Raw genomic sequence first — 68,388 nt, 5'->3', positions numbered from 1 at the left:
GAAAGAAAGAAAGAAAGAAAGAAAGAAAGAAAGAAAGAAAGAAAGAAGCTAAACAAATAAACAAAATAAAACAAACTTATAAATACAGAGGACAGACTAGTGGTTAATAGAGGAGAAGGGGGTCAACCGTGTGTGATGGAGGGTAACTAGACCTGTGGTGGTGATCACCTCTCATTGTATACAGATGTCAAATTATAAAGCTGTACACCTGAAACTTTTATAATAATAATAAAAAGAGTTAAAAGGGCGCCTGGGTGGCTCAGTTGGTTAAGCGACTGCCTTCGGCTCAGGTCATGATCCTGGAGTCCCGGGATCGAGTCCCACATCGGGCTCCCTGCTCAGCAGGGAGTCTGCTTCTCCCTCTGACCCTCCTCCCTCTCCTGCTCTCTGTCTCTCATTCTCTCTCTCTCAAATAAATAAATAAAATCTTAAAAAAAAAAAAAAGAGTTAAAAAAAGAAAATAAAGTCCAAGATGGGGGTGGGGTGGGAGGAGGTGGACAGGAGTAGATTTTGGACCCTGACCCTAAGTGGGAAGCTGCTATAAATTGCTTCTAAGCCTTACTCTGCGGATGAAACCATCATCCCTTCGATGAACCAGAGAAGCCCACTATCCTGGGTCCCTACATGAATGAGGCTTTGTGTGCAGAGAGTAGATTTATTCCTTATGGACTGGCTCATCCAGAGTCTCACTGATCTCTCAGCCAGGGTCAGCCTTTTGGGCACATGATACCTGGGAAGGGGCGGATTTACAAGCTCCCAAACAAACTCCTCAGTCCTAAATAATCTCATCTACTTTACCCAGATGTCTTAGTTCCTGAATTGCTTTTAGGTTTATCCCTTTGAGCCCTGAAGGCTTTACACTTTAAAGAGATCCATTACTATATGCAAACACCTATGGGAGGGGAAATGCAATAAATTATGAGAATATCTGATTAGATATCCCAAACCACAGTGGGAAGAACAAATGCACCTAGGCAGTGCATTTATCAAGGGAGGGCCTCTGGCAAGACAAGCTTACCTCTGTCATCAGTTTTGTTTTTTTTCTTTTTGTGGTCTCTTTCGTTTATCTTTTTAAAAATTTTTTATTGTTATGTTAATCACCATACATTACATCATTAGCTTTTGATGTAGTGTTCCATGATTCATTGTTTGTGCATAACACCCAGTGCTCCATGCAGAACGTGCCCTCTTTAATACCCATCACTAGGCTAACCCATCCCCCCACCCCCCTCCCCTCTAGAACCCTCAGTTTGTTTTTCAGAGTCCATCGTCTCTCATGGTTCGTCTCCCCCTCCGATTTCCCCCCCTTCATTCTTCCCTGACATCAGTTTTGCTAAGGATTGAGCCTGCATCACAGCTCACCACATAGATGGGGAAGTCAAGGTTCAAAAAGATGAATCTATAGGAGATAAACTCAAAATCTGAACTGAAATGTTTTGCCTCAAGGCATGTGGCTATATATATATATATATATATATATATATGCCATACAAATACATATAGGCCATATAGCCATGTGGTTATAAGATCCCTACTTTGGGTTCTTTAAATAAGAAAGCTTTTGCTTTCTTCTGGGTGAAAAGACTCTGGGGTGAGCAGCTGCCCACTGGCTTTCAGAGAACTCACTATTTGTGCTGTGCTTTGGGAAAGCTCTGCTCTGACTCCAGACCAATCGTTCAGGCCCATGTACAATATATATTCAATCACCGGGGCTAGCATTGGGTCCCTGCATCTGCCTGCACATGTTTATGTAGGCAGTTTCTTTTAATCCATTATTTAATGAAAGGGAAAAGACTGGAAAAGGGCTAAGCCCGGTGGTGGGGGAGGATCTCATTATCCCAGAGGATCTAGCCCTCAACAGAACTTTTCCTCTTTTCTCCCGGAAAATGCAGACTGAGAAGGCAAATGAGTTCTTAACCTTGGTTTGAGGTCTAGGGGAGAGAGGTCTGTTAATTAGGAGAGGAAATTTGGAACATCTCACGCCCCTTTTTGGAGTCCTTTGCAGCTGGGTGGATCCTACAGGGTGGACCTTACAAGGGATAGATGTTATCACCCAGTGCTCACTCCTTGCTGTGGGGTCCCCGGGGAAGCTCATTTAATTTCCCTCCACTGTTGATTAAGATAATTTAGTCTTAAGATATCACAGAGATTTAACAGAAGTGAAAACCTTCTAAGGTTAAAGTACAAACAAAAGCTATTGCAATACTGAGGCAAAGCAGGGGGTAGGCTGGGTGATGGCCAAGGCAACAGGGGTGATGGTGGAAGCTAGAGAAGGTTCCGGGAGAGGCAGGGAACACCCGAGTCCCCAGAAGCCAGGTCTGGGGCAAGAGTGGCGTCCCCGAGCCCCGGCACGAGGTGCTGACACTCGGGCTAGGGCTGGTTTGGGGAATGTGGTTGGGCTCCAGTTCCAGTAATGGACCCTCTGCGGTGGGAGTGGGGCGGCACGGGTTGGCCCGAGGGGACAGGGACTTATGTTTGGGCATAGCTGGGCGAAGGGGACCAGGCTCACCTTTCAGCGCTTCCTTCATCGCGAAGCGCTCGCCTGGGCTGAACTGAGAAGAGATTTGCGGCGCCCGCGGATGCCCCTGGCCCTTCAGGCCCTTCGATCTGGAGACTGTGGAGATACCTAGCAGCAGCACAGCCGCCAGAGCCAGCACGCAGACACACTGCGGAGCCATGCTTCTCTCCGGTCTGCAGCTGGAGTTTACAAGCTCTTGTTTGTCGTCCTGTCACAGCTCCAATTCCCGCAACTACCTTAGTCCCACCCTAGCCTCAGGCTTGACCAATCGCTGCTTGCCCTGGGGTTGAGAACCACCCAATCGGTGGGACGGCTCCGCCCAGGTCCGCAGGGCATTTTGGGAGTGGTCGTTTCTCCAGCTGCGGCAGGCAGAAGTAGAGCAAAGGTGAGGGCTCCAGGTAAACGGTAGGTCTTCTGTGTGCTTGATCTTCCGCTTTGAGATTCTCAGAAATCCCTTGCTGTATGACAAGCCAATTAAAGGGGGGAGAGGCAAAATAAAATCAGCAAAGCGTATCAGACCTTAATCTGCTTCTCACTTCTGAAGTTTAGAACTTGATTACCATCCCCCCGATATGGTGGGGGAGCTTTCCTGGTCCCTGGCTTTATTTAATCTGAAATTGAAACAGTATTCCTCTATTTATAGACGTTGCTTTGAATGACCAGTTCAGAGGGCTTGCCCCAGTTTAGGAATTCGCTGAAAGTGGTTTAGATATTAATGTAAACACTGCATTTTTGGGGGGGAATTGGAGAGACAGATGAACCATGAGAGACTACGGACTTTGAGAAACAAACAGGGTTTTAGAGGGGAGGGGGGAGGGGGATTGGTTAGCCCGGTGATGGGTATTAAGGAGGGCACGTACTGCATGGAGCACTGGGTGTGATAGGAAGACAGTGGATCGTGGATCACCACATCAAAAACCAATGATGTATGGTGACTAACATAACATAATAAAATTAAAACAAACAAACAAAAAACACTGCATTTTTGCAACTGAAGGCAGGTACATGAAGACTGAAGGATTTTGAGAAAGATTGTGTTTTAATAATTTTGATGTATTTAATAAACTGAAATTTTACAAATAGCTATTTGTCCTATGAAGGATAATTTTGGAAAAAAAGAAAATTGTGGCACAGAGAATAAAATTAGATTTACTGGAGCCAGAAAAAACCCATTCCTTTCATATCCCTTGATGCAATTTAATCCACCACCAGTCACAAAGTTTAGAATTCTCTAGAAAAAAATCAATAGTAGGGCTGTATAGCTACTCATTCCCAAAGCTGCAAATTTACACTCCTGGTGTTTGCCAAAGCTCAGAGAAGGAGTGCTTTGTTCCCTTTCGGGAATCCTACTTAAAATAATAATAATAATAATAATAATCCCAAACAAAAAACTGCAATCATATATTTACTTTTCAATAGCAATCTAAAAACAGTATTATGAAACATTTCACACATACTGAAAGGTGTAAAGAATTAATATAATGAACATTTCTGTATTCACCACCCAGCTTAAGATCTAGAACATTAAAAATAGAGTTGAAATGAGTTTTTGTAAAAGTGTAAACATTGGGGGTGCCTGGTGGCTCAGTTGGTTAATCATCTGACTCTTGATCTTGGCTTGGGTCATGATCTCAGAGTTGTGGGATCGAGCCCTAGGCTCACCGGGGAATCTGCTTGAGATTCTCCCTCTCCCTCTCTGTCCCTCCCTGGTAAATAAATAAATATTTTTTAAAAAGTGTGAACATTAGCAGAATTTTTAATACAAAGTGGCTTAATTTCTCCCAAATTTCAAAAAAATTTTTTTAAAGATTTTTATTTATTTATTTGAGAGAGAGTGAGAGAGATCACAGAGGTAGAGGGAAAAGTAGGCTTCCTGCTGAATGTGGAGCCAGACGCAGGGCTCAATCCCAGGATGCTTAACCAACTGAGCCACCCAGGTACTCCCAAATCTCAAAAGTTTTATGATTTTAAAATTAATATACATTTAGGCCCTTGTGAATTATTTGAAGAATACAATAAAATATAAAGAAAACAAATCATGCTTCTTACATGGCTAGTCCTTTTTGTTTTCTTGCTAATAAATCTTTATTTCAAGGTCATACATATATTTTGATGTCTCACCTTTTAAAGTTTTAAACTTTTGTCTTTTTTTTTTTTAAAGATTTTATTTATTTATTTGAGAGAGAGAGAATGAGAGAGCACATGAGAGGGGGGAGGGTCAGAGGGAGAAGCAGGCTCCCCGCTGAGCAGGGAGCCCGATGTGGGACTCGATCCCGGACTCCAGGATCATGACCTGAGCCGAAGGCAGTCGCTTAACCAACTGAGCCACCCAAGCGCCCTAAACTTTTGTCTTTTATACGAAAAATAAAAAATCATATCCAGAGATATTAACTCATAATATGTTGATGTGTTATTCGACCTTTTTTTATGCCCTCAAATACTCATATATAAGGTGTGTCTTTTTTATTTTTATTTTTTTTACAAGGTTAATAAGGCTTTAATTTCACACAGACACACAAAACCCTATGTATAATTTAAAAAGGAAACAAAAGTAAGTAAAAATGATAAAGGATATAGAGGACAGTTCTGCTAAAACACAAAGTGCAGCTCCATACAAAACAACATAAGGAATCAGAATCAAGTCACTCTGAACACAAAGAAAAAAAGTCACTCCACAAGTAATGTGGCTAAAGCTCCCAGCAAATTTCATTAGGTGAAGTGTAGGAAACTTACACCCATTTCTCTCTTTATAGCATAAGTAAACAACACTGACAACAGGCCAGAGGAATAGGGATAGAAGGACAAGCTCAGAGAGGGATGGAACCTGGAGATGAGAGGTGTGTGGTCTCACTCTCCAAATCCCCTCAGTTCTTGAAATAGGCCAAGTCAGTTGTTTGCTCTTCATTGTCTGACATTTGACCTACTGAACTTGGGTCTTGATCTGGACCCTCATCCCCTTTCGCTAGTGAACATGCCTGTACTTCAAACCTCTTAAAATGAACTTTAAGAAAAGTCCAGTGTTACTGGGGCGCCTGGGTGGCTCAGTCAATTAAGCATCTACCTCTTGGTTTTGGGTCGGGTCATGATCTCGGGGTCCTGGGATCAGCCCTGTGTTGTGCTCCCCGCTCAGCGTGGAGTATGCTTGTCCGTCTCCCTCTGCTCCTTCCCCTGCTCTCTCTCTCTCTGGAATGAATAAATAAAATCTTACCCAAAATGGGAATGCAAGCTGGTGCAGCCACTCTGGAAAACAGTATGGAGTTTCCTCAAAAAGTTGAAAATAGAGCTACCATACGATCCAGCAATTGCACTACTGGGTATTTACCTCAAAGATAGAAATGTAGTGATCTGAAGGGGTACATGCACCCCTATGTTTATAGCAGCAATGTCCACAATAGCCAAACTATGGAAAGAGCCAAGATGTCCATCAACAGATGAATGGATAAAGAAGATGTGGTGTGTATACATATATATATGTACATATATATATATATATATATACACACACACATACATACATACACACACACAATGGAATATTATGTAGCCATCAAAAAAACCACACAAAATCTTGCCATTTGCAACGACGTGGTTGGAACTAGAGGGTATTATGCTAAGTGAAATAAGTCAATCAGAGGAAGACATGTATCATATGACCTCACTTATATGAGGAATTCTTAATCTCAGGAAACAAACTGAGGGTTGCTGGAGTGGTGGAGGGTGGGAGGGATGGGGTGGCTGGGTGATGGACATCGGGGAGGGTATGTGCTACGGTGAGCGCTGTGAATTGCGTAAGACTGATGAATCACAGACCTGTACCTCTGAAACAAATAATACATTATATGTTAAAAAAAAAAAAAGATAGTAGGAAGGGAGAAATGAAGGGGGGACTCGGAGGGGGAGACGAACCATGAGAGACTATGGACTCTGAGAAACAAACTGAAGGTTTTAGAGGGGAGGGGAGTGGGGGGATGGGTTAGCCTGGTGATGGGTATTAAAGAGGGCATATATTGGGGCGCCTGGGTGGCTCAGTCCTTAAGTGTCTGCCTTCAGCTCAGGTCATGATACCAGGGTCCTGGGATCGAGTCCCACATCGGGCTCCCTGCTCAGCGAGAAGCCTGCTTCTCCCTCTCCCGCTCCCCCTGCTTGTGTTCCCTCTCTCGTTGTGTCTCTCTCTGTCAAATAAATAAATAAATAAATAAAGAGGGCATGTATTGAATGGAGCACTGGATGTTATACGCAAACAATAAATCGTGGAACACTACATCAAAAACTAATGATGTAATATATGGTGATTAACATAACATAATAAAAAAAAAAATCTTACCAAAAAAAGTCCAGTGTTACTAAATCAATTGCTTATATTCATATTGGCATGCTTTTTATTAAAAACTTCGAAACCTCAGACATATAGCACATGTGGAAAAAAATAATTTACTGTGTGTAAATATGATACAAGAGACAAGACTTCCTTAAGTCTAGTAATCAAAGCATGCTGTAAAGGAGTCAATGATGTGGTGACATACAGCAAAAAAATTGTCACAAAACTCTCAAGGCCTAACAAACTACAGTTTTCCAATAAAATATATGTTTTTCAGGTGTTAATAAGACATACCGATAGAGACAAAATTAAAGTTTTGAAGTAATGCATTAGAAAGATGTTAGGTGGCAGAAATCTGTCCAGATGTGGTACATGTTTAAAGAGACCGTTACTCAGTGTTAAAGCAAGATGGGGAGGAGGAAAAGGACATACCTGTGTTTTGGGGACATTTTTATGTGACTTGCATCTGGTACTGGGTTGTTGATTTTTCTCAAAGTCTCCATACGTATACAATGCACTTGGAAGATGTAGCTTTTTTTTTAATTTTTTTTTTAAAAGACTTTATTTATTTATTTGAGAGAGAGAGAATGAGAGACAGAGAGCATGAGAGGGAGGAGGGTCAGAGGGAGAAGCAGACTCCCTGCCGAGCAGGGAGCCCAATGCGGGACTCGATCCAGGGACTCCAGGATCATGACCTGAGCCGAAGGCAGTCGCTTAACCAACTGAGCCACCCAGGCGCCCTGGAAGATGTAGCTTTGTTTCCCTGATTGAAATGGAAAGACTGCTCAAAGGAGGGCGTCAATTAAATCAAACAGGGCGGAGGGGGGTGGGGTTTGGATGACTAAGTAAGGACATCCACTGCAGTTATTTCAGAGGACAAAGAAAGAGGGAGAAAGAATATATTTATTTGGTTTAATATAATCTCTTTTCAGTAGAGCACAAATGAGTTTAAAAACACCTTTTTTTCCTGTATGCTTCCAACCCCCATGCTCTCTCTACACTTCTAACACTCAACTACATAGAGACGCTGCCCAAAATCTCTTCAATTTAGGTGTTTCCAATGTGTCTGTTTTAAAATGAAACAGATGCATACTATATACAAAGTTCTATATTTTGTTTCATTCCTTTAGCTTATATTAAAAACACTTCCCTGAATTTGAATATTCTTTAAATTCTCTTACCATGTAGCATTTGATACTCAATATATACAGTGAATGTGTAAAGCAAATAACATGACCACCTCTGCAAAGATCAATAATGTTAAAGGTGTATGTGTATCCTGGTGCCTCTATTTTCCATTCCCTGCTCTAGGTAACCACTACCTGAAATGGTGCGTGTCTGAGTGTGCTTTAAATCATTCTACCACATATATGATTATGAGAAAGAGAGAGAAAGAGAGAGAGAGAGTTTGGCTTTGCTTGCTTTTATAAAAGTGACAGCATGCTTTTCATAGTCTTTGCTTTTTTCACTCTAGCAGGAGTTTGTGGGATTCGTCCAGACTGTTATATCTAACTGCAGTCTATTCACATTCACTATGCATGATGCTGCATCCATTCTCAAATACATAAGTACTTATTGTACATGTGTCCTAAGCCACAGGGGAGAGAGAGTCTCTGAGGTTTATATCTATAAGTGGAAATGTTGGGTTGTAGTATACGTGAATGTTCAGCTTTATAGGATAATGCTAAATTATTTTCCAAAGCGATTGAACTAGTTTATACTCCCTTCAGTAAGCTGTGCTTAGTATATGAGTTCCTGTTGCTTCATATTCTGCATATTCTGACCAGCGCTTGGCATTTCAGATGTCTTAATTTTGCCCATGTAGTGGCTGGAAAATGATATCTCATTGTGGTATTAATTTGTACTTCCAGTTTAGTAAGGACTTTAAGCATCTTCTCATATGCTTATTTGATATGCTTGTTTTCTCAGTAAAATTACTATCTCTGTCTGTTGCCTATTTTTATTTTGAATCGTTTGTCTTATTGGCTTTTAGGAGTTTCTGTGTATTAAATACTAATATTTTGTCAGTTATACTTATGTTGCAAATATTTCTATCCATTTGTGTCATATATTTTCACATTATGGTCTTTTGCAGAACTAAAGTCTTAATTTTCATGTAGGTGAATTTATCACTTTTAAAAAATCATTAATACTTTTTGTTTATTATTTATTAAGTCTCTAGTTCAAGGTCATAAATATATTTCAATATGTTATCTTTTAAAATGTTTAAACTTTTACAGTAAAGTTCTTAATCCATCTGGGAAAAACCATTACTTAGATAAACCCACTGCTGGATTTTCCTTTAGGATTTTTGCAATTCTGTTTATGAAATTGATTTTGGCCTGTAGTTTTTCTTTTTAATAATGTCCTTTTTTGGATTCGGTATCAAGTGTATAGTAGCCTCAGAAATCTCATTAGACAAAATGGTAGAGATTTCTAGCTGACCCCAGTATCCATTTCCCTTCTTTCTAAGTAGCAAGAATCCTGAGTTTTAGCTCAGCATATGGATATTCAGCTGCAAGACCACATTTCCCAGCCTCTGGCAGCTGGGTTTTGCCATGTGACTACATTTGGAGAATGGAAGGTAAGCCAAAGTGTTGCATGTGACTCAAGGAGGTGTTTTTATGGACACACTCTTCTTAAATCCCTCCCTCCACGATCAGACATGAGGGCTATAGCTCTAGCAACCCTGTTGGACCATGATGGTGAATTCTACACTAAGGGAGGGCAGAGAGCTGAGCTGGAAGTAGCCCAAGTCCTTGGAGAGCCTCATGACTATCCCAGCTCTGGCCTGTCTACCTTTGGATTACTTTTACAGAGAGAGAGAGAGAGAGAGAGAGAGAGACTTATTTCTACTAAATTTAAACTATTAAAGGAGTGACTTTCCTTCCTTTTTTTTTTTTTTTTGGCATTCTCTGAAATATATATATAAAACTGGACCAGAAACATAATATATTTTTCTAACAATTCTAAAAAATAAAGTAATCTGAGCCTGGTGTTTTCTCTGTTTTATTTAATGGCTATAGGACTTTCAGATTTTCTACTGTTTTTTTATTCTATTTTGGTAAATTATATTTTATTAGCAATGTATTCATTTCGCTTAAGTTTACAATTTTGTAGTAGTTAAGAGCGTAAGCTCTGGAGCCAGATTGCTTGGGTTGAAATCTTTTTTTTTATTTTTCAAGATTTTATTTATTTATTTGACAGCGGGAGAGGGAACACAAGCAGGGGGAGTGGGAGAGGGAGAAGCAGGCTTCCTGCTGACCAGGGAGCCCGATGCAGGGCTGGATGTGGGGCTCAATCCCAGGACCCTGGGATCATGACCTGAGCTGAAGCCAGACGCTTAACGACTGAGCCACCCAGGCACCCCTTGGGTTGAAATCTTAATCTCCTTCATGTTCATGGAGTTGTGTTGAGTGGGAAACTTACTTAAAACCTTTCTGTGGGTGCCTGGGTGGCTCAGTCAGTTAAGTGTGTGCCTTCAGCTCAGGTCCTGGTCTCCAGGTCCTAGGATGGAGCACCTTGTCGTCGGGCTCCGTGCTGAGCAGGGAGCCTGCTTCTCCCTCTGTCTCTGAGCCCTCCACCCCGAGCTTGTGCTGGATCTCTCTCTCAAATAAATAAATAAAATCTTAAAAAAAAAAAATCCCTTTCTGAGTCTCAGTTTCCTCATCCATGAAATGGGGATTATAATAGTCTGTACCCCTTAGCGTTATTGGGAGGATTAATTGAGTTAATACGGGTAGAGCAGTTGGAAGAGTGTATAACTTATAGTAACGGTTCAGTAAATGTTAGCTATGCTATCATTACTATCTTTTTTTCCTTTGCTTTCTTTGAGTTTGTTTTCTTTTTCTAACTACCATGGTCAAACATCTGGTTCATTAATTTTCAAATTTTTTCTTTTCTGTTTTTGGAGATTTTTTTTTTTTAATTTTTTATTTGTTCATTGGACAGAGAGAGAGCACAAGTAGGCAGAGCGGCAAGCAGAGGGAGAGGGAGAAGCAGGCTCTCTGAGCAGGGAGCCCGATGTGGGGCTCGATCCCAGGACCCTGAGATCCTGACCTGAGCTGAAGGCAGACACTTAATGACTGAGCCACCCAGGCGTCCCAGAAGATTTTATTTTTAAGTAATCTCTGCACCCAATGTGAGGCTCGAACCCACAACCAGGAGATCAAGAGTTGCATGCTCTACTGACTGAGCCAGCCAGATGTCCCTCCCTGCAGGTTTGTTTTGTTTTATTAAGATTTTATTTATTTATTTGTCAGAGAGAGGGAGGGAGGGAGAGAGAGCACAAGCAAGGGGAGTGGCAGGCAGAGGGAGAAGCAGGCTCCCTGCTGAGTAAGGAGCATGATGTGGGACTCTGATCTCTGGGATCATGACCTGAGCTGAAGGCGGCTTAACTGACTGAGCCAGCCAGGTGCCCCTCCCTGCACAGTTTTTTTTTTTTTTTAAAGATTTTATTTATTTATTTGACAGAGAGAGACACAGCGAGAGACGGAACACAAGCAGGGGGGAGTGGGAAAGGGAGAAGCAGGCTTCCCGCTGAGCAGGGAGCCCGATGCGGGGCTCGATCCCAGGACCCCAGGACCACGACCTGAGCCGAATGCAGACGCCTAACGACTGAGCCACCCAGGCGCCCCTGCACAGTTTTGATACATAGTATTTGCATTCCTGTTTAAGTCTAAATGTTTTCAATTTTCCGTATGATCTCTTTTTTGACTCTGAGTTATTTAGAAGTGTTTTTTTACAAAAATTCTGAAGTCATCTTTTTTGGTGCAAGTTATCTTTTTGTAACTGATTTTTAGTTTCAATGCATTGTGGTCATTGCTGTGGAGAATGCCTATTCCTTAAAGTTGGTGGAGAATGATTTAGAGCCTAGAATGTGATCAACTTCTGTAAGTATTTTATGTGTACTTAGGAAGTACAAATTTTAATTGTGTGCACAATTTAACACACGTCCACCGGATCAAGATTGTTTACTTTGTTGTTTAACTCTTTCATACCATACTATTTTCTTTTATCCATATGATTTATCAACAGTGAGAGAAGTATCCTGAAATCTTCCACTGTATTGCTGGATGGCTCTTAGCTCCTTGTTTCCCTCTAGGACAGTGCAAAGCAAGGCCAGCTTATTCTGGAGGTGACTTGCTTTGCCTTGCTGTAAAACCACCCAAACACATGCATTTGTTCAGATTTCAAAACCACTTTATTACCAAAATGAACAAAAGGAGAATGCTGTTTAAATTAAATAAATTACACAAACATTGCGAGTCCCGGGCTTCCCCAGGGATCCCATTGTCATAGGTCAGTATCACGAAGAACATTCAAAAGTATTGAAATTCTGGATTATTTCACTATCTTGCTCTCCTTTCCTGCCTCAGCCATGTCCAGAGAGTGGTCTGTCTGACTTTGCTTATGTTCTTTTCAAAGTCTTCCAGCAGTGAAGTTTTCTTCAATGTCTCCTTCTACCCCATGTGTTTCCAATTTTACCTCCACCGTCTGAACGCTTGGTTCAAAGGACTCCTCTGCTTGGGATGTCTTGAGGCTCTGTGACCTTCCCCTACCTCCTGGGCCTGAGTTGGACTTTGAAGGAGGTGGAGTAGGGGAGGATGAGTTGTCATTGGCTAAAGTTCTTGTCCTCCTGGAATTTGGCACTTCGGGTGCTGGGCACGGTGAATCCCAGATAACATTGTCTTTCGCCTTCCAAGTTTTGAGTTCCATTGGCAGCCAGATGGCATAATGAAATCACAGAGAAGCAATGCTTCTAGGCCAAGAATCTGTTGGCTCTTTGCCAGCACCCTCTCCTTTAACTCTAAGAAGACTTGCTAGCTGACCGGCTCACTCAACATACAGACACAACGCGGGTCAGGCTGAAGTTAGGAATCTAGGAATGGGGGCTTTTTTTTTTCAGGCTGGGCCAGCCCAACCTGTTGGGCAGGGTCATTGAGTTGAAGGAGCTTTGGGAGAAGCAGTGGGGGAAGACCGAAAGGTTTTCTGTGCACTTCATGGAAATTTCCCCAAATACTTGCATATGCCATCTATTTATTTTCAAGTCAACAGTAGGATTCCTCTATTAACCCCTCACATCCATGAAGACCATACCCCTCTTTTCATCTGTCCTAGAAGAAGATGACTTCAGGTCCTGAGTTTGTTAAGGAAGCCCATGGAGGATGACCCAATCTGGATCAGCCCTTTGCCACGTTCTGCACCCACTTGGGGGATGCCACTGGCCCTTGGGGGGCTTCCTCCCCTGCCTGGCCAAAGGATCCAGGCCCCAAGCTGATAAGGGAGAGTTAAAATCACTGGCTCTTTGCCAAGTGAAAAAGCACAAAGCCAACTTCCTAAGGGCAGGGGCAGGGGGCGCATTTCTGAAGTCAAGGGGACCGTCAGGGCTCAGGTCCCACTAGCTGGCCCTTGGTTACCCCTAGGACACCCCACCTCCCAAGTCTCTAGTACAAGAAAGGATTCCCAAAAGCTTTTATGCAGAATAACTGGCATCTGTTACTAGGTTGCCAGAGGATTCTGGTAGCTACCCACCCTGTCCTTTTTGGATTCCCCTCTGGGTCTCAAGTGGAAGGGAGCAGCCCCTGAAGGCAGGGGGGAGAGATCACATTTCAGAGGCTGCTGCGTTGGGGGGCTGCCCCTGGGGAGGTAGCTCTGGTGGCCCCCGAGGGTCCTGGCCACCCCCCAGGCTAGAGTCTGAAGTGCTGAATAGCCGTGGAGCTCCCAGCAGCCTTGAGATGAGGAGGAAGGAGGCACAGTCATCAAGACTAAATTCCTGGGGTGTCGGGAACACGTGGTCCCAGGAGTGCACAGCCGCCAGGGACAGAGTTGGGGCAGCTGGAGGGGGCAAGCCATCGAGTCCTAAGCAAGTTCATCCCCGTGTCCTGTGATAGCTTGACACCATCTGACACCAAGCTGTTCAGGCCCAAGGGCCTTTGCACACTAGGTCAGCAGGGGCATAATTTCCCCTTCTGTTCTTGGCTCACTCTTAAAGGCAGCAGTCGGTGGGGGGGTCGGGGGGGGGCGGGGGTCCCATCGGCTGCCTTGGGCAGGGCATGGGTGGGTGCGGTGGGGTAAGCAGTAGGCTTTCTCATTCTGGCCAGGGCCCTGAGCATCAGCAGGGGGCTGAAGAGGTGGTTCTCCTTGCTGCTGAGATCGGCTGGCTCTAGAGATGCCAGGAGGGAGGCCGAGGAAGGAGACAGGAGGATGAGGGGGAGGGGAGGGAGGAGCTGCGGTCCTGGTGGACGTGCTCTCCTCTACCCGCCACTCCTCATGGCCCCAGGCTCATTCTTCTTCGGAGTCCGGGATGGCACGTGCTCTGGAGGCAGCGTGGGGGCTGGCTGGGCCCTCACAGGGCAGTCAGGGTCTCTGTGTGAAACATACTCCCAAACATTTCCTGTAAGGCCATGGAAGGACAGGGGAGGGGAAGGGAGAGCGTTAGACGTGTCGAGTTCACGGGGGCTGCAACCATGAGGTGACCCTACGAGGCCCTGGTCAGAGAGAGCTTCATGAGTAAGTGTGTGTGAGTGTGAATGTGTACGTGAACAGGGGAGAGGCGGGCTCAGCCTAAGAGGCGAACTGGTATGGAGGCAACAAGAGAAGATGCTTGGAATCTCCCTAGAATCACCTCTGGAAGGCTCTGTGACCTCCACATGTCCCTCCTCCTTTTCAGCTTCACTGTCTTTATTAGCTGACATGAGTGGGGAGATCAGACAAGCTGTAAAGTCCTTTCTTGCTCTGATAAGCTATTTGGGGGCCTAGCCAAGGTCTTTGGAATGTGCTGGAGATTCCACAGGAGCACAGTAATCAGCCTGCCAAATCTGTGTAGCCCTGGCTCTTTCCTAGTGTCTCCCACATGCCATCAGCCCTCCCAGAGACCCTGTCCGGAGGACATGGAACTCGAGCCCAAAAGGAATGCGAAGAGGTACAGAGTGAGATGTGATTCCCAGGCCCTAAGCCAGACTCCTCTCCAGCTAGTCATCTGGGTTTCCTGTAACTCAGGGCAGTGGGGTGGTTGCTAGTTTCCCTGTCAGGATGACAGGGCCCTGTGGGGATAGGGCATCTGTCTGTGGGCGATAACATTTGTACTCTTCGAATTCATCTGACCCTCCCGGAATGTAAGTTTCCTGAGGGCAGGGGCCTCACCGCTGTATGCCCACCCTGGAACTGTGCCAGGCAAGCAGTCCTCACGTCTGTTGAATTCATGAAGGAACACGTGAATCCCCCACGGAGCCTGGGAGGCGGACAGGGCCGGCTATCACCCACACCTCCCCTACTTTACAGTGATAGAAACTGGGGCCCCGTGTGTTATGTGTCCGTCCAAGATCATGTGTGGATGCGGCGCACAGTTAAGAATAGATGTCAGTTCTCAAGAACCTCATCCAGTGTCTCTCCCTTCCCCATGTGATGCCTCTCAGGGAATGAGCAGTAGGATCTGTTATTACAAGAGAGATGAGAGAGAAATGTTGTGGCCTTCAAGGTGACGGCTCTGGCTTGGCCGTGAGAGAGCCCCGTGAACACCTTGGGTTTGGGAGGGTCTCCTTCCTGCTCCTGGCCCCATACCCCCCATGCCCCCCGCCCGTCAGCTCACGTGCTCCAAGTCCCAGTAGCTGCGGCTGTCCTCTTCCAAATCGTATAAGGACACCTCTGGGTCCACTGGAGCCTGGAAGGGGGGAAAACAGGTGCAGGATGAGCTCCATGAGTGAATGACACAGTCTGGTGCAAATGTCAGCCTCCAGGTGGGCACCATGTTTTCTGCCACATGAGTCACCCTCTTGCTTCTTCCCTGCCCTCCCTCATCTACCTCACAAAATGTAGCATTGGGTGGCCTTCCCCCTTAGAGCAGAGGGGTGCATCTGGGGCTACCCTCCTCTGTGGACACCTTTGAGGCAGGGGAGGTTGGCCTAGCCGACAAGGACAATTGGCTGGCTTCCTGACCATGGGGAGTCCATTTCCCTTCTCTGGGAATCTGTTTCCTCATCTGTAAAAGGAGGATAATCAAACTCAATTTGCGGGGCTTTCTACCTCACCATGCCATCAAAAAGGGGTGTGTGAGTGTGTGTTTAATTTATATATATGAATATATTTTGTAATATGTAAATATAAATATATTCTATAACATAAATTATTTTAGATATATAACCATAGTAACTGGGCATCATTTGTGCAATAACAAATGGTGAGGATTCTTCTAGAATCTCCCTCTTTTTGCTCTGTGGACAAGGCTTGTGAGGCCAGAAAGCCTGTTGTTCCTGCACAGTTGCTCTAAGTGTGGAGGGGCCTTGTGTTTTCCTGGGCAGTCTTTTAGCACTTAGAACAGATGGCTTTACCTTCATCAGTCTCTTACAGCAAAGAGCAAATGGTTGCTCCAGCCAGAAAAGCCTTTCTTATGACCCAGGGCAGGGGAGGTTTTCTATATAAGGAGGTCTGGGGCACAGAGTCCTGGGAGGTCAAGGGCAGGGGCTGCTGAGCTGAGAGGGATCCTGGGAGTGGCGGTGGGGAGGAGGTGGCTGGAGAGGCCCAGGCAGGGACCCCAGTCAGTGGGGTGGAGTTTTTCTGCCTCCCCAGCTTTCTGGAGTCCTAAACAGTGTGATTTGTAGCTCATTTGCACACCACTTAGTGAGCTAGCAAATTAAATGTCAAGTAACTGAGACAAAACTTGGATCCAGACTCTTCATCCATCACCAGTCTGAAATCTCTAAGCTCCGCTATATTAAAACGGGCAGGCTTGGGCGCCTGGGTGGCTCAGTTGGTTGAGCAACTGCCTTCGGCTCAGGTCATGATCCTGGAGTCCCGGGATCGAGTCCCGCATCGGGCTCCCTGCTCAGCGGGGAGCCTGCTTCTCCCTCTGACCCTCCCCCCTCTCATGTACTCTCTCTCATTCTCGCTCTCTCAAATAAATAAATAAATCTTTAAAAAAAACCAAACGGGCAGGCTTACTCCCCTCCCTTTGCTCAAAGCCTCTTCTAGAATGAGTGAAGGAGGAGGGCAGGTAAACAATGCCAGAATACTGGGCATACTCTAATACGCTTTGAGTGTTTGTGGACCTGGAAATTAATATTAATAAAAGATATTACAGTATACAAAGTGCTTTCAAGCGACATAAGAGGCATAATTATCAGTCTTAAAACGGAAGCAAAAGAAAAACGCTGTGAGGTAGGTGATGTTAATTTAGGGTGCTCGTTCTACAGATAAGGAACTCTGTAATGGCGGTTTCAGAAAAGTGGAAGGATAGACTTGGTGTTGGAACCCAAAACTTCCCCTGGGTTCTTTCTCATGCCCCTGGTCCTGCCATTTCAGTGCCCCAGGGCCTTGGATTCCCAACGTGCCAGGACCTTACCCCTTGGAAGTCACGTCCTGGGGCCACCTCTCTGGCATTTGCCTGGGCAAAGAGGACAGCATCATGTATGCTGGGAAAGACATGGTTGCGCTCTAGACACCCATCTTCAAAGACACCGCCATGGCTGATGTCGTTGTACACCTGGGCTGGAAGGAGGAAAAAGCTTTCAGCAAGATAACAGCCATGTGGTCTGGAGCTGGGGGTGGAGGAAGGATGATGAGAGGGAAGGGAAGGAAGGAGAGAGAGGACAGAGCGTGGTGCTCTTTGGGGCATCCAAAGGCCAGGCCAAGGCATTGGCCTTGCAATATCAATTCTGGACAGCAGAGGGCAACGTGAGCTTGAGGATGCTGAACCTTCACCCAGGCAGAAGGAAGCAGTTTGATTCAGGGAGTCGGTACTTTGTGGGGATTGAGAGGGAAAGGCTGAAAACGTGCACGAGGAGGCTGCTGCCAATTCTACCCCTGGATGGTTCGTTCTTCCTCTTGTTTCTCTAGACCTTTCCCGCAGCCTCCAATGTGTGGCAGAGCCCTTACTTTACCAGATGCTAGAGATGAGTTCCTGAGGACTGTCCAGGGAGGGACGAGTCCACTGACGCTAACTGCCATTGCAGATTCTCCCTCTGAGCAGGTTCCACAGAGCTTGGGTCCTGCTCAGGCTAACTCTGAAGTTGGCTGGCCCCCAGCAGGGCTCTGGTTCTCTGCAGAAGTGGGGTGCATGTGCCCTCTCACAACCTGTTATATGTCTGTGTGTGCTTGCCGTGGGTCCCCGTCCCTGCACTCAGCATCCGCACCGATGATGTGAAAGTCTTCTGCCCTGTGGACATGCACCCTTTGGAGATTGTGTGTGTATAAAACTGTGTGCCTCTGTGCTCCCCAGATAGCTACAGTGTGTGTGAGTGTGCTTGATGCTCATTCATGGGCTTGCAAGCTTAGAGAAGATCCCCCAATTCATTCAATCAACCCCCTAATTTAACGTAAGTGGAAATTGATCCCTAGACATGAAGTGACTTGGCCAAGGATACAGGCAAATTAGTAGTGGGGCAAATTAGAATCCCTGCTGTCCTTTTTAGGCTCCATGCCCCCGCTCCCCCCTCACTCTGTTATTGAGACCCCTAGGGTATTTACACAATCTGGCCACAGTCTCTTCTGACTTGTGCTCGAAGCACTTATGAGCAGGTAGTAGTTGGGGGGAATTACTTGGGTGCTCCTCCCCTCCCCAACCCACCCCCAACCTTGGGCTCCTCTAAATGTCCTCCTTCTCTCACCGTGGATGTTCACCAAGAAGACCTTCACACCGATCTTCCCGTAGGTGGAGCTCAGCTAGAAGTGTTGGGGGGAAGGGTATTGGGATAGGGAGACAAAAGGAAAGGAATGTTCTGAGTGGGTCTCAAAAGTGATTCACAAAACGCACTTCAGAGGGGAAGCCAAACAAGTAAGCAACCCCAAGAGTCCTGGCAGCCAAAGATAAAAATAGCAGCAAAGCACACTGCTTCTCCCTGGAGTGTTGGCTGCCGGCTTTTCTGGAAAGCAGGACAGAAATGGGGCTTTGCCAATGAGGCGGGCACTTAAAGACACCGTGCCCCCTTCTTATGGGGTCAGATCTTTTCTCTCAATAGCTTAGATTTCCAGATTCCACCTCTTTCCCGACTTTGTGGCTTCAGGCAGAAGCTGCAGGGGAGGATGGAGACCTCCCTGGACTCCGGGTCCAGGCTAGGGAAGCAGGCTGAGCCCACGGCCGGGGATGCAGCCTTCTGGGCACCTGGCTGATGTCCTGTGTATGATACTCAGCCTACATGCTCTCTGTACACCTTGGGTTTTCCTGGACTGCCTTTCTGAGCCAGCTCTGAGGCTTGTTGATTCCCTACCATCGGAAGCGTTGCTGAAAAGGTATCAGATGGATGGATACCTTTATTCAAGTTGTCCCATGGACTGCCGATTTGGCCTGAGAATGTGGGGCACTAATATTATGTCTTCTTTTCTTCTCAGTTGACAGGAATTGACTGATGCTGGAGTGTCTGGGTGAGGGTGGGAAGGAACAGCAGACCGTGAACCAGGGCCAAGCTGGACTCTACTCAGAGGACCCTGGGGTGGGTTCCTGGTGGCCTGAGAAGGAATTTGGGATGGCCTCTGCTAGAGAGGGGTGCTAAGGCAGGTGGGACAGCGAATATCCCTCTGGTATTCCTTTCCAGCCACTCATCGTCGTGGGCTCGTCTGGGCCTGGGCAGAGAGCAGCCTATCCTGATCATGTCTGGGGGAAAGCTCCCTTTTGAGCTTCCTCTCTCAGCTTGTCAAAGTGAGGGCTCCAGAGAAAGGGAGTGTGGGAGAACAGGGGTGAGGGTGTTGGGGTGGAGGGCAGCCGGCACCCCCTCTACCTGGGGCCTCACCTTGCCCAGGGCTTTGATGCCCATCAAGTCCACAAAGCTGACCCCACTCATATCGAGGATGATGGTGTGGAAGGTGACAAAGGGTGGGACGCTGGCCAGCATGTCACTGGGCTCACTGGGGGTCTCAGCGGAGGCTGGTGGCTCGCAGTGGGCCTCTGGGGAGCTGTCAGGGCTGAAGGTGATGTAGGAGACACTGGCGCCGTTAGCAGGAGTCTGGTTGTTGTTGGGGTCAGTTGGGGAGGCATTCTCAAAGTCCTGCTGGAGTTCCTGCAGGGACACAGTCTGGGGTGGGGGGCGGTGCGGTTTGCAGGGAATCACCAAACTGAATCAGACTTTGCTATAGTTGAGGCAGGGGCAAGGAATGTGCAGGTGGGGGTCAATAACGTCAAGAACATAGAGGTGGTGAATACAAGCCCCCAGAACCCCACAGGGGAGGCATCTCCCAACGCCCTTTCCTCAGGCAGGGCCTGCATGCTCAGTCTCCCACCAACCAGACAAAGTTGGAGGACCCATCCAGGAGAGGCACAGAAGCCTTGGCCCACTCTGCTGTGGGAGAAAGTGTTTTGGGAAACAATTGTGCTCCTTTTTACATGTGTCCGTGCCTGCTTGCTTCTCCCCAGAACTCCCACCCCCACATCAAAGCTGGGTGGGCACCCCAGCAAATTCACTGCTGCTCACCATTTGGGGTTGTTCATAAGTCTATGGGCTATATTCTATCTTAGCCAGAAAATGAGGAGGGGCCATGGGAGCTCCATGGTTACCCCCAGGAGCTGGCGTCCCCTCACCTAAGGAGAAGACTGCCCAGAGACCTTATGTCTTTGTCTCAAAGGGTGCTGGGAGGTGGGGCCCCAGGGGGCAGGATCTGAGAGGGTAGGCTGTTCCTAGCGCCAGTTCACCTTGGTTTTCATAAACAGAGACTTCCTCTGCTGTGTGGGCATCAGCCTCCCCTTCTCCTGCTTCCTGAGGTATTTTTGCTTGGCCAGCAGTACTTTCTGGGGGTCCACACCCGTCTGCAGGGAGAGAAACAATAGCAGTTTGGACCTCCACCCTCTTTGGAGGTGGCCTGCCTCCCAGCCCCCTTTCTCCCATCTTCTGGTTACGCTCTGTTCAGCCCTTCTGGTCACCAGGGTTCTGAACCTTACCTTGGCAATGACCTTTTGCCTGAAGATCTCCGAGTTGGCAAAGTAGAGAGGGGAGCAGTAAGTGACAATCTTAACCCCCTCAATTTCCTGGACCTAGGACAGGGAGACTGAGCTCAGGTTGCAGAAATGTCTTTATTGGCTTTTTTTTTTTTTAACTCTCCTTTATTTGTGTGTGTTGGGGGGGGGGCAGAGCAAAAGAGGGAGGTCGTAGGTTTGGATTACTTACCCTACTATAGGTCTTGGGATTAACATAAATGTCAGTGTCCATGACCTGGGCCAAAGTGTAGCCATTTCGACTGGGTGAAAAGGGAAAAGAAAAAAATAAGAACATGCTAATAGTCAATGGGCCTGGAAGGATGCTGGGATGGGAGATGGGGCAGAAGCAGGGTGGGATGGGTCCCTTCCTCTTCCCCCGGCATGTTGTGTTGGTCTTTCTGCACTGGAGACACATTCCTGGTGGCCTGTGGCTGGGCTATGACTAGAAGGATGACAGGCGGGCCCTTGACATAGCTCCCAGCCTGGGGCTCAGCACAGAGAAGAGGTGGGGTATGCAAGGTGACAAGCTTAGGTGGCCCTGGTTCTTGGTTTTGAGTTCTCAAGAAGAAAAGACAGGGCTTCCCTCATCTAGAGCATCCTTCCTGCCCTGGCCTGAACCTCTTAACCTTTTTATAGGAAGGACACGGCATCTGTCCTCTGGCCTCAGGGGAGGGTCTCATTTGGTCCAGGGACTGGCAATGCCTTTGGACAGACTCAGGGTCTTACCCTCCTGTTCTCCTACTTTGGTGGGCCCCCAGCCCTCTGAGCCCATTAGGGCTTCCTCTGGGGATTTCAGGATATGGTGGTCAGTCGGCCCAGCCTGGGCGCGGGGGCCCCACTGCTGTGCCTTTGAGGCGGGGGACGCTGTACTTACAACTGAGTCTGGAAGACCACAACCAGGGCGGAGAAGGCGACGCCCACAGCCACCCCATATGGCAGGCTCAGGAAGAAGGAGGAGAGGAAGCTCACCACCCAGACGCACTGTGAGGAGAGAGATGTCAGAGCAGGCCTGGGGAGAAGGCTGCCTCTTTTGGGAGGTCTTCCTGGAATAGCCAAGGTCATTCTCTGTTTGTGCAACCTCAGACCCGCCCTCCACTTTTCATGGCATTTTTGCATTATCTTATGTATTGGTGCTCTGGGTATGCTTGCACATTTCCCCTAGGTTGAGTGTGGCGAGCAAGCTTGCTTGGTTTTTAGTAGACAACCCCAGCCCACACACAGGGAGGCAGCATGGCATACGCTGAGAGCATGTGGGTCAGATACACCTGGGTCCAAAGTTTCATTCTCCCACTTACTAGTGATGTGAGCCAAGTTGCCTGATCCACAAAAGGGGAGTAATGATACCTGTTTCATGAAAGGATTAAAGAGCAAAGGCACCTAAGGGTCCTAGCCTAGTGATGGGCACCCAGTGGTCACTCAACAAACATGAGCTCCCTTTCTCCATCTTCTCTGTGTATGCCCAACACATGCTCAGTGGTCTTCCCAGCCTGATGGCCTGGGGTCTGGTTTTGTGGGTGGAGGGCAGGATTGGATGCAGTTTGGATGGTTGCCCCCTTGATTGTCCTTTACAGTCTCCCAAATCCCTCTAAAGGAAACAATTTTGCCCACATCCTATAGAGAACTGTGAGGTTCAGATGGGAGCCCAAAGCACAATGTAAATATCAGGGACTATTGTCATGGTGGGATAAAAGCAGATCTTTGGGGTGGGAATTGGAACATTATTTCCCCCTATCCTCATCACTCACTGGGGGACCCCAGATGGACTGCTCACTTCTCTGGCTTTAAGGATCTTCCTCGGGTACCATGCAGGTAACCCCAGGAGACAGTACCACGCAGAAGTTTGCCGTCTAAGATTTGGGTTCCAGTCCCGACTCTACCACTTACTAACCCTGTGGCCTTTGACAAGTTACGTAACCTCTCTGAGCCTTGGTTTCATTATCCTTTTTTTTTTTTTTAAGATTTTATTTATTTATTCATGAGAGACAGAGAGAGAGAGAGAGGCAGAGGGAGAAGCAGGCTCCCAAGGAGCAGGGAGCCCGATGCGGGACTCGATCCCAGGACCCCGGGACCACGACCTGAGCCGAAGGCAGACGCTTAACCATCTGAGCCACCCAGGCGCCCCTTTTTTTTTTTTTTTAAGTTTAATGTATCTAAGTAATCTCTACACCCAACATGGGGCTTGAACTCACGACCCGGAGATCAAGAGTTGCATGCTCTTCTGACTGAGCCAGCCAGGCACCTCTTGGTTTCATAATCTTGAAAGGAGGTCAGTAAATCCTCTCTCATAAGTTATGGTGGAGCTTAAATGGGGATCATTGTCAGAGCTGTCAGTACCTGGTAGCCTTAATACTATTGTCCACACCGTGAGATGTGCTGGGACAGTGACTAATCATAACAATCAGTCATGTTTGCTGAGCGTTGCATGGCTGCAGGGTGCTTTCCCATGTGATCTCATTTAATCCTCATAACCAGTGGGTGATGAAGCCATGACTGTCATCCCCATTAGAGAGGAGGAAATAGCACTCCCTAGAAATCTGGCAATTTACTCAAGATCCTGGTATACTGGCTTTAGGTTCTAGAGTTTTTGTTATTGTTGTTTTTAAAAACTATTCCTTTTTGCTTTTTTTGGAACTACAGATCATAAAAATAATCATAGATAAGTTTTACTGAACCCAGGACACAATTCAGACAACATGCTCTTTACTTGTATTATCTCGTCTTCCTCATAAACAACCCTGGTGGGTGGGTAGAGAGTATAAGATACCCATTTCTCAGATGAGAAAGCCAAGGCTCAGAGAAGTTAAGGGACTTGCTTAGGGACTTGCTGGTTTAGGGCCAAGCCATAGAGCCAGTGAGCCATTGAGTTAGGATGCGGACATAGGATGTCTCACTCCAAAACCTGGGCTCTTAATAGCTTGTTCTTCAATGAGGGAGGAGCAGAGCAGAGGGATCACTGACAGAAAGAGCTGATAGGGCCACGGGGTTGGAGGAGGGGGCCAGGGGCCTGGAGGGATACCCAGAGGCCACCCAATACCTACACAGTCCAGCTTGCTCTTCTTCCACAGGTAGTAGGGGTCAGCGAGCTGCTTGAGGGAGTTCTTGAGGTTGACGGCTATCAGTGCTCCTAGCACAGACTGGGGAAGCAGAACGTTGTTCTTTCTCACCTGAGGTGTCCCCTTCTTCTTCCCCGTCCTATGCACCCCTGTCCCTGGTGTCCAGCAGGACAGAGCTGCAGTTTCAGAACATCTCTGCTGGCAGAGCCCCCAAATCTCCGCACTCCATCTTAGCACTGGAGAGTGCAGGCGCTAGGCCGTGTGGCCCATCCTGGCTCTTCCCCACCCCACCCCTCCCCTCTTCCCTCATCTCCAAACCACCTGGTGTCCAGGGCCTTCCTAGTCAGACACTCCTAAGCACTTGTAAACGCTGATGGGGGGATTGACCCTTAGGTCGGAAGGCTGCAGTTGGCGACCAGCCCTGCACTTGTGAGCTGTACCACCACAGATCACTTAGACTTTCTCAGCCCCAGTTTCCCTCACCTGTAAAATGAGGAAAGTAGAACCTGTGTTTTCGACTTCACAGGATGTGATTAGGACAAAGTGTGACCACGTGGGCACTTTGTAGAGGGTTACGCAACACTTGGGGATTGCTTGTACTGGAGTCTCCTGCTGGGCTCCGCTTTCCCACTGCGCTCTTACCTTGGGGAGAGGGTACAGATAGGACCCCAGGACCAGCATGGTGATCATCACGACCAGGGACACACACAGGCTTGCCACCTGTTCCGAGAAAGGGTTGGGAACAGGGCATAGGTGTGACATTCTCGCTCTTATTTCCAACAGATGCCTTTGGTGGTGTAGAGACCGATGAGGGAAGAGGAAGTTTGGAGAAGCAGCTGGCCTGGCTTGCAGGGGCCCTGGCTTCTCTGGGGCAACTGTTTCCTTCCCCTCTCCCCTCTTCGCCCCACTCCCCTGGTGCAACGCTCACCTGGGATTTTCCTCCAGCTCCATCCACAGCCAGAGTGACAGAGAGAGCACAGCAAATGACGTGGATTTTAAAGAAGGAGCCAAAGAAGTTGCTGCAGCCCAGGGCGATCATCTCCTGTGAGGACAGGGGCAGGATCGGAGGCTGGGGCGGCGGCAGGGGAGTGGACGGGGGGTGGGCGGCGGGTATAGACCAAACGTAGTCATCCATGCAAGCTTGATCTTGGGCCTCGGACTTGAGAATGACCCTGCTGCTAGAAAAGCCAGACACTCCCGACCAAGCAAAGTCAGCCTCCCATGGTCAGAGCCCCTCCTCCTCACCGGCAGGCACCTTCCTCACTGCAGCCCAGAGAGCCACGGTACACCTGTGGGACCCGGCCTGTCCTGCTGGGCCTTGCTGGCAGTGGCTGGACCTACCTGGTTAGAATCCACGTCATAGCCGTGCTTGCTGGCCAGCGTCCGGCCCATGGCCAGGTTGATGACGTAGCCCACGATGGCCAGTGAGAAGGCAGTGCCCATCATGTCCTTCCACTGGGAAACCACAGGCAACACAGGACTGGGGAACCTGCCAGGGAGCCAGAGAGGAGGCAGGGCCCAGACGTGTGAGAAGAGGGAGGGCGAGTCCTTCCTCAACCCGCAGGGACCAGCAAGGCCCCACCATGTGCCAGGTCTACGTCCTCAGTATGACGCCGTGGGGCAGCCACCGTTACTCCCATCGACAAAGCAGAAACCAAGACGTAGAACCTCACTCGTCCGAGGTCCCAGAGCCAGTAAGGGGTGGGGGCCCCGTGTGTTCACGCCCAGGTTCTGGACTCTATGCTCATCTGTCCACAGATCCACAGCCACCACCACTCCCTGCCCTCTCCCCCTCCACCCTCCACTCCTGCCCTGTGGCACAAACACCGCCCTTCCCCTCCCAGGGCCCAGCGTGGTGCCTGGCATAGAGTGGATGCTCCATATGTGTTGTTTTGATGCTAATAGTTTCCTTTCCACATGGAGGAAAAGAGCCAACGCATTAGAGCCGGCAAAGAGCCGGCAAAGGGCTGATCAGAGAGGCTTTGCTTTAGCAGCATCCAGTAAATGAGACTTTTGGGGTGTGTGTGTGGTAGTTAAGATTCACTGTTCATAACACATCTAGCATTGGCTGATTGTATGGCTCTCTTCCGTAATAAAGTAACAGAAACCATTCCCATTCGGTCGGTGTCCCAGAGTCTACAATCCTCTTTCATAGAGGTCATCTCATCTGGGTCTCTGAGCCCAGGCCTTCATGGAGGGGTGTTGGTAGGGGGTGGGCAGGCTTCTTGACCACCCAGACTCACCCATGTTGGATCTCTCCCACGATCTGCATGTGATACTTTTGGGGCATCTTACAGCCCCCAGAGATAGCTGTTGCCACCACCACCTGTAAGCCCCAAAATGGAGAATGGGGATTGGCAGGGGTCTCTTCCAAGCCTCCCTCTTCTCTGGGGACCCCAAATCCCATTCCCCTGCCTCCTCGAAGGGGAACAACCCAAGAAGCAGGAAGAGTGGGAGCCATGTACAGAGGGATGGAATGGATTCACCCAACCCCCTATTCTACTGGCTGCCAGTGGAGGGGGAGGTAAAAGTGGGTAGGGGCTCCCTTGGCTTTGGCTGGAGCTGAATCCCATTTCTCATGGCCTCTCCAGCCTGGCCCCCAACACCCCAGCCCAGGGCAGGGTCCTTACCACAATCATCTCCGTAGGGATGGGGAAGCGGATCCTGTGCATGTAACGAGCATTGAGTTCCTTCACCAGCACGAGGAAGACGCCACTGATGAGGGCGAAGATGAGCGAGGCGATGTTGGTGTGGGGGAGGTTTTTGCAAATGTCAATGAAGGTCTGGTGGAGAGAGCATCATGCTCATGGGCTCCCACCTCTTCTTCCCATACTATCCCCACCCTTGGGTGTCTAACCCCGTGGAAGGATGTCATCAATTCAAATGGAGGCACACCAAAGCCGAATTCAGACCCTGGTCACCCACAGCACCCCATCTCCCACTTCCCTCTCCCAAAGGGCATGCTGGGAGCTCATGCCGGGATGGGAATGCTGATTCTCTTCCTCTTTCTCTAGAAAGAATTCAAGCTCAAGAAGGAGGGTTGGAGGGCGCCTGGGTGGCTCAGTTGGTTGAGCGACTGCCTTCGGCTCAGGTCATGATCCTGGAGTCCCTGGATCGAGTCCCGCATCGGGCTCCCTGCTCGGCAGGGAGTCTGCTTCTCCCTCTGACCCTCCCCCCTCTCATGTGCTCTCTCTCAAATAAATAAATAAAAATCTTTAAAAAAAAAAAAAAAGAAGAAGGAGGGTTGGAGATAGACATAAGGAAGGACTTCCCAGGCAAGGAGGGGTTGAGGCACTACACTGGGGAACTGATGGAGAGTGCACAGCTCCTTTTCAGCAGGGATTAACCATAGAGAACCTCAGTGAGCCCTCAAAGTCATGTGTTTCGCCCTCCCTCCCAAAGTGGGAACCCCCTGAAAATCCTCTCTGAACCATGGGTCAACCAGCCCTTGCTTGCGAACATCTTGTAAGGAGGAGCTCACAACTTCTTCAAACAGTAACCCCGGCTCTGTGCCTGCTTGAGCCCCTCCCCATCTGCAGGGGTGTGCTCCTAGACTCACGAAAACAATGGACCCCGGGCCTGCGTAGGAAGGGATGGTCAGTCCAAAGATGTACTTGAGCACCGAGATCAGGATCTGCAGGCCGGCTGCTGTCATGAAGCCCCGGATGAAGGACTCGGAGAGGTAGATGGCCACAAAGCCGAACTGCACGAAGCCCAGGCCCATCTGAGACGAGAGAGGTGGGGGAGGGGGGACGACCGAGAAGGGTCAGTGGTGCCCACACCTGCCAGACCCAAGCCCAGGCTGGAACTCCATGCAGCAGCCCCAGGGAAATGAGCCCTTTGTGACTGGCCCTCTACTGTGCCAGCCGACCCCGAGTCTGCTCTGGGGCGTGGGCTTCTTTGTCTCTTCCTCTCTCTGGCCTCAGTTTTCTTATCTGAGAAATAAGCCGGGTCCTCCCCCAGTGTTTCCTCTCTCAGTAGATGACACCACCATCCACCCAGTGGGCTAACCAAAAACTTGGGGGTCATCCTCCTTCACCCGCACATCCAGCCTACCGCCAAGCCCTTTAACGCCCCTGGCCAAATGTTCCGTAAGTTTGCCCCATGGGGGGAGGGGACCCTCTCTGTGGCCACCACCCTGGTCTAGGCCCTCGTGAGTCTTGCCCGGGCCTCTGCAGTTTCCTGACAGGCCCCCTGCTTTGATTCTTCTAATCCACCTCCCACCTCTCTTCTCTATGGCCTGAATGATCCTTATAAACTGCTAATCCGACCCAAAGGTGCTGCGTAGGGGACAGACCTCAGCCTTCATAGTCTAGCCTCTGCCTACGTTTCCCTCTGGCCCATCCCCCAAAAGCCTCCTGCTGTCCAACGCCAAACTTCTTGCCTTGTCATTCCCTGGTCAGTTCATACTCTCAGGCCTCACACTTTGGGGTGCATTCCCTCTGCCTGGACTGTCCTTCTGTGCCTCATTCATTTGGTTCCTGGCCAACCTCTACTCATCCTTTAAGATGCAGGTCAAATGTCACCTCCTCTCTGAGGCGAGGCCTTCCCTGACTCTCTGCCATTTGAACATAGCTCTATTATGCGGCTTATCTCATGGCCTACAAGTTTATCTGTTGACATGGCTACTTCCTCTGCTGGGCTGGGAGCTCCTGGGGAACCGGGCCTCTTCTCTGCTTATCTTTCTCCTAAGGCCCAGCTCCTGGCTCAGCAAAGCAACCAGAAACATTAACTGAATGAATGGACGAATTAAAGGTGTCTTCTGAGGTTGCTTCCTGCTTTTGTGTTCCACCACGCAGTGTTTCCCTTCATAAAACCTAGCAGAGGGGCGCCTGGGTGGCTCAGTCATGAAGCGTCTGCCTTCGGCTCTGGTCCTGAACTCAGGGTCCTGGGATCGAGCCCCGTGTCAGGCTCCCTGCTCAGTGGGGAGTCTGCTTCTCCCTCTCCCTCTGCTCCTTCCCCTGCTCGTGCTCTCTCTCTATTTCTTAAATAAATAATATCTTAAAACAAAAAATAACCCTCCCCCCCAACCCCAGCAGAGGCCTTTGCAGTTAGTGCAATCGATGTGGTGCAGGTGAGCCTGTGACTTGGCGCAGAGGAGGCCGGTGGGGGATAAATAAGGGATGTCAGAGAAATAGGAGGACCATGCTGGCAGAGGGATGGGCATTGGAGAGGGTGGTGGAGAGAGAGCGTGAGCCTTCCAGACAGTCTGGGACTCAGGGCAATTTTGCCAGGTGCAGATGCTGGTCTTACGCACCTACTGGAGGTGGGTGAGGAGAGACACCAATTTTTCGAGGTCTTTTGTGGCCCCGGAATGGGGAAGTGGGAGGAGGTAGAGCCCTGAATCAGCTTTAGTGTCAAAACTGGGGTTTGGAGGCAGGGGCAGGACGGAAAGATGCTCTCCTGAGGCTGGGCCCTCGGCAGGGACGTGGCCGTCTCCTCACCTGGATGATGGCAGTCAGGCAGGCCAGCGTTGCTGACACGTGCAGCCTCTCGGCCTCCATGGCCGCCGTGTCCACGTAACTCTTGTTGGTGGCATTGTTGAAGACCCAGAATTTCGACTCTGGGGCCAGCTGCAGACAGATGTTACCCACCAGGATGCTGATAACCGCAAAGGTACCTGCAGTGCCCCCCCAGCCGGCAAGAGTCAGAGGTTTGGACCGCATCCCTGGACAACAGAAAGGGGCCCAGGAGAGCTTCCCTGCCCCCAGAGGGACGGGTCCCCACACCTCCAACGTTCCTCTCCAGCAAAACAACAACCGCTCACACGTCACCAGGACCTATACTTTCAAGGTGCTTTCACCTCGGCTGTTAGTATTTCGCTGGGCGTATGAAGAAATGAGCTTGGAAACGCAAGCAGTGCCTGACCCAGAAATAGGCCTTGTGACCAGGCGCCTTCTCTCCATGTCACTTAGCACCAGAGAGCTCCAAGTGTCCCTGCCGGGACCAGCCTGAGAGTGACTTGGTAGTTTCTCACGTCTGTTCGGCACTTTAGGGCACATAGTATATCCTGTTCTACCGAGTCCTCCCCACATTCCAGGGAGGGAGACAGAACAGGGAGCGCTAACCGAGTTCACGGCAGCTATGTGGTTTCTCTAAGGCCACAGGGGACCTGAGACTGACGCTCACAGTGACAGTCCCTTCGGGACCAACGGCACCTACTCTAGGAGGATGCGGATGGAAAACACCCGAAGCCCCTCTGCCACGCCACCTGTCCTTGGGGTCCAGGCCACCTTGCCTGCTGGGAGGGGTGAGGCCTTACCTGGCACCATCTGGTGTATACCCCCCAGGAAGAAGTAGGTGAGGAGGGGGAAGAAGGAGGAGTAGAGGCCGTTGACGGCAGGAAGGTTGGCCAGCAGAGCAAACGCCATGCCTACAAAGGAAAAAGAGATTGCAGGCTCAGGGGCATGGCTGGGTTATGGAGGCCATGGGGGACCGGGAGAAGAGGAGGGGGAGCAGCAGGTCAAGCCTACCTAGGGCACCGACCCCTCACCTTGTGGGACCTGGATGGATCCCCCACTGAGTCCGCCCAGCAGGTCGGGGATGATGTAGTCTTTGACCTTGTACTTGGGGAGCCAGGAGAGCACGGGGAGCAGCCCAAACACCACAGCTTTGATCTTGGCCGAGGAGCATCTGGAGGGGAAGAGGTCAGGCTTCCAGTCGGCATGGCGTGATTTGGACACTCCGAGTTGGGGAGGGCTTTTAAGATCCCGTTCCTGGTCATTCATTCATTCACTCACTCATTCATTCGGAATTCATTCAGAATTCAGTGAGCACCCACACCATGCAATATGCTGGGGACACCGAGAAGAAAATGCAGGGGCTTTCTTTAGAGCGCCATCCACATGCCCTGGGCTTTAGCTGGGCATCTTCTGGAGCTGGCTGCTCATCGGGGACGTCCACAAGACTTGGTGTAAAGGCATGGATTTGTGGCCACTTAGCCTTCCGAGCTGCGGGATCCAGCCCCTATCTCAGATGGTCTGTCTCCAGTCTGACGGAACACAGGCCAGGGCACCCAGGTCTGGGCTCCTGCATCTTGGTGTACACAGTGGGTTGAAATTACTTGCTTTTCATCTTTTGCTCTCACTGGACAGCAAACCCCACCATGGCCCAAAGTCTGGCTCTCTTGTTCATCTAGTATACCTTGTACATTGTATTGGGGTGCTGAGTAAATATTTGTTGTGTAAATGAATGCATGAATGAGTGAAAGCGTGGGCTGGTATTGAAACTCAGTCAGAGTAGGGGCTGCCGCCATCTTTGTTAGCATTGCCCCCCAAAGAAGGCTCCCTCGTCCCTGCAGGGTATGCCTCGGCAGACCCCCTGTCCTTCGTGTGTGCTGACTCCAGTGCTAGCGTTCTTCCTACTGCTAATTCACCGGGGGGCGGAAAGAATGGGGGAGCTGTTCGTTTGTCGTTGCAGGGTGGGGAAAGTTGATTCTTTCCCTCTTTGTTGAACACCTGGAGGACTTTTCATAGAAACTCAGGAGTGGGAGGAACAAGGGCCTACGGACGCAATGGTGACAGCTCGTGGATTGATGACTGGAAGGGGTGGGAGGCATTTGCTTTTCTTCTCCCAGTTGAGGGAACTCAGATACTCGGGGCCCATTTGGTGACTCACTGGCCTGCTCTGATTAGGCCTCCTTTCCTTCCCAGCACCAATTCCTGCTCTTGGCTGTTGTTCAACAATAGTTTCCCTGATCCTGAGTCCCCTGGATGGCACCCAAGACTGAAATCAACACAGATAATGCTTTGCGCCCTGCGTAGAGCCTGGACAGATTTTCTGTCCCAACCACCACTCTGGGAAGGGCATCACCATCAACATCCTCCGGGGGCAGATGGGTGCCTCTCCCATCCTTGGGATGGTGGACAGGGTATTGGACTGGTGGCAAATAGCTTAAAACATCTCTTAAGATTTGTCCTAAGGGAGAACCAGCCCTGCAGGAACTTGCTCAGGTTCATTTGTGGCAGGGAAAACTGGACTCACAAATAGACAGCTGACTGGGGGACGACACGCAACTCCCCCGAGGGCTCATACCTGCCGGGCCTAACTGGCAAGCCTGCTGTATGTCGGGCAAGGCAATCTGAAGCCCAAGAGAAGGACTGGAAACAGATGCCAAACACCTACACAGAGGCTTCAGAGGCCAAGAGGGAAGTGGACAGAGGGATTAGTTTTCTAGCCATTCATTCATTCATTCATTGAACAAATACTTATTGGAGAACCTTCTGGGTGTCCGGCAGCACTGTTTAAGGCTCAACACCAGCCTCGTGGGAATTGTTCGTTCCCTCCATCACTTTAGAGTTTTAACCTATAATCTTTTCGGCCAACAGCAGATACCCTCAGCCCTCCAGCACAGAAACAACCCAAACTTCCCAGCTTAGTTTGGGAGCTAAGGCTGGCAGAGCCCACCTGTCCGAGGAGCACAGCGGTGGGTATGGTGCCGGGACACTGAACCCCCAAGGCTTTGGCTGTAGCCTGGCAGAAATGGAGCCTCCCAGGAGAAGCAGGGTTGGACCAGGGTTTGTAGGGAAGACTCAAATGGGTGATTCCCCCCAGCCTAAACCAGTTCCACCTGCATTGCCACTTCAGCCATTGCCAGTGACCTCAATCCAGGTAACTGAATCAGCTGTTTCCCCAGAGGCGTGAGGAAGAGTAAGCCAGCCCACAGCCAGGACTGAGCAAGGTCTGTCAGGAGTATAGGAAGGGGGAAGGTGAAGCTCACAGCCTCGGGTTTCTGCAGGATGAGCAGAGATCATCTCATGAAGCCCCCTCGTTGGAGGTGAGGTTCTGCTACCCACCAGCACAGTCCCAGAGATCTGAGAATGGAAAGAGCCCCGGGGGTCTGGCAGGACCATATCCTGGTAGGTACCCTTTAGGAAAGCCCAGGAAGTTAGGGGCTGCCTTTGGGCATTCTCTGGATCAGGAGAAGGAAGGAACATCTAGGAGGGAAAGAGGACAAAGGACACAGAGTGGTGGTGGCTTCAGATTTTTCTCGATCAGGAGGGAACAGGACTTTAAAGGAAGGGCTCTGACACTCCCACCCGGTTGTAGGATCTTAAAATCAGGGCTCTGAACCTCCCCTCCCCAGGGCTTCCCCAAGCCCCGTCTGAGCCATACCAGCAAGGAGCCATACCCCGGTGCAGACAAGATTTTTGTGGGGAGCAGAGGAAAGAGGTGTCTGGGCTCTGGGCCATGTTACCTGAAGGCATTGCGGAGTTTCTCTCCCAGTGGGTATGTCCGGTCCTTCTTCTCAAACTCATCATCAAAGAGGGTGAGAGAGTATGCGGGTCTGTCTACCACGTAGCGGGGCCTGGGCTGGCTCATGTCTGGGGCATTGGCAAGCTTTGGGAGAGGCAGAGGAGGGGAAGATGAAGGGCATCCCTCACCAGCGCCAGGTCTCTCTAGCTCTGGCCACAGCAGGGTTTTATTCTGGTTTTCCCCGCCCCCACCCAGCCAGGTGCCTCCCTTCCCGCTTTCAGGTCTTTCCACCAGACTCACTTCTTTTGGTGGCCTTCCTTCCCAGGCACTGATGATACACACACTTGCCCTGGCTGTTTTGCTTGGCGCCCAGCGTGTGGCCGGCACGCCACACGTGTGACGTCACTGTTACCCCCGCCGAACACCAGGCAAAGAGGAGGTGGGAATGCAAGGGCAGGAGACGTCACAGCCGGAGATCAGCCTGTGGGTCCTGTCCCCCGCCCTCAACCCTGGCCCCTGGTGCCCCCACAAGCCCCTTCGCCCTCCCCAGACCTCAGTTTCCCCAGCAGAAAGGCTCGTAGCATTCAGCAAGTCAGCTTGGAAGAAATAGAGAAAACGGCCTGCCCGGAGGCAGGGGGATGGCTGAGGTGACCTCAGAAAGACCCTGCTTGAAAGAGACACCTAGGACTTCACTAACAGGTTTTCCCAGGGGCATAATGGTGCGTTTGGGGAAGTCAGGATGGTCTGAACCAGCTGGCTCTCCCACGGCTTCCTGTGTCTAACCTTTCCCCCACCCTTGTGTACTGGTGTTTCTCTCCTCCTTGCTTTTTGCGCAACCTTGCTGATGTTCCAGGAGCTGAACAGGGCAGAGCTGAGTGCCAGGGCCCCTGAGGCCCAGAGGAGCTCCCTGTGGGAACCATCCCCCCTTCCTCCTACAATGACCGACTGGTCCCTCCTCCTGTCCCCTGCTCCTGGCAGCTGGGAGAAACCCCTGGGAGGACCTTGGAGGAAGGAGGGAGAGGGAGGAGGTGGGGCAGGTTTGAAGGAAGGAGGTGGGGAGTGTGGGTGGCCATGGCAGTTTGGCAAAAGATTTGAGATGGGGTTGAAAGTGAGAAATCACTCGGGGGTCTAGGGATGCCCCTTGGCTTCCTACGGGAGAACCTGGGTGCATGGGGGTTATTGGAGGGGAGCAGGCCGGTGGATGCCTTTTGTGGAAGAGAACATGGCAGAGAGATGGAAAGTACATTAACTAAGGGTCCAGAAACCTGGCTTCTGGTCCTGGCTTTACTGGTGAGGGAACAAACAACATCACCCCTCTGAGTCTCGGATTCCTAGTCCGTAAAATGGGAGTAACATATCTATCTCACAGGGTTGTGAGCATCAGATGAGTTATGGGCAAGAAATATTTAAAATGTACAAAATGTATTTTAAAATGTTTAAAATGTACAAAAAATGTTTTTTAAAAAAGATTTAAAATGTACAAAAAATTAGGCAAATGTGAGTTGCTATTATCGGTAGGATTGTACCCAAGCTGATGAAGTTTGGGCTGGTGCATTCCATTCATTTGGTCATGGGACCCCGAGGCCCATCAGAACCTATAAGCAGGGGCGCCTGGGTGGCTCAGTCGGTTAAGCATCTGCCTTCAACTCAGGTCATGATCCCGGGGTTCTGGGATCGAGCCCCACATTGGGCTTCCTGCTCAGCGGGGAGCCTGCTTCTCCCTCTCTCTCTCCCCATCCCCTCTGCTCATGCTCTCTCTCTCTCTTTCTCTCTCTCTCTCTCAAATAAATAAAGAAAATCTTAAAAGAAAAGAACCTATAAGCAAGGGCTGGATGCCTGGCAAACCCCCAGGGTGATATCCAACTGGGAAGGGGCAGGAATTTGAACCTGCCCACAGCGCCTATGCCCAGCCCCTTGCCAGGCACTTCGTACGTACTCACCAAATGTTTGTGGACTGAATCCATAAATGGTGTTTTGGACAAGACATGGGCAGAAATGAGTAAGAGCAATGGCATGGGAGACATTTCAGTGGGAGAAGTGCGAGACAGAGTGACGTAAGGAAAACCAGCACATGTGTTAGAGCCAGAATGATCTGGGTTCAAAGATTCAGTTTCTTCCTGTGGAAAGAGCCAAGATGTCCATCGACAGATGAATGGATAAAGAAGATGTGGTACATATATACAATGGAATATTATGCAGCCATCAAAAGGAATGAGATCTTGCCATTTGCAACGACGTGGATGGAACTGGAGGGTATTATGTTGAGTGAAATAAGTCAAACAGAGAAAGACATGTATCATATGATCTCGCTGATATGAGGAATTCTTAATTGCAGGAAACAAACTGAGGGTTGCTGGAGTGGGGGGTGGGGTGGGAGGGATGGGGTGACTGGGTGATAGACACTGGGGAGGGTATGTGCTCTGGCAAGCGCTGTGAATTGTGCAAGACTGTTGAATCTCAGATCTGTACCTCTGAAACAAATAATGCAATATATGTTAAGAAAAAAAAAAGAAGAAGAAGAAGGTAGCGGGAGGGGAAGACTGAAGCGGGGGAAATCGGAGGGGTAGACGAACCATGAGAGACGATGGACTCTGAAAAACAAACTGAGGGTTCTAGAGGGGACGGGGGTGGGAGGATGGGTTAGCCTGGTGGTGGGTATTGAGGAGGGCACATTCTGCATGGAGCACTGGGTGTTATGCACAAACAATGAATCATGGAACACTTCATCTAAAACTACTGATGTAGTGTATGGGGATTAACATAAGAATAAAAAAAAAAAGATTCAGTTTCTTCATCTGTAAATGGGGATAATAAGAATCCTGGGTGGTTGTCATGAGGATGAAATGAGACTGTGTGTGTGAAGTGGCTGGGCTTCCCAGGCCCCTAGTAAATGGTAACGGTGATGACTACTATTATTAAGATGGGAGGCTGCTTCCTTCCAGCCCTTCACCCTTCAGTGAGGCAGGTGCCCTTGCTCCTCCTTCTCCTCCCCACCCTCTCCAGGGGCTGCAAGAGTCTAGCTTTCCAGTGGCTTCCCTGGCTGGCCCTTTGGGAGCAATGAGTGGGGAGCATGACCGTCCAGAGGTATCAGAGCTCCAGCCTGGCTTGGGAGAAGGACCTGGGGTCTGTCCCTGGCCACTGAACAGACTGTCTGCAAGGGAATAGCCAAGATGTTGAAGGGGAGCTGGACCCGAAGAGGGAGCCCCTTGGAAGAGCCCCTTGGAAGAGGGGGTGATGGGAGATCTTGCTTCCGGGCCCCTGGCAGGTGGTGGATGGCCCCTGAAACCCCTTCCCAGGCTGCTTTCAAAGGTTCTAAGTCCTAGCAGTGTGTTTGTGGGGGAGAGGGTTAACATCTGATTTCACAGAACCCTGCTAACCCAGCGCCCCCTCACTTCCCCATTTCCTCAGTGGGATCTGCCTCCCTGTTACCCAGGCCACCCTCACATTTGTCCCTGCCCTTTCTCTCCCCACCCTGGCCTCCATCTTCAGCTGTTCATCAAATGTCACTGCTATTTCTTTCCAGTGTCCCTCCTGTCCCTCACCCCCTCAGCTCTTATCTCACACCTGGACTATTGCATTAGTCTTCTGACTGATTTCCCTGTCTCCAGCCTACACCTCCTGATCAGAAACCCTCAGCCTCCTCATTTCCAGGAGGATCAAGCCCAAACTCCTTATTTCTGCATGTTTGTCCTTTCGCCATCTGGCCCTGCTTTGGTGGAGTTGGTAGAATCGTTGGCTGGGTCCCCTGGCACTGTTCAGCACCCCCAGACAGGCTCGGCTCTGTTTTACCCCTGTGCTCTGTCCACACTTTTCTCCTTACCTGCCATGCCCTGACTCATTTTGCCTCCTTAGACCTGCCCATCCTTAAGACCTGCTGACGTTCCTCCTCCTCCCCTCCTCTTCCCTCCCTCTCCCCTTGGCCTTGCCCTCTTCCCCTCTTCTTCTTCTTCTTCTTCCTCCTCCTTCTCCTCTTCTATGAAGCCTTTCTTGACCATCCTGGCCTGGGATCTCTTTTTCTCTTCTGACCTCCCTTTCTTTGAGCCTCTCCAGCCTGCACACCAATGTTGGCTTTGGCCACTCTCGGCTGTCACTTCCAGGGAAGGGAGGGAGGCAGGGGGGCGGTGGCGGCGGTGGAAATCCTTCAGGGAGGGGGATGACCCAGGACTGTTTCTGCCCCAGTGGTAGGCTTCCTACAGATGGGGACCAGATGCTAGGGGAGTTCCCGCTTACACAGGCAAACAGAGAAGAAAAAGCTCCCTTGCTTTACTGGTATGCAAAAATCTGCCTGTTCCCATATGCTCTGCCCGGTTCATTCTAGAAAGAGGGTGTTGAGGGGGAGAAGGCTCTGGGAGTTCTCCCAATCCTGAGTTTGTACCACGCAAAAGAAGTGAACCCAGCAGCCAGCTCGACTCAGGAAGTTAAGTCTAGAAGGGAACTTACCTCCAAGGCTGGTCTAATCCTCTCGTTTTGTGGATAAAGAAACCGAGTCTTAGAGGGAGGTGCTGTGGGGATTCAAACGGGGCCTTTGGCTCCATCTTAATTGCTCCTGGTGGGTCCCAGACCTTCTAGGGCTGACCCCGCTCTGGCTCTCTGGGGGTTGTCCCCTCAGTGGCATCCAGAGTACCCCTTTCGGACCGCCCTGCGACCTTCTGCCCTGGCTGATGAGAGAGGACTCCTGGGTGCTCCCTCTCCTCCCGGGAGCTCTGCAGGGGCCCTTGGCTTTCCCAGGACCATGACAGACAGAGTGGCGAATGTGCAGCCGCTGGAGCTGCCCCAGCACCTGGTGAGGAGGTGCCCTGGTCACACTTCCTAATTCCAAGAATAGGGTTGAGATGGGGTGGGGCTTAGGAGGGGCCAGTTCTGTCGGCTGAGGGGGAGCGGGGGATGGGAGACGCCAGGTGGCACCACGGCTTGGAGCCGGCTCTGGGGCTCTCGGAGAGTGAAGGGGCTCCCAGGGACCCCCGGAGAGGGCTCCTACAATGCTAGGTTAGGGGTGGGAAGGTGAAAGGGGGAGCAAGAAAGGGAGAGGTATAGGGGCCGTGAAGACTTGATCCCTAGTTAAACAAACACAGCCCTGCCGAGTGATGTCAGCATCGCTGAAAAAAGTCGAGTGCTCTCTGCGGCCATAGGTGTGGATGGAGGAGCCCTGCCTCTCATCAAACAGTGTCAGCCCCTCTCCGCCTCCCATCCCCCACCAGATCAGGGATAAATAGCAGGTGCCATGTGACAATATTGAGGAACAAAAGGGTGCCCCTGCTGCCTCCCCCTCTGTGGAGGGAAGGAGGGGCGGTCCCGATTTGCTGGAGAGACCTGGCTGGGGTGGGGGTGGGGGGCTGTGGGGCTTAAGGGAAGTAGAGGGCCAGAAGGAAAGTGCACGCAGAGGGTAGGAGAGGTGGGCGTGTGGACAATTTCCAAGGCTTGGCAGGGAAATGGGGTCACATGTGGGGCAAGGGGGATTCAGGGGTTTTGCGGAGCTAAGGAGCTGGTGGGGAACAAAGGGGAAATAGACTCTGTCTTTGTGTGGGGGGGCAGTATGGGCTGAGTAGACCTCCTCCTGGGCTTCTCCGGGGCCCCTCATCAGGATCCTAATTCCCCCCTGCAGTGAATTCATACAAAAGAAAGCCCACTGGTATCTCTTCCCAGGCATATTTCTGACTAGGTCTGTCTACGTCAGTAGAAAACTGTGGGCAGAGATGGGCTTGCCCGAGTTAATGCATAGAAAGGCTTGGAATGATGCCTGGTGAGCATGCAACAAATTCTGACTGTGTTATTATTAGTATTGCTTTGATTACTCTGGAGGATATTCTTCCTTTCTCTGCAACCTCGGGCAGGTCACTCTGCCTTTCTTGGCCTTTCTTTTCGTAACTGCCCCCCCTTCCCACACACCCAGTCCACCCCTCCCCTCTTCATGCCCTTGTCCTTCTAAAATTTCCCAGAACTGGTGAGAAGAAAAGCAGAACATCTCTTTAGAGGAGGGCAGGGAGCAGGGAGGCAAAGGGCCATCTGTGGGGTTCTGGTCAGGTCTGGAGGTGATCCTGTCATTGTGGGTCAGGCTGAATTCCTCCTCAGCCCTGCTGTGTGTGTGTGTGTGTGTGTGCACACGCGTGTGTGCGCGCGCGCAGTGGCGGTGGGGGAGGGGGTCTTTGATGGGCACCTGCGCCAGGTACAGGAGCAGCCCCAGCATGGCCACCTCACCCTGGCATTCTTATCGCTTGTCCTGACCTGGGCGGTCACTGTGTTCTGGGGAAAGGAAAGGTCACTTTGAGGTTTTGCCTTTGCTTTGGCTGCTGGTTGCTTCCTGCCTCATCCAGGGCGGGAGCCCCAGGGAAAGTGCCATCTCTGAGTGGCTGGCGGGTGGGGGTGGGAGCTGGGGATGGGATGGGAGGGTTGACGTCTCAGCGGGGGACTGTGTCCCTGGCAGGAGAGGTGAGGGTATAGAGGCTGTAGGTCTCCAAGGCGTTTTTATCAATATCTTTTTATTTCTATTGCCCCCCATGTTTCTTGGGCAAATTTCTCACCCCCTTTTCACCCCAGCATAATTTCTTCATCAGTCACTTGAAGGGGAAGATGAGATTGAGTCCCTGAGTTGCCTTCCTGCTCACTGGCTGTTTGAGGGACTGGTGCTCTTGCAGGGGAGAGATTCACTGCTATCACCCTCAAATCCCACTCCTTATCTCTACGCCCACCCTCCCCTCCTTCTCTGCTCTCTCTGCTGGGGACAAGGATGGGTGCTGGGCTGAAGAAATAAGCTCCAGCAAAAGAGATTGAGGTCATCTTTGAAAAGCACTTTCCAGCAGGGAGACCTGACCAAGGTCATGGGATCCCTGAAACAGACACTTAACATAGACTCCTAGAGGTCTGCAAGGAGAGTAGGGTTAGTCTTACTTGGAAGTGGGCAAGTGGACAAGGAGACCAGTGAAGGACCCTGAGGGTCTCGTTCAAGGAATCCGGAGCTTAGTCAGCACTGAACTGGTCCCTCCTTCCATCAAGGAGCTCGCTGGTGTCAGACTCTGGTTGTTTGGTTCAGTTCAACACACACTCTCTAACCACTGATTATGTGCCAATCTCTGGGAAGACTCTGGACATTAAGAGATAAAAAAGAGTCCATCTCTGCCCCCAGGGATTTATGCAGATGAGCATTTAGAACAGTCGTCCAGGCCTGGGAAGTGCCCGGAAGAGGCCATTATGGTGATGGAGGAGGTGTGCGTGTTGGTCTCCATGCTGCCTGAGGAGGGTTTTGCCAGGTTCTGAACACCCGGACTGTGGGGCTCTGGGTGTGGGGAGGGAGTGGGAAGGACTGTGAGGCTCTGGGAGAGGGTTGTCTGTGTGAGTGAAGTCATTCGGGGGGGATAGCCCTTTCTTAGTCTGCCCTACTCGGGGCACTCTCCCACTCCGAGGGGCACACTCTGAAAGTGGGTCTTCCTCCTGGTGCCTCAGATCCAATGGGGCCAAGTGTAAGTGGGGAGTTTATGCTAGAAAGAAAAAAGATTTGCTTGCCCTAGACTGGGGACCTCACTGGCTGACTTTGAGGAATGGGGGCACTGTCTGAGGGTGACTTGGGACCCCTCACAGCCTCAGGATGAGAAGTTAGGAAGCTGGGAGCTGGCGGAGCTGGCGCAAACCACTGTCCTGACCCCAACCCTCTTGTGTTGAAGCATTCGCTGGGGAGCCCCGGTCCCCTGGGTCCTGTTCCCCCCGGACTGATGGAGCTATGCCCTTGTTGACCCTCTCCTAATCCTTCCTTCCCTTCCTTCTGCCTCCTCCAACCTCTCAGGATTAATGGGAACAAATGGGATTCTATGCCACCCATACAAGTGCCCTGAACTGGTGGAGAGGTGAAGGAGTAAAAGAGAACATCTGGGGGCAAAAGGAGGGGGAGACAGCCACACAGAGCAGGCTGGTGAGCCAAGCAGTAAGAGCATTTTGCTTCCAAGACTTGAAAAGAGGGGAGAGGTGCAGCCGGTAACTTCAAAGGCTGGTGCCCCGAGGAAGAGCCAATATTTTTGTTCTTTCCTTTGCAAAGGAAAGCAGCCCTTTGCAAAGGAGCTAGCTGTTTCCCCTCACTCTGTTTTGGGGTCTGGCAGACCTCCTCCGCTAGAGCTTTCATCCTCCGAGCCCTGTTCAGCCTCCTGCCCTGCAGCTGAGGTCCTTCCGTGGAAGGGAAGACCCCGTGGGCTCCTTAGAGGTGAAGGGCTGCGGGCTGCTCTCAGACTCAGGGGCCGCAGCGGCTTTCCCACGTGGGCTCAGGTTGATAAACAGCCCACCCCCATGACCGGTGGGCTCCTGTCACCCCTCGTCTCCGTGTCTCCGCTGCCCACCCTCTTCAAGGGATGACCCCCAACCCCATGGGGGGGTGTGGGGCTTACCGGTGGGTGAGAGGAGCCGGCCGGGCAGGGCTGCAGGTGTGACTGGGGGTCAGGTAGCCGAAAGGTGTTCCGAGGTGTGCAAAAGGGCTCTGCTCAAATAATCCAGGGAGGCGTTTATAAATAACTTTACCTCAGGGCCACGGGGTGAGCCCCGGCTTCTGATTGGCTCTGAGGGGAAGTGGTTTTGAACACTACACCCTAGCTAAGCCTGGGGAGATAGGAAAAGGAGATAAGGGGAAAAAGTTCCTAAACGAACAGCCCTTTTTTTGTTTTACCTGAGGAGCAGAGCTGTTTGATGGGAGCTTGGCACTTCCTAAATCCACCCCGAAGACAATAGGTCACATTCAGCGGGGCCCCTGCCCCACAGGCTCCCCCAAGGCGGCCGGCCGAGGCTAAGGAGGGGACAAGGCAGACCCCTCTCTGAGCTTGCTGTCCTGCTGCTTGTAGGGCTGGGGTCAAGCCAAAGAGCCTCTTGGACAATGGAAGCCATTGAGGCCACCTGAAGGGTGGGGTCCTGGGGCTACTTGCTTTGAAGAATGGAGAGCTGGGCGGGTGCTGGGGGGACAGTAGACCTCTGAGCACCCCTGAGTGAGGGGACGAGCCATGGCTGGGAGGCCCTGAGGGCTCTCGGGACGTTTCGGGCTGCGGTGGAGACCTGGTTCCCAGTTCTGTCCCCAACCTTAAGCCACTTGCCAGCTCTGCTCCTGGTCTATCCACCAGTGCCACAGGGGAAAGTGTGCCTCACCCTCCTAACTTGCCAGGTGGGGTGCAGGGGGAACATCGGGCTTTGCGATCAAGTAAAGGGACTCAAGAAACGGGATTTACCACAATTATATGTAAGGTGACTGAGAGGCTGGCGAGTCTCTAAATCATAGGCCTCTGTCACTTCCAGGAATTAATGTCTGCCCGTCATGGCTGTGCTCGGGCTGCTACCCGCCTTCTGGACGAGAGCTGCTTGCCCATCCCAGGCCCACTGAGCACTGTGGGAGAGCCTCAGAGAGGGAAGATAGGAGGCTTGGGGGAATTTCTTGACATATCTCCTGGGAGGGAGAGTCCCCCTCTGAGGCCAAGAGATCTTTTCTTTGGGACACCTGGGGGCAGCTCTGGTCCTGAACTGTCCTGCCATCTCTCCAGAAGAAAACAGAGGCTCTGAGGTGGGCTGAAACCAGTACAGAATGCTTCAGTGAGGCCTCCCTGGAAGTCAGGGTGAAAATCCCCCTGGGAAGGCAAAATGAGCTAGTTTCATATAATAGGGACTCAATAAATATTTGTTGAATGAATGAAAGAATGAATTGTCTGTGAGCCCAACCCAAGGGAGAGTTTATAGATGCATTGACTGTGGGGACTAAAGAAACACCAGAGGTCACTGAGAGTTGTCAGGGTGTAGCCAGGGGCCTGAACATGACTGCAGAGAGCTAGAATGCAAGCCACCCTACCACCTGACAGGGTGCATGCCCTACCACCTGCTGAAGGAAGGATGATGTGTGCGTGGACACTTCCTCGAGAAGCCCTTCGCCAGACTCCCCCATTGGCTTAGCCGCTGGGTTCCTAGGTTCCCTTTGCTTCACCATGGTAACAAGACACTGATCACAATGGATGGTAATTATGCATTCAATTATCAGTGTTTCTCCAAAGACTTGGAACTTCATAAGAAGGGCGGGGCAGTGTCTGTTTTGTTCATTTTGGTATCCCTAACACCTAGCCCCATGCCTGCACTTAGTAGGAGGTCAGAGTAGATTTATGGAATAAAGGAAGGACTGTCTGATGGAGCCTTTAAGCAAAGCAGAGCCAGAGGGCAAGGCTTCATCCATGCATCTCCAGCATTGTCCAGTGGCATGGGGAGCTTGACCTGTTCTAAATTTTGGGCAGGCAATTCCTAGAAAGCAGATGAGGCATCAGGTTCTCCCTATAGCCGGGGTGACAGTGGCTATCAAGATCACACAACTAAATCCCCTTCCTGGGATACCATGCGGGCAGGGCAACTTCTGGTTGTAATTTGGTTCTTTCAGAACAGAGACTGCATCGCCCAACAGACTGGTGCATCTGGGGCTGCCTGCAGGTACACATGTTGTTGTTTTTTTAAATGACCCATGGACATTCTGGTCTATCAGTTGGTCTGGTGTGAGTTTTGTTAATGTGAGTCAGCCTCCCCTGAGTCTGATTGACTTTCCATTGTAACATTTGGCTTTCACACAGGTGATCTGTTAATTCTCATAACAATCATGTCATGTAGGCATGTTGCTCTCATTTTTCAGATGAGGAATCTGAGGTTGACTCAAGTGAAATAACTTTTCATTAGGTCACAAAGATCTGGAAGGAAGAGAAGAAATCAAACCTGGATATTATAGTTTCAAATTTTATGCTTAGTCCACTGTATCACTTTTATGTTTGAACCTGCAAAGCTAGGTATGAGACCTTATACAAGACCCACCTTTAGACACTTTCAGTTCCCTTTTAGGTATATCTCTAAAGATGGCTGGGGCCTCCAGAATAGGTTCTGGGGCTGAGAACTTGCTGGCTTTCTTCTCCAACCCTTCTCCTGCAGTTTTGGCAAAATTCGGGATAGGTAGATCTTGTAAAATTAGGGCAGGAAGGATAGATGAACCGAGAGTTTTCTACAAAGTCACCAAGAAAGCTGGACAGAGGTCTCAGAATCTGGGGATTGGTCATGGGTGGGAGACCCAGGAAGGAGGAAGCCCGACCAGAGGTCAGATGAGCAGAGGAGAGGATGGGGAGGAGCCCTGATGGCTCAAAAGGGCATGTTAGGGCTCTCTTGGGTGGAGTTAAACTGTGGGACAGAGTTAGGGCTGGTGGGGAGAAAACAAAGACATGGAGAAACAGGCAGATGGCAGCAGCAGAAGTACAGAGAAAAAGAGACTCAGAAAAAGAGAGAGGAGCAAAAAAGCACCTACTGTTTTGCTCCCAAAGCAGCTCAGTCTTGAGGTTTGTTAAATTGTATCTTTCATAGTGAAAGCAGGTGAGCATCCACCCTATACCTCTCTCTGGAGCAGAATAGAATGTCCTTTGCTAGCAAGCTACTTTACCCCCACATCCAGGATTGAAAACCGTGTTCGTTCATTCATTCATTCCTTGTCATTCATTCATTTTAAACCCCTTATCCTGTTCTGGGAATACTGAGATAACTAAGACACAGTCTCTTCCCTGAAAAGGCCTCACTCTGGTCGGGAAGACAGGGAGACGAGGAGAACACTGTCATCTAGAACATGGAGTGTTGTAGGAGAGCAGAGCAGAGGCACCAGGCTCAGCCCTTGAGGGGAGGGGGAAAAGAGGTCAGGGCAAACTTCCCCTGGTGGGGGAGGTGGGGGGCCACACAGGGCCTGACCAGGCTGGAGCCTGGAGACCTGAGCTCTAAACCCCAGGGTGGCTACTTCCATGAGGAGGTAGGGTGGGGGCTGTCTCTGGAAACATTATTTTTAGAAGGGGTTTCCAGCTTGTCCCCAAGCCCACTGACTTCTGAGCCCATTCAAGGTTCTCTGCTATAAGCCCATCCTGTGTTTCCCTCTGACCCAGAACTTGGTCATCCCCCTCCAACCCTATTGTTCAACTCCTCTCAACACACACACACACACACACACACACACACACGCACACATGCACACGCACGCACGCACACACTCACTCACTCATACCAAAAAGGTTTTGGAGATTTACTGAGTTATGCAGATAAAGCCAAAGTATTCACAAATTACCCTCCTGACACACCTCACTTTAGAGCTGGTTCAGTTAAGTTTTCAGATGAGCACACTGAGGCTAAACCCCCAAGAAGGAGGCTAATTCCACCGCCTCTGTCCATCCTTGGGCCCCCGGCCTTATCTGCACCTGCAGGCCTCTTGCACGCGTGCTCTGTGTGGGACCTGTGCCAAAGGTGTGGGCAGGATCATGTTTTGGGCAGCGACTTAAGCAAACACCTCAAGGCTGGGGACAGAAAAATCTTTCCCACCCTGCCCTGCAGTGGCAAGGTCTGCCTTGGCCCCACGGCGGCCGGTTTCATGAGTGCCTGGGAACTGGGCGGGCTGGGGAGAAACCCAAGGAACAGCTAATTCTCACCTCTCTCTGCAGGGAAGCCAGGGGCTCAGTCCCTCAGCTGTGAGCATCTTCGGCTGGTTAGGAGATGGGAGGCGGGGTGAGCAGGGTGATGTCCGCCTGTGTCTGGTCTTTCAGCTCAGGGAACCTGAGCTCCTGTCATGTGCTCTGTACTGTGCTCGGTGCTGGGAACACAAGACCCACGAGCGAGCCAGTCCTTGGGAGGTCGAGAGTCGGGAGGGAGCAGGTAGAGGGCTTCTCAGAGTACCTCTAATGACAGCTGGGGGACAGTATGTTGGAAGGAACCTAGCTGGGGGCTCTGAAATGTGGAAGGTATGGGCTCTCTGGAGAGAGTCAGATTGGAGTTGGCAAGACCCCCAAGCATCCGAGGTCAGAGGAAGGGGAGTGTCACAGACCCACAGAGCGTGGAGAAGAGGATTCATCAGAGTCATCTCTCTCTGTGTCACAGATGAGAGGCTTGAGGCCCCAGAGATGGCAGGGACCTGCCCAAGGTCACCCAGAGAGGCAGTGCCGAGCTGAGGTCGGTACTCGCCCCAGGACCCCAGCCTGGCCCTGAAGCACAAACCAGGGTCTCTGCCTACGGAGGGAACAGGGGATTACTTGGGGAGCCCCCTCCCAGTCTCTGTTCTCAGGGTCACTCAGGTGTTACCCAGAGACATGCCACTCCTCTGAGGTGGGCACGTGCACAGGGACTGCCCTGCCCGCTGAGCACCAGCTGATTTTGTTAAGGTTGGGGTTTGGGAGAAGCAGATGTTAAGGGAGGGGTTTTGGGGGAAGCAGGTCTGCGTGTTGGGGCTTGAGAGCCCGGGGATGTGGTTGCTGGGTGGGCCAGTCCTGCAGCTTCCAGACAGAGGAAAAGATTCTGCTCAGAACCAGAAACCGGCGGGTTGGGCGAGGGTGTTGGAGGCAGTTCCTGCCACCCTGGTCATGCCGAGACTGAGGCTGAAGGTGGGGAGGGGGTGAGTTCCAGGCTATTAATGTTGACTGATGGCCTCCTGGCTCTCATTGTGCTCTGGGGCCGTAAGCCAGGCACATATTAACCTGAGTGTAGGGGCTGCCTCTAAGGGTGGGGTGTAGAGGCCTGAGACCCCCAATTCAGAGGGAACTGAGGTAGCTGGAGAAGCAGGAGATTGCTAAGTGTGAGTTCTAGGGCCTCACCCTATCTCCAGGGTCTAGCTTGGGCAGCAAGAGAATTGGGTCCGAAAGTGTTGTTTTGTGACCTTGGGAAAGTCATAAGAAAATGAGGCCTTCCCGCGTCCCCTGTCCTAGTTCACGTTCTCCAGGAAAGAGTAAGAACGGAAGATACCCGCTACCCAGCCCAGTGCATCCCGCTCTTCTTCCCAGGTTACCCGCAGCACACAGGCCTCTCCTCTCAGAACCCTACTGCTGGCAGAAGTGGGGGTGTTTTAGGTCTTGCTGGGTGTAGTCTCGCTCACAGTTCCTTGTCAGGGACTGTGTCTTGTGCCCTTCGGAGGCATCGAGATAGAGACTCTGGGTTTGCTAGTCATGTGACCTCGGGCCCAGTATGGACCTCTCTGAGGCTCGGTTTGTTCATCTGTAAAAAGGGGTCGCCTGGCAAAAATGAAGTGCTTTCTTTCGTCAGGCAGGGTCCTTTCCTTTGGGCGCACACCCCCCGCCCCCAGATGACCGCACAGCCATTGTTTCTCTCCGTCAGCTCTGACACCCCCGGCTTCAGCCCCACCCTGGCCAGCGGACACCCTTCTCCCCTGCACGGTGGATGCCCCTTGAGCCCCTTCCCTCGTCCAAGGGAACCAGGGAACCGGGGATGTTGGGCTTCACTCACAGGTCTTGCCCTCAGCCTCTCAGGAGGCAGCCAGTTGGCAGCATGGATTCGGGAAGGTTCTTCTCCCAAGCTGCTTCGTAGAGCAAAACGGTCACAGCGTCTCCTGCTCCCAGGCCTTGGAGCCCCGGTCCCCTCAGCCCCCTTTTGCCTCTGGGTGGGCCCGAGGGAGAGGGCAGGAATGTGAGTGTGAGCATCTGCGGTGTGGGGGCTGAACAAGAGAGGGAGCGGGACTCGGGGCATGCTCCTTCCTCACCCGCATCCTCGCCTGGTCCTGAGGCAGCTGGCCACCTGGTGGGTTGGGGTGAGCCCACTCGCCCTCTAGGTCCTGGAGCCCTCCTGCCTGAGGAATAAACTAGCCTCTTTAGGGTCAGACTCAGTAGGTGTAGGCAGCCTTTGCAAGAACAGAGCCTGGCAGGTGGAGCTGCCCTTGGTTCAAGGGAGGCTGGAGGGGAGTGTGTCTACCATGAGTTTTTTCCCAGGGGCTGTTTGGGGGGACAAGTCCAGGAATTTATCAGTGCCCCTCCCCCAAATTAACCTCCTATTGCTGGTTTTTTGTTGTTTCCTCACCTTCCAAGGTCAGGGGACTTAGCACCCTGATTCCTCCCTCCCCTTCCTTCCAGCAAACTGTTCTTCCCGTGCTACTCATAAAGGGCTCAAGCAGAGGTGGGAACATGGTCAGGGATAGGTTTTCAGCCCTGGAGAATGGGCTTGTCCACTCTGGGTGCGGACTGGGACTGAGCCGGGGCTGCCCTTAGGCTGCTCTGCCCGACCAGCCTGAGCCCTGTTGTCCCTCTGGGAGTCAGGGGCATGTGGAATGTGCCTGGAATTCCCTGAGCACGGGGTCCCAGGGTGAGGGTGCAGGAGGGGGTTAGGGGATGGCCCGCTGGGGCTTCAGCTGGGGCCACTTTTCTGGGTTTTCCAGCATGGCAGGCAGAGGTGGGGATGACAGGGGCTGTCTGGGTGGCTCTGGGGTCCAAGGCTCAAGAAGTGCATTTCCTATCCCCCTCCCCTCCAGAGTGCAGGGAACAGGCCACAGCATGAGTAGGTTCTGGGGAGTCCTGGGGACGCCTCCGTTGGCTGGGGCTAGTTCCTGTCAGCCCTCCAGGGCTGGGCTCCAGCCTGGGCTACTCACAGAGCGGCAGTGTTCCCTGGGAGCCTCTTGAGCATTTAGCTTGTCTCGTCCTGCTGGTACATTCGTTGGCTGTGATTCCCAGTGAAGACATCTTCAGGGGGCAGGCAGGGCACCAGGCTTGTGGGCAGGACCCAGACTGCTCCACTGAGCAGGAGCTCAGAAGCAGCAGGGGCTCATCGGCCTGTGGTGTGACCATCAGGGCCCCTGGCCAAGGGCTGCGGCAAGTTTGCCTGGGAGGTTCTGATGCTGCTGCTGGCCCCGGCCAGGAGGCTCAGAGCAGACGCGGGTTTGGCTCTGGCTCCCCGGGAACAAGCTGTGTGCTTATGGGCAAGTTACTGAACTTTTCTGAGCTCTCGGTTTCCTCATCCACAAAATGTGGACAATAACAGCACCTACCTCAGAGTGACACAGGACAGGTTAAACAAGGAAATGCATGGAAAGCACCGGCACTTTCCAGAGTCCCCAGCCTCCCAACACTGTCCTTTCTCTTCTGCCCTCTCCCCAGCCAGCTTGAAATGTTCTCTCTTCCCTTCTCAGTTGTCCAAGTCCTTCAGCTCAAGCCACACCTCCTCCATGAAGCCTGCCCTGTTTGCTCCGATTGTACCCACACTTCTGCAGGGCTCTCAGGCTGTAACCGAAGCTAGGCACTCGACCATGTGCTGTTAGGGATTTGGCTCCAGTGGTTTGCAAAACGCTCCCTTCCTGCAGCATAGGATTTGGGTGTTTTGCTTCTGTGGTGTCCTTCTTGGACCAAAATGTACTCTGCATACTAACACAGTGCTTACCACTGACTGAACGCCCCCATCCTGGGTCCTGCCCCACGGCAATTAGGAGAACCATCACTTATTGCGGTTTCAGCCATGTGCTGTGGAGGTCCAAGCGTTCCACAGAGGGCTTCAGTTGCAGCCACACCCCAGCAGCTGGTGAGCTCTTATTATTGTGACTTACCCACAATTTGCCCACATGTGCCCTCTCCCTCTGACTCAGAGCCTGAGCCCCCTCCTTGGCTGCAAGTCTCCCATGGCTGGGCTTGGCAGACTCTGGGGGTCTCTGGGTAGGTTTTTCTGCTCCAAACTCATTCTTATTTTCTATTGTCCATTGTCCACCAGCCATGGAGAGAAGGCCCCTCTTTGAGAATTCTGCATGGCTGCCTCCCGGGGCTCCAATCCTCGAGGGCCCAGCGTCTCAGTGCACACTGTAACGGGCACCCTCGTCATGTGTCACACAGAAATGTGGGTGGTGGCTTCTCCCCAGTCTGTGTCACACTGTGTTGGCCCAGCCCCGGGGGCGCAGTGGTAGACTGCTAGCTACCTATCATCAGGGACAGTAAGACCATGAGGCACATGGAGGCAAGCTGCAGTCCATTTCTCAGCTCTCCTTACAATGAGGTGTGGCCATGTGACCAAGCCCTCACCGGTGGAATGTAGAATGAGGTGAACCACTCCCAGGTCTGGCCTTAAAGGGTTGGGCATGCCTCGGCCATACTCTTCTCTACTCTCGCCACGCAGGTGACCCAGCTTCCATCGTGCATGTTGGCAATGGCCTGGCAAACGGGAAAGCAACAGGTGGAAAGGACCCGAGCCTGCGAATGACCTCAGAAAGCTGAGGGCTCCACCAGGCTGGACGATTCACCTTGAGACTGTTGTATGAGAGAAAAAGTCCTATATTCTGCAATCCACGGCATTAGGGTTCTCTGCAGTATGTTGGGGTTTAGTCTTTAACACACACATGGGCCTGAGTGTGATGAGAACGCAGCCCCTCGCAGCTTCTGCTTCTACTTCCGCACCCGGCACTCCGAGGGCTGGACCGATTCCCAGGATGGGGCCTGGCAGAGGGGCGGTAGAGACCCACTTCCTGGGTTCTCCTTCTCTGTTCCAAAGACTTGACCACAGGGATTCTTCCTCTCCTGTAAAGAGAGTTCTGGAGGGCCTCTGATTCACCAGCTCATCAGACACACCCAGACTCTGGATCCCAGTTTCGGGTCAGCTGGGACGCCCAGCCCTGTGTACCTCTAACAGCAGAATTTTCTTGATGGGTGCCCCCAGTGAAGGTGAGCCTCCCCGGGTGAGGGCTCAGCCCTCCTCCTTGAGAAGACAGGGGAAGGGGTAGGGATTTTTAGGGTCAGGAAAGCACCCTGTGGGGTGATAACTTCTAGGCTGTCCTTAAGAGTCTCCCTGGGAATAGCAAGCAGGTGATGTGAAAAGTTGTACTACTAATGGAGGTTAAGAAAAAATAATGCTTTAATGACTCCTTGCATTTGCAGAACACTTACAATGTCTAGGGTGCTTTCCCGTGGGTTATCTAATTGCTGCCACGTCCTGTGATGTGGGCGGGGCTACTCATTCCCATCTTACATTTGTGAGACTGGGGATCAGTTTCCCAATCACCGCTGGGAAATGCCCAGGCTCGCAGCAGATCTCAAGGTTCCTGATTTCTAGCCTTGTGCTCTCCCTTCACTACCTGGCCAGGCTGAACAACCATGTGTTTTGACTTACGCTCAAGAAGTGTCGGGCACCGAAAGTGACATTGAAAAGAGGTACTGTGTAGACATTGCTGAGCCACTTAACCAGCCCAGGCCTTAATTTCTTCTTCTGCAAATGGGAAGGACATCCCTGTCATTCCTGGACCAAGCAGAGGGTTTGTTGTTCTTCCCACGCACCCTGGCCCCATCCGATTCCTGCCTTTACTCCAAGACTGCAAGGTAAATTGGTCTGTGGGCCTAGTCTTGTCTGGGGAAGTTGAGGTCTGGGGAGGGAGAGGCATCGTGGGGCTGCTGCCCCCAGATGGGCCCACCTGGGGCAGGCCACGCTAGGCTGCCCCTGGGAAGTGTCATTTGAGAGAAGTCCTCAGCCTGGGGAGACTTGGGGGTGGGGGATGGGGACTTGCTCTTTCACCTTGAGCGGCCCAGCCATACCTGGTGCTTGGGTGGAGCGCAGGATAAAGGGCCAGTGGGGAAGAAAGGTTGGTTTAACCTCAGTGCCCCTGATTTTGCTGCCCCACCAATTATACAAACACAGCCCTGTGCACCCGACACGAGAACACGCACATGCTGAGAGCCATAGACCCTATGCCCCACAACCCTTTGGCTTCTATAGAAAAGCAGCACGCAGGATTTAAGTTAGACACAAAGGAGAACTTTCTGGGGTGAGAACATTAGATCAGAGACTGAACAGTGTGAAATCTTCTGAAAGAAGTATGGTAGTCTTTATAAATGTGAAAGAAATGCTTATCCCTCTCCCTTACCCCTTATCATGGGGATAAGGGTGGGAGTGGGGGAGACCCTTAAACTGGACTTGCCCAGAGGCAGCTGCATAAATAAGGCGTGCAGTCCCTATTAGTGAACCTCTTCAAGCCTAGGTGGAAAGAAAAGCAATAAAAGAACAAAGTAAGGGATGCAGAGGTTCTATACCCCTTACTTATTTCTGTGTCTGGGAGTGGGAGAGAAAGAGGGATTCCGGGCTTGGAATTCAGCAGCAAGGGGCTATTTGCCCACTGGCCCAAAAGTTATCCAGGAAGCAGGATTGTTTGGTCCTTAGAACAGGGAGATGGTAAGGAGTGTGTGGGATGCAGCATTTCCCGGTGTCTAGTGGGCTAGCGACATCTGGAATGGCCATCAGGGCATGGGGTCTGCCCAGGTGCATGAACTCAGGCGACCGCGCAGGAGGGGAACCTGGTGACGAGCGCTAAGAAGGGGAACTTGCCACTCTGCTCAGCCAGAATCCACCAAGTGGAATGAACCGAGGCCCTGGGAGAGGAGTGGAGAAGGTCCTAAGGAAGTAGGATGATTCCCTGATGACTGGGTTCTCTTTATACCCACGTTCTATTATGAAAATTGTAAACATACAGGTCAGTGAGCACCACAGACCCACCACCTAGATTCCACCATTAGCGTTTCCTGAAACGTGCTTTATCCCCTGTCTGTCCAGCTCTCCAACCCTCTATCCATCCATCAACCCCTCGTATTTTTGGATGTATTTTATTTATTTATTTAAAGATTTTATTTATTTATTTGAGAGTAAGAGAGTGAGTAGAGAGAGGGAGAGGGAGAAACAGGCTCCCCGCAGGACCCTGGGATCATGACCGGAGCTGAAGGCAGACACTTAACCGACTGAGCCACCCAGGCGCCCCTGGGGATGCATTTTAAAGTAAGGTGCAGACATGAATACCCATGTAGCCCGGTACTCCAGGATTGTAGCGTTAACAAGAGTTCAATATTCGTCAGTAAAGTCTTTTAAGTTTTACATGTGACGATGCATGGCTCTCAAGTGTGGCATGTATGAATTCTGACAAACGCCTACACCCGTGCAGTTCAAACCCCTATCAAGATACAGAATTTGGGGGCGCCTGGGTGGCTCAGTTGGTTAAGCGACTGCCTTCGGCTCAGGTCATGATCCTGGAGTCCTGGGATCGAGTCCCTCATCGGGCTCCCTGCTTGGCAGGGAGTCTGCTTCTCCCTCTGACCCTCCTCCCTCTCGTGCTCTCTGTCTCTCATTCTCTCTCTCTCTCAAATAAATAAATAAAATCTTTAAAAAAAAAAAAGATACAGAATTTGGTGATGGCTCCAGAAAGTTCCCTTATGCCCCTTCCCCATAAACCTCACCCCACCCCCACCCAACAACTGCCCTGATATTTTTCTACCACGGATTCATTTTGCCTATTCTATAACTTCATTCGTATAATGGAAATCATACAGTAAGTATGCTTGGGAAGGTTTCTCTCCCTCAGCAAAATGACTCCACATTCTCTGGGAAAGAGTCTACTTTATATAAAGTCAGACCTTTTTTTTTTTTTAAACCACCCCAAACCATGTCCCCAAATCTAATCTTTTTTTTTTTTTTTTAAAGATTTTATTTATTTATTTGACAGAGAGAGACACAGCGAGAGAAGGAACACAAGCAGGGGGAGTGGGAGAGGGAGAAGCAGGCTTCCCGCCGAGCAGGGAGCCCGATGCGGGGCTCGATCCCAGGACCCTGAGATCATGACCTGAGCTGAAGGCAGTCGCCTAACCAACTGAGCCACCCAGGCGCCCCCCAAATCTAATCTTCATTCAATGCAGGGAAGCTGTGTTTACAAGGGCATGGTCAACACCTCAGCACGCCCATTCTGTTTGTCCTTGACCAGCTAAACAGGGCTGAGGCCCCCCGGAGATCTGTGGGGTGTGTGAGGTTTCTCAGCACCCCCTTCTCCCTGATGCGAACTGCCCTCCCCTGGCCCCTATTTCATATCTTCTTCCCACTGCGTGGCTGGGCGCACTGAGGGCCCTGCCTTCTTCATGCCCTCCCCGCCTCCCCATGCCCTCCCCCAACCCTCCCCCACCCCAGAAGGATCTGATAACGAGTCATTTACACGCCATAACTGATAGCCGGTTACACTGTAACTGGACCGCCTTCCACAGAGTCACCGCCTCCACTGGGTATTGACTTGTTTCCACTTTTATCTCCCAGTGGGGCCCCGGATAGGCTCCCCAGCCCTGCGCCTCTCTGACTTCCACGGAGGCTCCCTAAGGACAGGGATCCCTGACCGCATCCCCAGCTAACTCAGCAGTGCTCAGGGGGCGCTGTGTTTTTAGTCATTATTAGGATCAACCCAGAGATCTAGCACCGAAGGCTTAAAACTTTGATGATAGAAAAGTAATGCTGTGCTGGCAGAAACAGGGAAGAAGGGTGGGTTGGTATGTGTCTGAAAGACCCAAAGGCAGCTGCCAGAAAACCCCAAATAACAAAAATGTGGGAAGTGAGTAGACCAGATGAACAGTTTCAAAAGTGTCATTGAAGAATTGTGTATTTCCTCAAAAGTACATGTGAATGAGCCATCCCACCATAGACTTCGTTCAGGTTTATTCATAATATGAGAGCACCCCACCCCCAAAACCCACCAAATCTCTGTGTCAAAGCAGGCTTGAGGATTGTATCAAGATTTCCTGTGGCTCAGAGTTCTCTGACGCGCCCCATCCTGCTGCACATCTTGGGTGGAGAGGCACAAACTTCGGCAAAGACATTTTAGGCATTGGTGGGAAATGGGAAATGGGTATGGAGAATCCAAGGGACCTAGACAATTACTCTAAGTTGATCCTGTTGGACCTGAAGGGAAATCCGAGTGCTTAGCGGGCTGGATGCCTTCCCACAACCCCCTGTCCCCAGAAACCCCAGCCCCTCTCTGAGCTCTTCAAGCAGTGGAACTGACACCACCATCTCAGTCTGTGATCCCCACAGAGGAAAATATGCACCAACAAACTTGAGTTGAGTTATGGGGACCTAACTCCTCCTAGCCTTTCCTTTCTAGGGCATTTATAGTAGGGGGAAAAAAAAGAAAAATAAAATCTGTAGGAAGAGGGTGAGACATGCCTAGCCCTAAAATAAAATTTCAAACAGCAGTGGAGAAGTCTTTTTGGACTGGGGACATTGTTGGTGCCCCTCAAATTGCAACCACTTCCTACAGTCCGCACTGTAAATGTGTGCATGTTTGATTGATTCATCTGAATTAGAGCTTCCAAGTTGCTTCCTCCTTCTCTGGCAAAGGACAAATAGAGGAAGCTCCTACTAATATTGAGGGTGTTAAAAGAAAGTGATATCTGTAGAAAACTCCTTTGAAAGGTCAAAAAGTTGAAAAATATATATATTTTTTGTAAACGACCTTCGAAGAGTTTCAGGCATTTTGTCCTTCACTGGTCTAGCTCAGGTTCAGGCTGGGGAGTGAGGTGGTGGAGCAGAGACAGGGGCCAAGAGAAACACCCTGATTAGGAGCCTGGAATCCCTTCATGTTGCCAGTGAAACCACCTCTCAGCTTCACCCCAGCCTGGTCCCAGCCTAACAGAAAGTGGGAGATTTAGCTGGGGGGCACCAGAGCCCCAAAGATCTGCTTACTCCCTGGAATACATCAGCACAGGTTGATGGACATTCGCCCTGTGGCAGCCCGGGAAAGGCCTCACCCAATTAATGAGCACTCCAGCCACTGCCTGGGGCCTGGAGTCAGACCCACTTCTTCCCCAGGCCCTGGGGACTTTTGACAGCTCCCTGCATTTCCCCCTCCAATTTCATGCTCCACAAACACCCTGCTTCTTAAAGTTCCATCATACGCAGAAAGATCCTTGTGTATTATTTTTTTCTGCTTATGAAAGTAATTCTTGCTTATTGCAAAAGTTTCACACAAAGTAGTAATGTGCAAATAAGAAAGCAAAAGCCTCCATAATCTAATTTTCCTGAGATAACCAGCCTTAGCAGCTGAGCAGATACCCTTCCAGATCTTTCTCTAAGCAGGTGCAGTTTATTCATGCTCTGCTACATGTTTCTCAACACCTTTGCTTATGCTGTCTACGCTTGCTTCTAGGAATGCCCTTCCTTCTCTTTTGCTGGGCTCACATCTCTCCATTCTTCTGAACTCAGCCCACTTTTTCCTTCTGTCATCCACCAGCTGGGACCAGGTGCCCCTCGCTGGGCTCCTTGAGCCTCTGCACAGCCTTATCAAGGCACCTAGCACGATGAACAATCAATTCCTTGTTGATGTGTTTGTCTCTCCAATTAAGAGTATAGATTAGTGGTCAAGAGATGAGGGCCAGGGGCGCCTGGGTTGCTCAGTCGTCGGGCGTCTGCCTTCAGCTCAGGTCATGATCCCAGGGTCCTGGGATCAAGCCCCACATCGGGCTCCCTGCTCGGCACAAGCCTGCTTCTCCCTCTCCCACTCCCCCTGCTTGTGTTCCCTCTCTCGCCGTGTCTCTCTGTCAAATAAATAAATAAAATCTTAAAAAAAAAAAAAAAAAAGAGATGAGGGCCAGGGTGGACCCCAGCCCCTCTGGCTCTGCTGGGCTGTCCTATTCACTTTGGTACCCTCAGGGTCTAGCACACTGCCTGACACGCGATCGGCACTCCATACGTGTTTGTTTAATGAGTGAGTGAATGAGTAAGTTCTGGGTCACACAGCTGTCCCCACCGTGGGACTTTTATATGAAGGTGGAGGGCTACCGAGGGACGCAACCACCCAAGAATGGAAGATCTCCATGTTGCTTGGTCTCAAGAGCTGCCACTAGCTTCCAGGAGTTGTGTAATCTTGGGAACAGTCCCCTCAGGGTGTTGTGAGGGTAAGAGTTTATGAAGTGAGGTTTCCTCCCATCCCCCACCACGACAAATGGCTCTCCTACTCCCACCCAGGAGGCAAAGGGCCCTTTTCCCTTAAGCCCAGATACACACAAAGAGCTCAGGTCTCTAATAGAGCTTGTCATAATTGGCTTCCCAGGGGCAGAGCTCCAGATCTGCCGGCTGTGTGAATTTAGGCAAGTGCCCAAACCCTGCTGAGCCCCCTCCACAAGAATAAAATTAAAATGCTCCTAAGAACACCTGCCTCATAGGTTAGAGAAGACTAAATGAAAGATGATTGCTGAGCACTTGGTAAACTCCCTAGCCCCTTATCCTGTCCCTCCCAGTGGGGTTCAGAGTGAGAGCAGGGTGCCAGGAAATCTGGACTCTAGCTCTGCCTCTCCCTCCCAAGGTGACTTTGGGCAGGTCATTTCCTGTTTCCCCATCTGTAAAGTGGAGGTGGGAGGGGGATGTGGTCTCTAAGTCTCCTTCCAGCTCTAACACTGAACATGCTCTGGAAAGTAAAAACTATTGCAAAACGTCCCAGTTCCTCGTACTATCATTTGGCTGTGAGCAGAATGGTCTCTGCTAGTGGCCGGCACTGCCGGGAGGGGGGGGGTCTCTCTTTCACTAAAGCCACCGAATAGGAGCAGTGAACGTTGGCAGGCCCCCAACTAGAACGACCCCCCACTCCGGTCCTGAATTTCTGTGCTGGGTCACTATGACCTCACCTGATGCTGCAGAATCCTCTGCCAGCTTCCGAGTCCCCAGAGAGGGACGGGCTTGGGGACGGTTTGTGTGATGTGTCTTTCATGACATTTGAATTCTTTGGAACCTGATCATTTGAGGTTGGGATTAAACAGGCAAATCCCAGAGTCTGCTCTTGGGGAGGGTGGAGTCTCTGCGGGGAGAGAAGGCTGACAGGTAACCTGGTCTGGGGAGTGATGGAAGAACTCAGCGCGGGCTGGAGTCTGCAGACTTCGGAGTTGCTTAGGATTTGGGTTTACAGAGGGAGGGTGTCTGAAGGCCAGGGACAAGGCCAGCCCAGCTGAGGCTGAGCGGCCAGTGTCTAGGCAACAGAACACGCATCTGTTTGATCGATGAAGCACTCCCTTTCCAGAGAGTGCCAGACACCCCCCAGAAGGAGCATTGGCGAGGACATCTTTATTTGGAAATCACCTCCTTGGGCACCAGAGAAGCTGAATAGACGTCTCCTTTCGTTGGTTCCCTGGGCAGGCCTACGGTAGGAACACGGAGAACATTCAAAGTGAGTGCTACACACTAGGCTCCTCTCGACGGTTTATCTCATGATTTGATCCTCAAGGGCACTCTGGGCCCTATTTATAGATGAAGAAACCAGGGCTCAGAAATGCCAGGACCCTGCCCCAGGTCCCACTGCTTGTTGGCGGCAGAGCCAGGATCCTGGGCCAGGCCTCTGTCCTGAGCACCATGCCACCCGGGACTCCCTGGGGCTCCCCGATGTGTGTGGCTGGGGGGCAGCAAGTTCGCACAGAGCCTGGCTGAATCTGGGGGTCGGAGTGCAGGACTGTGAAGGGGTCCCCGGACCGGATGGAGTGAAGGGGCAATGGGGGAGTGTTTTCTGCTCGTCTTTAGGCTGGGGGAAGCTCAAGAGCCTTGAGCTGGGCTGTTGGAATGACTCCTGAAAGACAAAGGCAGAGACTAGAGGGACAACTGGACAGCCTTACAGGTCACTGCGGGACCTCTCCCCTGGGTGGAGGTGGCCCATCGCCCTGCCCTTGCCCCCTCGTCCAGCAGTCAGATGTCCCCGTCAACGGGGCAGCCCATCTGCACCTGTTTGTTGCCCTGGGCTTGTCTGCCTCTCTCTCTCTGGCTTCTTGCTACCCTGGGCCCTGAGTTGGGACATGGTGGGAGAGGGTTTCACTTTCCCCTGGTGGCTAGATTCCAGATCCCGACTGGTGTCCTGCCCCACCTCTCCGTCTGCCTCCCGCCTGGCATGGGCAGCAAGACCAACTCTCTGCTTCCTTTCGGGAGCCGTGCACCTCTCATCCCGCTCTCTGGTCTCCTAGGAGAGGTGGTCTGGGGGCAGTGTTCTGGAGCAGCAGCACCTGGCGGGCTGGTTAAGGTCAAGCTGGTTGGGTCTTACCCCAGAACCTTGGGATCAGAATTTTTGAGGATGGGGCTCGGGCATCTGCATTCTGACAGGCTCCCTAGAAGAGTTCTGAGGAACTGAAAGTCAGGAGCCAAGAGCCCCGGCATGAGATGGCATGAGATCATCACACCGTACCCTGCTGGAGGGACTAATTTCCCAGGATGCCAGGAAGGAGTCTGGGTTGGTGGCAATGATATAAGACCGGTTGAATGAGCAGAGTTTCAGAAACCCAGGCAGGAAGGCAATCCCCTGGCTGGAGGCCCTTGAAGTGGAAAATTGCTCTCACCTCCCGGTCACCACCTCCACCCCACCCCCACCACAGGCTTCTTCACAGGAGAGCTCTCTTGGGCAAAGCCAGCCAGGAATGCTTAGGTTCGGGTCCAAAGAGGAAATGTGAGGAAGGCCTTGGAGATGGGCCAAGAGGAGAGCCAAGGAAGTGATGAAAGATATTTTTAGGATTACTTATTCCAGCAAAGGCTGAGGGGGCGCCTTATCGCCATCCAAGAACTTGGAGAGGCTTATTTATTAGGCTCTTGACCTAACAATCAGAGATTAAACAAGAAAGGACCGAGGTGAGACGCAGGAAGGGACCTGTGAGGTGCTGACACAGATCCAGGACGAAGGCTGTGGGAGCTTCTATCCTGGTGTTTTTTGAGGACCGTTCATTCAGCTGTTCTCCTCAGATATGGTTTAATGTCTGCTCTGTGCCCGCCATTTGCTCAGTACAAGGAAGAGAACGATCAACAAGGGCATGATTCCTGCCCTCCCGAGCTGAAGTTCAGGTGGAGAGTCCCTCCCGCCTGGAAAGCCTTTGTCCTTGTGTCCGCCCAGGGCAGACACCCGGGTGGCAGTGGCTCGCAGAGGTGTGGTTTTCGCCCAGAGAGACTGGCACAGTTTGGATCCCCAAAGCGGGAGGGGGGAGGAGGAGGGAGACTGGGCGGGGATCCTGGTGGGCATGGGAGGTGGTGCTCGGAAGGCCGAAATGCCCTTCTGCGCCGTCACTCTCCTCCCTGGGGAGACACCCGTCCCTCCCAACACTGCCTTCATGATCCTGTGGGGAAACATCTAGAGAGCTGGACTGGCTGCCAGCTTTCAAGCATGGGGCCACATTTCCACAGGAGCCTCCTTCCCTACGACTACGAGGCCTGTGGGCAAGCAGCCCAGGCTGCCCTGGCCTCTGACTGTCCCCTTGGGGATACTCCTGCCTCAGAACCAGTGCCCCCAGCCAGGCCTAGGATCTTCCCGGAGGTCCCCCGCCCCATGGCTGCCAGAGTCACCAGGGCACTGCTCCCCACTGCTGGATACCTGGGCCACCCGGGCACCCCTGTTGGGTGCGGGCGTCCTCAGCTCCGTTCAGGTTTCCCTGGGGAGCACAGAGTGATCAGGGAACCACTTCTGCCTTGCCGTCTGTCTGTCCGTCAGCCTCCCCCCTATTTAGTTTCTGAGGGTTTCTACAGCCCAGCACTGCCGAGGGGTTAAGAGGGACACAGGAGAGCCATCTGTCGCTGCCTCCTGGGGTGGCCTGGACTTGGACGCATGAAATAATGAGAGAATGATTCAAGTCCCAAACCACAAGGAAATGGGAGTAGAAACTGGGGCACCCTAGGTCCGTCCAATTCCCCTTCTTGAGTCATCGGTAACCTGTGGTAAGTTCCGGAACCTCTCTGGTTCTCCTTCTGTAGAATGGGGGGATGATCTGTGTGCTTCCCCAAACCGAGGCGAGGCTGAGTACAGGGACAGACTGGAACAGTGGCTTGTCCTCCTGGAGCACTTCTTAGGCGCCTGCAGCCCTGCGAAATCTTTTAATCGTCTCATTTAAGCTTCTTGGCGGCCCTGGGAGACAGCACTGCCATTACTTCTGTTTTACGGGAGCAGAAGCTGAGGCAGAGAGGAATGAGTAACTTGGGGCCCGAGTGGTTGGATTCAGCCCCCATCTGCCCAGGCTTTATTGCTTCCGGTAACCAGGAGAGTGAAGGGGCAGGAAGAAATGGGCCAACTGCTTTCGGGCCCTAGGGTTGCCTCCTGGGGTTCCCGGTCCTGGAGGCTGCAGACTCAGCCTTCAGATCTGGAAGCAGGACCCCAATGTCTCCACCCAGCTCCTGTGACAGGTGGCAGCTGGGTGCCTGCTGGAACCTCCACGCCCTGCCTGAAGAACCCTGTTTCCTCTCCTGAGGTGGCCCCCTTGCCCCGAGCCAGGGTCCTTCACATCTCCCTACGTAATGGCTCATGCATTAACTTCTTGGCCATTTCCAGAGCATTCTCTCCATCTTCCCAATGTTATTCTTCCCTTTTGCCAGAAGAGGAGACTGAAGCTCGTGGTGTGTGTGTGTGAGAGGGTGGGGGGGATCAGAGACTTGCCCAGCATCCTGTGGTTGGTAGACAGACTCTCAGCCCAGTAATATTCACTAGACGGGAGTCTCCAGAGAAGGCTGTGGGAGAGTCTTGGTCCTTCCCCTCCCCAGGTCCCTTCGTGACTCAACATTACTTTGGTCAGAATTCTGAGGACTCAAGGCCCAGGCATGGCCCATACCTCTGAATTCACTCAACCATTCATTTATTCAACCATATTTATCTGCCGCGCTCTGGGAGTCGTGCCATATGTGGGTGCCATGGGCAACTGCCCCCGGGTTGCTCAGAGGCTGGGGTGTGAGAGGGACAGGGAAGCCGACTCCGAGCAGGCAGTTATATTACCAGGTTCGAGTACTGAGCAGGGACCCCTAAATTTGAGAAGCAAAGATGGCTTCCTGGAGGAGGTGATGAGGCAAAGTCTAAGCTGAGACCAGAGGGATGAGGAAAACTAGCCTCGGAAAATTAGGCTGGTAAGTGGAAGGGAGGAATGTTCCAGGCATGTGTAGCAGCATTTGGGAAAGCCTGATTGCAGGGGAGCCCTTGGTGTCCCTGCTGCTGTGTCCTCAGCTCCACCTGAAGCTCCCTCCCCCCAGATCCTTCCGTCTCCCAACCTCCTGTGCCCCCCACCCCACCCACCCCTGGGTGCCCAGCCCCCACTTCCTCCCTGCTGGGCAAGCGGGGTGTGGGCACCATTGCATCCGCCGGCCCACTGCCTTGGCATAGAGCTGTCTGGTGTGAATGTGGATTATTTCCCTCCCGGGCGGTAACTGGAGAAGAAGCGGCAGGTGAGGCGGCAGGTACGGTAGCCAGGAACATCCTGGCGCTGGCTCTGTCCTAGAGACCGGCGGAAAGCCTTTGTCCCCAGGGCCTGTAATGGGTTTCAGGAGAGAACTTTAATATTTGCAGCAAACAGAGGCACAAAAGACGTGGAGGGCTATTGTGGGCTCTCCAAAGAGGAGCTAATCCTCAGGCAAGCCACCTCGGCCAGAAGGGGTTCAAGTGCAGGGCGGGCTGCTGGGGGGTGTTGTCATTTATGAGCAACTGTAGGAGACAATAGCATTGAGGGCGCAGAGCTCCACACAGGTGGAGGGAGGTGGTGAGAGGCACAGAGGCACTCCCCACCGAGGGCGGGGGGGGGGGGGGGAAGGGGGTAGCACCTGTCCTGAAAGCTCAGGACACAGGCGACACTCCCCCACCCCCACCCATCCCGCTGCGGGCCCCAGCTCCCTGCTCCTCCGGCTCCGTGCCCCGAATCTGCAGCTCCCTCTAGGCGGCCAGGACTGCCTTGTGGGCTGGCCTTTGCCTGGGGGGTCAGTTGAGTCTGGGGGTGGGGTGTCCATCAGGGCTCTTGGCCTCTCTTTCTTCCCTTTCCTTCTCTCTAGCTCTCACTCTGGGCCTCTTTTCGGTCCACTGCACATAGACAAGTCATTTCTTGGCTCCAGGGGGCCAAGGAAAGAAAAAAAAAAACAAAACACTGCTGCATTTGCATATTATTAGCATAAAGAGACTCTATTAGCATGAGTCTGTTTTCAGCTCCTCCCTCCTCCAAACCTGCCCCATCAGGTCTAAGTATGGTACATCAATGTCCTATCCAGTCACTAGGACAAAGGGAAATCTTGGGGGGGCGGGCCGGGGTTGGGAAAGGGGCTTTGCCCTGTGGCGGGTGTGGAGGAAAATAGCCCAAGTAAGAAATCTGCAATCCTGGGAGTGAGAGGTTGAAAAATTCAACTCTGCAAGCTTTGCGTTGTTAGGACAGCGGGTTCTGCCAGAATCCCCTCACCCCTAAACAACCTTAGGGGTACAAAAAGCTAGGGCTGGAAATAATGAGGAGGAAATGTGACCGTGTACTGATTGGCATTACAACTTGCATAATTCTTTGTAATTTGCGGGGGTGGGATTATTCTGTTTTCTAGAAATTTTGAAATACAATCTTTTTGCTTCTTAAAAGTTTCTTTCTTGGAGTTTTCTTTCCTCTGCTTCTTGTCAGCTTCCTAAGATGCGGATCTGCTTCCTCTCTAGGAGGGAGAAGAGGCCTGGATAGGAGCACGGTGAAGGGGACAGGGAGAAGCCAGGCAGTAAGACACCTGACTTGGAATAAGAGAGGCAGGGCTCTGCCAGGACCCAGGACACCCAAGGATCCTGAGGTGTGTGGGATGCCGTCTTAAAGCCCTCCCTTGGCCATAGCTCTGTGGGATCTTGCTTCTACTCATAAATTCATGGGAGTGAAGCTGAGATGAGGCCGGGTTTGTCTGTCCACTTCCCATCACTTCGCATAGGGCAGCCAAGGCCATAGGATAAGAACCCAGAGAAAGCCTGACTCCCAGGCCATGCTCTAACAGAGAGTGAACTGATGGAGAAATCAAGAGCCTTGCTCCTGGGGAGAAGGGTCTTGTCTTAAGAAGCATCTTCCAAAGGGCTCAATAGATACCTCCGCCAGACAGCAGGAGATGGGTCCCCTCCTCCCCCAGGGTTATGAGCCACCTCTTTCCTTAGGGGGGAAAGAGAAGGGAGAAGAAATCTGATCCCTCTTGTAGTGGAACCCTGGACATTGATTTAGTTATTTCCATCTGCAGCCTATTTTTATTATATACAAGATGAATGAGGCTTAATTCAGTTGAACGTGAGCTGAAGGAAAACACCTGCAAAGTCCTTTGTTAGCTGAACGACTTTCTCCACTCCCACCCTACTCCACCTTTTCTGCCCTCTTTTGTTCACTCTCTCTTCTAAACACATTATAAATACATTGTTATATTTACTATTAACAAACCTGAATGCTATTTATTTATTTATGTTTTTTTAATTTTTTATTTTTTTTAAAGATTTTATTTATTTATTTGAGAGAGAGAATGAGATAGAGAGAGCATGAGAGGGAGGAGGGTCAGAGGGAGAAGCAGACTCCCTGCTGAGCAGGGAGCCCGATGCGGGACTCGATCCCGGGACTCCAGGATCATGACCTGAGCCAAAGGCAGTCGCCTAACCAACTGAGCCACCCAGGTGCCCTATTTATTTATGTTTTTAAAAAGTTTATTTATTTACACCCAACATGGGCCTCAAACTCACTACCCCTGAGATCAAGAGCTGCGCCCATTTCTGACTGAGCCAGCCCGGCGCCCCTCCAGTGCTATTTAAACAATAATAATATCTCTTTTAAAACACAAATCAGATCACATCCCTCTTCTGCCTGGAAACTTTGGATGCTCCTTTTTGCCTTCTCTAAGGACTTGCATGGTGTGGGTCCAGCTTCTTTTCTTACCTCACCCCTTACTGCTGTCTGTTTTTCTCATGACTCTTTATTCATTTTTATTTTTTTTTAAGATTTTATTTATTTGAGAGAGAGAGAGAGAGGTGTGTGGGGGGGGAAGAGGAGGAGGAGCAGAGGGGGAGGGAGAGGGAAGGGGATCCCCAGCAGACTCTATGCTGAGAGCAGAGCCTGACGCAGGGCTTGATCTCATGACCCTGAGATCATGACCTGAGCTGAAATCAAGAGTTGGATGCTTGACCAACTGAGGCACCCAGGCGCCCCTCTCAATACTCTTTAGGCTCACTGGCCACCCTATGGCTTGGAGAAGCCCACCTCATTCCCACCTCAGCTTCTTTGTCTTTGTTGGTTCTGCCTGCAAGGTCTGCTGGAGACCAGATTCTTCTCATCGCTCAGGGCTCAGCTCTAGAGGCCCCTTCTCAGACAGATCCTCCTTCGCCTCCCCACCCGGACAGCAGCGGCAATCTTATTCATTTGTTAAATTATTCATTCTGTCTTCCGTATGGACATTCTGTATGGACATACCTCATTGGCCTCCTCCATCTCCATGTAAAGCACCTGGAACGTGCTCATGAAATATTTGTTGCATGAATGACTGAGTGTGGATAACAATACCCAATGACAGCTTGGGGTTGGTGACAGAGCATGGATTTTGGAGTCAGAGAGATGCAAGTTCCTGTCATGGTTCTGTCACTCACTGGTGAATGGCCATGGGCAAGTTACTACCCCTCTGAGCCTCTGTTCCTCCTCTGGGAACAGGGATAATAGTAACTTCTACACTGAAGATTAAATTCAGCATTATGTACCAGGGGCTCATTACAGAGCAATTATTAGCATGAATAATTATACCTCTATTTCCTACTTATTCTGTACCATGATCTGGTCCTGCCCTCAAAAATTTCAGTTTACCGAGAGACACAGAAACCTACATGGCCAACTATGAAACAAGGGGGAACACACCAAGCAGAGATATGAACCAAGTAGTACAGGAACAAAGAGGCAAAGAACAGCAAACGCCACAAAGCCTGCGTTGGGATAGCATTTCACGGTTTATACATCACGTAGACCTCCTGAGACAAAGCAGATCTCAGTATGCCCACTTGACAAGAGAATAGCGGCCCAAAGAGCTGACAGCATTGGCCCCTGGTCGCCCTCTAGCCCCCTGCCCTGCTGTGTGTGTGTCTCCCCAAAATTTGTATGTTGAATTCTGAAGTTTATTTTTTTAAAAAATAATCTCTATTCCCATCGTGGGGCTCGAACTCACGACCCCGAAGTCAAAAGTGGCACACTCTTCTGACGGAGCCAGCCAGGCGCCCCCATGTGCTGAATTCTAATCCCCAAGCTGATGATGTTAGGAGCTGGGTCCTTTGGAAGGTAGTAAGTCATGAGAGTGGAACCCTCCTGAATGGCACTAGTGACCTTATAAAAGACACCCCGGGGAGCTAGCACACTTCTTCCACCGCGTGAAGACAGAGCAGGAAGTCAGCTGTCTGCGCCCCAGCAGAAGGTTCTTACCAGAACCCGACCGTGCTGGCGCCCTGATCTCGGACTCCCAGCCTCCAAAGCTGTGAGGAATAAATGTCTGTTGTTTATTCTTATTATTTATACCCAGTCTGCGGTATTTTGTTAAAGCAACTCCAATAGACTACGACCCTTGCTTTGTTTTTCTTCCACTGCACTTGCCCCTCCGGACACTTTATGGGATTCTTGGTGTGTGGTCTATCTCCCACACTGGAATGCAAGCCCCATATCAGTCTGTTTTATTTCCTGGGGCAGCACCTGGCACAGAGTAAGTGCTCGGTAAATATATGTGGCATGAGTGAATGGAGGATAGAAGAGGTAGTAAATGGCAGAGGTAGGCTTCAAAACTCTCAAGCAGGAGGCAGAATAGTTGGCTAAGGGCCAGCCTCTGGAGCCTGACAACCTAGGTCTTGATCTCAGCTTTGCAACATACCAATTAGTGTGCAACTTTGGCAAGTTACTTAACGTCTCTGTGCCCCGTTCCCCCAGCTGTCTGATGGGGGTGATAATTCACCCCTTAGTTCATAGGATTGTTGGCAAGGACTACATGAGTTAATATTCATAATGTGCTTGGAACAGTGGACGGTATATAATAAGCCTTAATTCATAATTGACAGCTTAAAAACAATCAACCAGCCAACCAAGAAATCAAGCAACCAAGCTACCAACCAATCAAGGTATCTTGACTCCAAATGCAGTATTCTTTCTCTACATCATATTTTTTTTTAAAGATTTTATTTACTTATTTGGCAGAGAGAGAGAGAGGGGGAGGGAGAGAGAAAGAAGGAAAAGCAGACTCCCGCTGAGCGGGGAGCTCAATGCGGGATTCAATCCCAGGACCCCGGGATCATGACCTGAGCCAAAGGCAGACGTTTACTCGACTGAACCACCCAGGCACCCCTCTACATCATAGTATATAGAGCTGTAGAGTTTCCAAATCACCAACATAGTCATGATTTTCTTTTATCTTCATATCATCGTTGTGAGGTAGGCAAGAAATAGTTATTGCCCCATTTTATAGAAGAGAAAACTAAGATGATACTAGAAAGGATACTGACTCAAGATTACACAAAGGCTTAAGATGATGTGACTTCAAATATACAACTCTGGCCATGATCTCACACGTAATTCCCTCCCCTAGATGTATCGTCTGAAACGGGGAAAAATCAAATCAGAGACTGGTAGGGACTCCAGAAGGCCTACAAATATCAGTCTCTCCTATTTTCAGGGTTTGGAAATCCACTTACATTTCCTCTCATCATGGGCTGTCATTGTATGTAAGACAAATGTTGCTGAGACTTGAAGGTCAAGGGAAACTCCTATGGATTCAAGAGTGACGGCCCAAGGCTGCAAGAAGGTCTGGGATGCTCTCTGCACACCAAAGGCCTCTTTTCCCCCACAGCAGCTGTCTTGGTGAGCAGCTGTGTGGACCCAGAACTATGCCAGCCGCCATGGGGGCAGGGAGGACCCAGCGAGTTCTTCCCACAGTGATCTTTGGTTCAGTTTGGAGAGCGGAGGCAGGATCTTCCTGGAGCTAATCTTGCCAGCTGCCTGCTTCTAGAGACTCTGAGTGGGTGTGAGAATGGTATTTTAAATTTTGTTTGAAGTGACCACAATGCTAACCAGACCATTTGGGTCCCAGAGCTCACTCAGGGGAGGACATGTAGAGAAATGGATGGAATGAAGGAGCTCATTTGTTTGTTTCACTCATTCATTCATTCAGTTCCCATTTATTCACCCTTAGCCTGCAATGGGGATGCCAGAGTCTTATGCCTTTATTCACAAATAGATTTAAAACAAACATCCCTGCAGCTGTTCCTGACCCAATGCAAACCACCGTCTATTGAGTACTGACCACGAGTTAGTCACCGTACATACAGCGGTCTCCCCTTATCCGCAGGTTCAGTTACCCGCGGTCAACTGCGGTCTGGTAGCTGATGACCTTCCTGACAAATCTCAGAAGGTCAGTAGTAGCCTCATGCTTCGTCAGAGCCTACATCATTCCCCTCACTTTGTCTCATCATGTACACATTGTATCATCTTACATCATCACAAGAAGGGTGAGTACAGTACAGTAAGAGCTTCTGAGAAGGAGACCACATTTACATAACCTTATTTATTATACTATACTATATTTATTTCTTTTTTATGGTTATTTTTTATTTATTTCATATTTTTAAATTTTTGGACTATCTTCTGTCTTTAGGGTGTCTTTATTTTTCATGATTATTATTTTTTTATTAATTTTATTTTATTATGTTAGTCACCATATGTTACATCATTAGTTTTTGATGCAGTGTTCCATGATTCATTGTTTGCGTATAACACCCAGTTCTCCATGCAATACGTGCCCTCCTTAATAGCCATCACCGGGCTAACCCATCCCCCTACCACCCACCCCTCTAAAACCTTCAGTTTGTTTCTCAGGGTCCATAGTCTCTCATGGTTCATCTTCCCCTCCAATTCCCCCCCTTCATTTCTCCCTTCCTGCTATCTTCTTCTTCTTCTTCTTTTTTTTTTTTAACATATAATGTATTATTTGTTTCAGAGGTACAGTCTGTGATTCATCAGTCTTACGCAATTCACAGCGCTCACCGTAGCACATACCCTCCCCGATGTCCATCACCCAGCCACCCCATCCCTCCCACCCCCCTCCACTCCAGCAACCCTCAGTTTGTTTCCTGAGATTAAGAATTCCTCATATCAGT

General features: G+C 50.9%; 2 protein-coding genes across 2 annotated transcripts in view; both read right to left on the bottom strand.

The window, feature by feature from the left end:
- The window catches only part of PM20D1 (peptidase M20 domain containing 1), a 22,503-nt gene extending 19,814 nt beyond the window's left edge, over nucleotides 1–2,689 (bottom strand). Inside the window, exon 1 of the mRNA XM_021686623.2 lies at nucleotides 2,510–2,689. Within this exon, the coding sequence (XP_021542298.2) occupies nucleotides 2,510–2,678 (169 nt within the window). The 5' untranslated portion in view covers nucleotides 2,679–2,689. The remainder of the gene's footprint in view (nucleotides 1–2,509) is intronic.
- Nucleotides 2,690–14,070: 11,381 nt separating this feature from the next.
- Nucleotides 14,071–33,161, bottom strand: SLC26A9 (solute carrier family 26 member 9). The gene is made up of 20 exons (XM_021686624.2): nucleotides 32,986–33,161; nucleotides 30,283–30,422; nucleotides 30,052–30,162; nucleotides 29,234–29,409; nucleotides 27,349–27,513; nucleotides 26,420–26,572; nucleotides 26,033–26,115; nucleotides 25,131–25,278; nucleotides 24,718–24,831; nucleotides 24,432–24,509; nucleotides 23,775–23,870; nucleotides 21,611–21,717; nucleotides 20,927–20,996; nucleotides 20,701–20,793; nucleotides 20,455–20,568; nucleotides 19,559–19,840; nucleotides 18,440–18,494; nucleotides 17,176–17,321; nucleotides 15,427–15,498; nucleotides 14,071–14,232 (listed from the first exon to the last, which is right to left on the bottom strand). Exons 1-20 carry the CDS (start codon nucleotides 33,108–33,110, stop codon nucleotides 14,185–14,187), a joined length of 2,376 nt encoding a protein of 791 aa, XP_021542299.1. The 5' UTR covers nucleotides 33,111–33,161; the 3' UTR covers nucleotides 14,071–14,184.
- Between the last annotated feature and the right edge of the window lie 35,227 nt (nucleotides 33,162–68,388).

The sequence above is a fragment of the Neomonachus schauinslandi genome, chromosome 6 (assembly GCF_002201575.2).
Source record: "Neomonachus schauinslandi chromosome 6, ASM220157v2, whole genome shotgun sequence".
Taxonomy (NCBI): Eukaryota; Metazoa; Chordata; class Mammalia; order Carnivora; family Phocidae; genus Neomonachus; species Neomonachus schauinslandi.
This window is presented reverse-complemented; position numbering and strand designations above follow the sequence as displayed.

What these genes read in the sequence shown, in the direction of transcription:
- SLC26A9 (XM_021686624.2), bottom strand. Translation starts at nt 33,110, where the DNA reads ATGAGCCAGCCCAGGCCCCGCTACGTGGTAGACAGACCCGCATACTCT. An exon ending in GCCCGGGGTCCATTGTTTTC is followed by an intron (nt 26,573 to 27,348) that starts GTGAGTCTAGGA and finishes TCTCTCCACCAG; the next exon opens with ACCTTCATTGACATTTGCAA. An exon ending in ATCCCAAGACCTATAGTAGG is followed by an intron (nt 20,794 to 20,926) that starts GTAAGTAATCCA and finishes TCCCTGTCCTAG; the next exon opens with GTCCAGGAAATTGAGGGGGT.